Raw genomic sequence first — 72,089 nt, 5'->3', positions numbered from 1 at the left:
TAGCAGCACCTTGCTTAAAAGGTTGTAATGGAACAGGAATTATTTGTCACTATTTGATCAATCCATACAATGCAAGTCTATCTTGTGAGCAACGTGGTTCACTGAAAAGCAAATCAGAATTCTTTTCATTATAATACTTCAGAATCCAGCATTTTAAAAAAATCAACAGCCTGGTGACGATAGTGTTCTACCAATTATTTTGATTCTGATTCAGGTCAGAAGATGTAAAAAGGAACCAGCTACATTCATTTCCCCAGAAATGCATTGAGTAACAAAAATATATGTTGTAATCTCCTACTAAGCTGCTGAATGAGAGGTAGTAAAATGGTGGTTTAATTTTATTGAATCATAGAGGTAAATGGTGGGTCATCCATTCACTGATTTTCCCCATAGATCAGGGGTATCAAATTGGCAGCTCTCAGGCTGGATGCATAGTCACTGTTGCTGAAATGGAGACTCACCTGCCACAAATCTGTGCCATCAGATTCTTTTTCTAGGGAGCAGGTGCAATCATTCTGAACTATCTCCATAATTAGGAATATATTGTACAAAATGGGTACAATAAATGGGTACCCAAAATGGGTAGAAAATAATGCATCACTTCTAGATTCTCAGGAAGTGGAGTTTGAGAATTGGGCTAATGCAATGAGTGCAGCCATCTCTTCAAGACCACTAGCATTTGCTTTCGTTCAATTTAAGTTTACCACAAAGCTCTTCAACAGTCACTGCACTGAGAAGGATATCTATATTTTAAACAAGACCAGAACCCTTAGAGAAGAGAGTTGGTTGTTTTCTCTTGATCGAGGATATTTCTGATTCTGTTATACAACTCTCATCCTTCTGCAGCCTCCCTGGATGCTTCTCCTTTCTGATCTGAAAACAGGCCCAGGAAAGACTTCCCTCATTTCAGCAGCTCTTATAAGAAGAAGTGATGTTCTATCAAATTCATAAAGGTTTGAGTTCTCAGGAAAGTCAGACCAACTCTACTAGCTGAGAAAGTATCAGAAGTGTTGAGATGCATAAGTTTGCTATCATTCAGAGGCAGCCGATATAAGCTATTCCATACAACTTGCCTTTAGCTTTTGAAGGAACATGCAACAAACTAAGTTAGGGACCCTTGGACAAAGTTCATTTTATCACAACAGCAAATACTTAGGGACTCATTCTAAGAATACCCGTGAGAAAAGTGAAATAAAATAAAATAAAGTGTGTTCACTAGCTTTATGCAGGCAAACATGTGGTAACTGAGGGAGAATATTTCAAAAAGGTCATTTATTCATGTTGCCATTGCATTCCTTCTCTCTAATGATACCCCCACTAACTGTATGCCTCAAAGGTCTTTATTATTCTTGTTTTGGCACTCATGAAACAATCACTTTCACAGACAATAAAATAACCATTCAGAAGAAGGGGGAAAAACAGAGAGAACAGAGAGATGAAAACTGTAGAGTATTGACACATACATTGAGAAAAGAAAAGGGAGAATTTGGCACTGTCCCTGTATAATTGAAGCAAGCACCCTTTCTGTAGAAGTTGATTTAAACATTATGTTGGTCTGAAATCAGATTCAGCCCCCTATTTGAGCCACATGCTTTGCTTTGGAGTAATCTTGTTTATTTTAGAAGAAAATGTTTACTATCATGCCAGCCGTATTCTTGGTGAAGACATAACATTGCTTCCTAAGAATTGCACCTGAACTGTACTCTTTTAAAGACAGATATCTTGGGAGCACATGAGAATACTAGCAAAGGTACTGGAGGATTCAGGACAGCCCACTCCTTTGGCCAAGGGAACAAATATTTTGAGTTGAAATTGATTAAATAGGTTTTGATAAGGAATGTGGAGCATCTTCCAAATAGCTTATTAGGGGAAAGCAGAATTACAGGAGTACCAGCAATTGGCTAACAGAGAATCAAAGATGAATGTTAATTTAATGACATACAATTTTGCATACATATCACTCTGAGCTAGTGTTGATTCCTGGCAACTGCCAGGACCTTTCTTGAAGTTTTCTTGTGATGCTCTTCAGAAGTGGTTTGCCATTGCCTCCTTCCTAGGGCTGAGAGAAAGTGACTGATTGAAAGTCACCCAGCTGGCTTTGTGCTTAAGGTGGGATTAGAAATCATGGTCTCCTGGTTTCTATTGTGGCATCCTAGGCACTACATTAAACGTGCTCAAAACATACTTTCGGGTGACATCTCTCTCTCTCTCTCTCTCTCTCTCTCTCTCTCTCTCTTTCGAGATTCAAAAATTATTCTATGCCTAGAACCACTAGAACCATGAATTGTTTATAACATGCTTACATAGTGGAGTTTTTGATCTTGTCTGAATCCTGTCAATATATATACCATATAATGTGGCTGTTATGTGCCTAAAACTGCAGTGCATGCTTTCTTTTAAAACAAACCAGAGTAGAAAGATAGCCAGCATCAGCAAGAGATATGCGCTTAAATTACATGTCACAGCTATGTTGTACATAATGGAAGGAATGGGTGCATAGAATCCATGACTCCTATTGAGAGAGGATTGTGATCTACAAGTATTTGCTTTCCCAAAGTATTGGAACCAAAACTTGTCAAATATCCAATTATCACCATACTGGGGAGTTAGGGAAATGCGAGTCTCAGCACAGTTGGAGAGTCTCGATGGAAATGACAAGAGATACAAACATCAGATCATCAGATCCTCCAAGCAGTCCTTGTTTGGAAAGTTCTAAAATATTCCATGTGAACGATAATATAGCCTGAAGTAACAGCCAGTCTTTTATTTACTTTATTTATTTGAATTTATTAGCCTTCCAACTCCAATAAACTCTTCTTCTCTTATCTGGTGGCCTCCGGCTTTACTAAAGCTACAACTTTCATCATTCCCAGGATAGAAATAGCTTGATATTTGGACAATTGTAGTCTCAATAAATTGGGAAAGCACTAGGTCAGAGACAGTTATTTTAAGCCAACAATTCATTTTTAAAAAAGTATAGAAGAATATTAAACACACACACACCTTTTTGCTACTTATGAAGTGATTGTTATCTCAGTTTGTGAAAAAGACTTCAGGTAATAATATCTCTGCAGGTTTTCTTAATAATATACTTCCATGAATAAATATTACTGAATCGAATATGCAATGTGTGATAGAAAAAAGTTGTTTTGCTACCTTGGAACTTTTTTTAAATGCATCTTTTTAACCATACCAGAATTATGATTTCTAATTTAGTCTATTCTTTTCATGTCATTACATATCCCAATTAATTAAGCTATCATAATGATAACTATTATAGCCTTTTTCTAGCTTGGCACTCTCCAGAAGTGTATTGTAACTCCCTGAAACTCTAGGCAACTATTGGAGTTGTGGTACAACTTATCTGGAGGGTATTGGATTAAGAGTGCCTAGGTTTGAGGCTCTGTTCCTGAGACTGAAAAAGGAGAGCTTAGCCCCAGTTGGTTCTCTTATAAACCTAACCATGAAATGACTATTTGACACCAGAAGATTTATTATCTCCCTAGAGAAATAAGAAATTCCTTATGGATCTCCTGCAACTGAAAAGCCCTGCAAAGCTTTTCTTTGATGGAGATCTCTGTGGTATTGATGTTAATGAGCAACAAGTAACAGAGAAGCTCTGGATCCCCAGGTAGGAACTACCAAAGCGATAATCTAATTACTCTCCAAAACAAATTACTTCCAACCAAAACAAATTACTTTCAATCACTCTGCAGCAGATAAGATCAGCCCAATGAGCTGAAAGCTAATGACAGCTGGAGACTTGGAAAGCTTCAAGAGTTCATGTGCTGATATTTTTTTCTCTTTAGTGCCACTGGGTGAATGACAAAGGAATGACAGATGAGTAGAAACATGAAGTGTGCTTCCCTTTCATTTCATTTTAGAAAATGCAAGCGATCTCTCCCACCCAGTGCTGTTGGCAACACATGGGATCATTGATAAAAGGCAATAGGGAAGCTATATCAAAGAACTTCATATAGGCCACACATTACAGAAGAAAAGGATAAGCTAAGTTATTTAAATTATTTAAGATGCATTTCCAGCATGAAGTGAGAAAGAGAGCAACTGTCTGTCTCCTTACTGAAAATTTGGCTTAAAAAGGAAGATATCCTTCTTCAAATATTTATGGTCACCATTTGTTCCACAACATCATTTGAATTTTATTAGGTTTTTTTTTACAAAAGCAAAGTGCAATTATTATTTGATGGTGCTCTCTGAAAATATTCAGCCTGTTTTCACAGACCTCTTTAAACAACATCAATTAAGTGTCTGGATGCATTCCTATGGTATGAATGACAAAGGAATACAAGCAGAAATGCATGGAGGTTTGTTTCAGTAGTACCAAACCTCCAAACCTCTTTCTTAATTCAATTTATTTATACACTTTTTAAAACTATGGTGAGACCCTGAAATATTTGATTGTAAATGTTTTAACAGCGGCTAGAATTGTATTTGCGAAGAACTGGAAAAATGACAAAATACCTAAGCAGGAGGAAGTTATTAAAAAAATATGGACTGTGCTGAAATAAGTAAACTGACATTTGAAATTAGAGAACAAGAAGACAAGCAATTTTATATGATATGGGATTTGTTTTATGAATGGTTAGATAAAAAGACATGGTAAGGTAACAGAATAGATAATTTTGTTATAGAAGTTTAATAGACTGATATAAAATATAATGTAGACATATATAACCATTGGATGACAGCATAATATAATCTTGATGGAATAAAAAGCAGGATAATTAATAATTGATAAATAGACAAGCATATGCTAGTTTTGACAATGTGAGATTGATATAAATTGTGAACAATGATTATGAAAGGATCACACAAAAGATTCTAAACCAACTGACACACTGTGTGTACAAAATGGAAGATGGTTTTATGTTTTTTTATGTATTGTCTGTGTATGTTTGTCTTAAAATAAAATAAAAATTATATAAAAAAAACTATGGCGAGACCCACAAGCCAGTCTTTAATGTAAGAATGGCAAGCGTCTAAAAATGGAAGCCCATTAAGAATAGAAGGACATGGGCATAATCATTAAGCTTGCACACCATGTAATGTGAAGACATATTAGCTCAGCTGAATGTTCAATCCTTGGTTCCAAATAAACCAGTGCCTGGTTCATTTTCTTTCAAGTGTGCAATCTGAGCAAACCTTTGAAGCAATTGATTCATGAGTTTCCACATCTTTTTGGTTATTACTTCTGCTCATCTTATTTTCAAATAGTTTTCTAATTAACCATTTTTGGTTAGAAAATTAAGGCTGATTAGGATCAATACAAATGCAATGCTCAGATGCAGGGTTCAGATGGGTATTTGAATACTATTCTTTCAGATCCCTGGTTAGTTCTGCTTTGTCAAATAAAGGTCAATTCTAGCTGCCATTGGCAGGATGCTTCAGATGACCTTTGCCCTTCAATTCTTGACCTCGACTGTCCCTAAGCCATGACTCATGGTGACAAATACTGCAACAAGATTAGTTAAGAAACTGTAAAGGGATGAATGGGGGCCAAACTCATCATACCCAATTCCTGATCAAATCTATGGGAAAAATGTTTCAATATTTATAGGTAAAGATGAAGGATTCCCTTTTGAATAACAATAATTTCAAAAGTTTTGTAATAATATTTTTTGGATCTTTGGTTTGTAGAACCATTGCACCTAAGCCAAGAAATCAAGTGTTATAAATGTTAATAATAAGAGCTAACATACACAGTTCAATACTTTTGTGAAATGAAAGGATTATTATTTGTTAACTTTGGTTTTTGGTTAGTACAGGTGTTTACAAAATGAAACAAAACATTATCACATTTGAAATGCCCCAGGAGATTTTCGAAGAAAGGAATTAGAAATGAGTAGTTACAATGTTACATAGCAATAGCACCAATGATGTCTGCTTCTACAGACAGATTATGTCCAAAAAATATTAATGAAGGAATGAAAGATGTAAAAGAAATTTTGCCTGGATGCAGAAATATTAAAACCAAAAATCCCCGACAGGAAAAAAACTGTGGATTAGAAGAGAAGGGAACTCAAATGGAAAACAAATGACAGGCCAAGAGAATCACTTGGATAAGGACTTTCTCCTGAAAATTGGTTGTTGATTAACATTTTGAAAATTAACGGGGAAGTACATATGATAAGGCAAGAGAATAACCTGAATAATACCTTTTTACTGGATTCACAGTAAGCAGTCTTGTAAAGCGGTCAAAGAACCCTTAGCAATGGGAAAAAGAAAAACATCTGAATGAAACATACCAGTATACAGGTAGCCCTTATGACCACAATTTTAGCCCAACATTTCTATTGCTAAGTGCGACTTTTGTTAAGTGAGTTTTACCCCATTTTATGACTTTTCTTGCCGCAGTTGTGAAGTGAATCACTGCAGTTGATAAGTTAGTGACCTGGTTGTTAAGTGAATCTGGCTTCCCATTGATTTAGCTTGTCAGAAGGTTACAAAAGGTAATCACAAGACCCTGAGGCACAGCCATAAATATGAACCAGTTGCCAAGCATCTGAATTTTGACCATGTGACCATGGGGATGCTGCAAATGTTGTGACTGTGAAAAATGGCCATAAGTCACATTTTTTTCAGTGCTGTTGTAACCAAATGAACTGTTGTAAATCGAGGATTATCTGTATAATGAACCTTAACTCTGTTGGCCTCTGCTTTTCTACCAGGCATTTGCCAAATGTTGAGCGGAGTCCTATTTTTGTTGTATTAAATTATACTACTCACTTCCTCATATTATATGTAGATTGAACTATTTTTGAAAGATGTATGTTTGATTTCTCCTAATGCTTATTTTTATGATACAAGGTTCAGATTCACATTTTGGGCGGTAACAAATGCTCCAAACGAATAAGTAAACATAGTAAGAGTGGATCTGTTACCACTGTTTCCAAATATTCCCACTGTACCTGAATTCATGCCTTTTGTTCCATTACACAGTGTGAATGCCTTTGACCTAGAAAGTAATAACCGAGATTAACCTTTCAGGAAAGCTAAAATAAGTCACTTGCTCTTTTTTTTTTCTTTCCCTGACCAGAATCAAGTTATGTAAACTCAATCTGGGGTCACTAATCTCTAGTTCAACCTAAAACAGCACATATAAGCCAAAGCTTACAGCCAAGTAAACTTAGAAACAGAAATCAATTTTCAGACTTTTAGAACAAACAATTGGGGGATGAATAGAACACAGAAGAGAACAGAACATCTATTTCTTTTAGTACTAGAGGTCAAGTTCCATAAGACACGGAGTCATTCTTAATGATCAAGATTTACCTACAAAATGCATAGGATAATTCCTAGAAAAAGGTGTAATATCTGATAAAGAAGACATTTAAGATATAGGGTACACTTGATATCTGAACGCTGGGATTTCAAACATAGCTAGAATAAGTTGAGAGCTTCAAAATCAACTAATAAGAATCAGAGCTATCATCAGCAACTAATCACTATTGCAGGTAATGGCTAGGAACAGTAGTAACATCTTGGCTCATTCAAGTTTTGTATTTGCAAGTCCTTGCCAAACAAATTAACAATGTAATCCCTCTAGAACAGATTGTATGTGTGTGTGCGCACAGACACAAACACACACATATATACACATATCAGACCAATGAATACCAATAACAAGAAGAAATATCAAGAAATTCAAGGAGTTGTCTAGGTTCATGCAAACGATTCTCTTAATCCATTGAGCAGCAGAATTTATGGGTTTTTTTTAAAGAAAAAAAAGTTTCATTTCAAAAAGAATAATGAAAAGGCAGAGCTATTTGTACAAGTGAAAGAAGTATAACTGCTCAATGAATTCTTTAGGCTCATGGAAATGTATGCATTGAAGTTTAAAAATGAGTATTTTTGTATTGTTGCAAACTAGCACTTATAGAATGAATTCATGGTCATTTTAAAAAGCACAAATAAAAAACCCGGAATATAACTATACCTGCTGTTGTATTTTTACTTCAACATAAGTGAATTTTCACAATAAAATGGTATGCTTAAAATATATGCATTGATTGAATTTATATCTTATTTAAGTGGAAGTGAAAAAAATAATTAGAAAAAATGTAAAAACTCTTTAAATTATTTTAAATTGTATTTCTTGCAAATTTTATTTTTTGTGCAGTATTTCAATGTTGAATTTGTCTTCTTCAATATTTATTATATTAATGGTAGTAACTACTTTAGAAATGAAATATCTTCACAGTAAAACCATGCAAAAGAACATTCCAAACAGAACAGAAATAAATGGTTATTAAAGCCAATGATTTGGGAAGAAAAGTTGATAGGAACTTCTATCTAATGATAAGTCCTTGAAAATCTGTGCACTGCTTGAAGTAATTAAGAATCCATTATTTATAAGATCTGTCAGTGTGGTTTAATCACATTGGTAGTTTAAATTTATTTTCTGTCTTATTTACAAATAAATTTGTAATTAGAACAGAAATTCAAATCCAGTCTATGGCTATACTGCTTTTAACATTACTAAGCTCTAAACAAACTTTCATTTAGAAAAAAGCTAAAATGTTGGAGTTGAAATGAAGGGACGTGTGTTTTAGCTCATCCTCAGCCATCACCACTTCCCAATCCAACCCAACCCAACCCACAATTATAGCTATAGGAAAAACAGAAGAGAGGAAATGCTACATGCAGTGCCTTGAGTTCTTGAAGAAAAGGTGGGAGAGAAACTCTATTAGCTCACTAAGTAAATAAATAGGCAAAGAAATAAATGTGACAGATTCATGTTATACAGTAAGAAATCAGGATTGATCAATGGAACAAGATTTAGTTTAATGAGCAGTTTAATGAGTGATGAGACTAAAAAAGCCAACATTATTAAAAAACAAAAGTTCTTAAATATGAGCTTCCTATTCTGTTAAAAATGCTGCTGAAGAAGCTTTTGTTGTTCACATAGCTTCACATCATTCAGCTAAAGCTGCCTTATTAGAGCATATGCAGAACTTCTCTTTAATGTCCCTTTCTCTCAATGGGACTCTAACTGAAACTCTCATTAATCACTGAGAAACTATATGAGCAATCCTTTGTTCAGTGGCTGCATTTTCTATCAGGGGTCAATTCCCACTATTGGGTTTTTGTTTGTTCGGGGGGTGGTGGTTTCTTCTTTCCCATTCAGTTTTAAAATGTTTCTCTTTCTGATGTGCTGCTTCTTAAGATGAAAGAATTACTAGTTTCCAGATGGCATTGGGATAAAGCACATATACAACGATAAGACTCATAAATGAAAATAGTTTAATACTACATATTTAAGTTATGCACACTTAATATAAGGCAGGAAAAAAAATATAAATCTTGCACTAGCTTTGTCTCCAGATAAGGTGAGTTGATCTACCTGAAGAGACGAAGAATTGAATATAGGTAGGGTATTCTGCACCCAAACCATTAGCTTTCCTATCAATATTCTTTCCAGGCAAAAATAGGACAGGAAAATATTTTCATTGGCATTTTAATGACTCTTACAGCTCATCACTGAAACTGCCTTAGAAATGCCTGAAAAATGATATTTTTAATTAAAAGGAACTTCTGTATAAACTGCTGTTGGGCTATAGACTAGAGTAAGATGAAACTTGAAAGACATCCTAGTCATGCCTTGTCCATAGCAAATAACCTCCATAGTACTTACATGGATTTACATGGCTGCATCTCAGAAATCAGGAAGAGTAAAGCTTGTCTTAAGGATCTTGATTTAACCACCATAACAGCAGAATGATCCATCCCAAATCATTTGTTCCTCTAATTTTAAAGGATGCTATTTGGTCATATACTTAATTTCATACACATATAAAAGAATTTATGATGGCTGTCCTCAACCCTAGACTTTTCTTTGAATTTCATTGATCACAGACGTGCTTATTTCAATCTATTTGTGTGCCTTTGCCTGCCTGCCTGCTTACCTGTCTTTTTCTATCCATCCATCCACCCATCTATTCTTCATTCTATGAAGGAAAAGTGATTTTGGTCTCTCTTTCTGTTGTGGGTAGTTTGCAGTTGATGTCCTGTTCTCCCAGTCATTTATGTGTTTTTCCCCATTACTTTTTTTATGGATAAGCTATCCAGAGTTATTGTGGAGTTGGGTGACCTCAAATGTTATTAAACAAATAAATAAATAACATCTATTTATTCACACACACACACACACAACCAGCATGCTGGGTCTTCCTGCTGTAGTTTCTCTTAAGCAAATACAGTTCATGTGGTCTGAGAATTCACTAAGTTTGCTTCTCCTTTTTGCTCCTTTTTTAATGGAACATTTATTGATTACATTTTGGAGTGAAATAAATTTCTATGGCAAAACGTTTTGAATAAATTAGCTATATCATGATTAGCAAATAGAATTGATCTTGCTTCAATCATGCAGATTCAATTAGATATATCTGGAAGTTTGAAGGTACCAGAACAGGTTCATTAAAGGCAATTGAAATAACCTGGCAGCACTTTTGAATTGTCACTGTAGAATTAGAGATTGTGGGAGAGATGTAAGGTTTAAAGCTCTATCTAGTGGTCAAACAAAGAATTAGCAAGCTGAAGAATTTGAGTATTATTCTGGATAAATTCTTGAATATTATTGAATCTATGCACTGTTTTATTTGACTAATATGAGGAAATGTGCAGCATATCTATGTAAAAGCAGGGACACACTCAGTTTTAAAGTTCAACTTTTATCTTGCAACAAATTTGCTATTTGGCTATTTCAATATTTATAACTGAAAATAAACATTCTGTATATTGCATATGAAAATTCACAGACAAACTATTTTTTTTGCATATAAGAAAACTATTCAATCTATTAGTTGATTATCTTTAATTTTAATATATGATGATGATATGGATAGATAAAATTACTTGAAAGTAATTTTATCTATTTACTTGAAATATGGATAGGACTGCAGTTTTGAGAATATATTGCTAGTTTTCAGATTTTACTAACCATTTGCTGAAATTAGAATATTTTTAAATTTAACAAAAGATCAACAAAACTGAACCAAATGATGCATTCCATTCTGAAGTTGCAGTATTATTGTGTTGGTTTTGCTGGTAGAATTTTAGTCAATCAACTGATTTAACACTGGCTTTCTTCGCATATATTCAGTGCCAGGATTCTTTTTAAATCAAAGTTTCCTGACCAAGCCTTAATGATCATACTTTCATCTGTAAGTAACATTAAACCACACTGAGGATTTTCACATGGCACCGTGAGTCAGACAAAGCATTCACTTTGTTTTAATGTGATGCACGAGCCCAGTCACTGGGTAACAGGAAAGCATGACAAATGTTCTTTTTTTTTAATCACACAGTTCAGAAGAGTCTTCCTCTGTCTCCTAAGCCTGAGCCTGGCCATCTCCCACTCTAATAGAACTTCTTGCATTCTGAATCAACAGCAGGCATCCTTCCTTCAGAACCGTTTGGAATTTTGGGCTGGAATTTGCATCATCGTAATACTTTGCTTTGCTAATTAAACCAATCTTCACCTTCCCATAATGTTTTGCAAGCTAAATTTGGCTACTTTGAAAGGTTAAGAAGTATAGTCCTATTGCCCTGGAGTGCCACCCAGAGGTCCAGTGTGTAATTTCTGTCCTCAGATGTTTACAGTGATGGGCACGCTTGTACTAGGAGGGCTGTAGGTCCCTGTACATACATACACATGTTCATGTACATGTACATATACATATGTATGTATATATACATACATCCATATACATATAAAAGACATACATATAAAAGCTATGAGGGGCACTATGAGCCATGGAAAGGTACATGCTCAGCATTACACAACAAGATAGAAAGGCCTGCACATGGTTTAGAACAAATAAAAGTATATGATATCATCAAGAGAGTAAAAGAATTGAAATGGAAAAGGGCTGGTCACATAGCAAGAGGAACCGAAGGCAGATGGATCAAGGCAGTCATAGAATGGATTCCACTTGATGAAAAGCATCCACGAAAGAGACCTAAAACAGGATGGGTGGATGACATTAGCAAGTATTGCAGGGCCCAGTTGGCAAAAGGAAAGCTCGGGACCATATTGCTTAGAAACATGCGGAAGAGGCCTTCATCCTGCAGTGGATAGACAATGGCTAAAATAATGATGATGATATATACATCTTTATACATACTGGGCTTATCAGCTGCAAATTGGCATACATGTATACCGATTCTCATATATTCTATCTATCTATCTATCTATCTATCTATCTATCTATCTATCTATCTATCTATCTATCTATCTAATCTAATCTAATCTATCATCCATCCATCCCATCCACACACACATCAATCATCCACTATTGTCCATTTTAACCATTGTCCACCCACTGCAGGGTTGTCCATCTTCTTCAACATGTTTCTGGTTTATGGTCCTGAGCTTTCTTTTGCAAATATATATATAAGACTATATATATATAAGACTTGGATGGAGTTGCTCTTCAACAGCAATATAGCTAAGAAGAGAGATAGCTACTATATAGTTAAGTATGGATTTTTTAAAAAAAATGCCTTCATATCAACTGTTTTCTAAAACTCAAAAAAAAAAAAAAAGCAGCCCCTCTCCCCGGCTGCCTGCAGACGTTGCTTTTCGTTTTCCAGCTTTTCTCAATTCAAGGCGCTGTTGCATCAGCCGAGGCGCTTGGGCACCTTGGGGAACAAAGAGGGCCGGAGATGGGTGGAGGGGGAGGCGATTTTCCGGGTCATTTGGCAATTGCATTCAGATTTAAACTTCCTTTAATTGCCCCGCGGTTCTGCTCTCCCTCCTCCCCACACGTGTGGTCTCTAACGTGTAACCGCCCTTGCCTTACTCCTATACTTTCGACAGATGCCCAGGTGGAAAGGAAGGTCGAGTTTTGTGCGGGTTGAACGCCGCGGTGCATATAGGTGTGCAAACCCCCCCGAACACAATCCCTGCCCAGCCAGACATGCTTTGCTCTCATTTTTGTGGAGGGGAGGAGGAGGGAGATTTCTCTCTCGCGCGCGTGTGTGTGTGTCTCTCTGTGTGTACTAGTTCGTAAAAAGCCCCCTTTTCGTGCGCTCTCTCTCCCCAGAAGTTCTCGCACTTTTGCTTTGCACAGCCGACTTCGCGGCTGTGGCTAAATCTTTACCTCTCGGGACTTCAACGGATCGGGAGGGCAACTGGGTAGGGGAAGGAAGTGACCCCGAGCGGCTTCGGAAAGAGAATCCCACTGCCGAAGGTGGGTTTTTCTCTCTCCCGCGACCGATCCAAGGCAGCCGAGCGGGAAGGCGAGGCGAAGCGAAGCGAAGGAGGGAAGAGATCTTGGAAAGCCCACCCCGACTCCCTTGCAAATGCGAGCTCCACCTCGTCCCAGAGCAGGTCCGAAGCTGAAGCCCGAAGGGTGTCCCCTGGGCAGTGATGTCATCCAGATCAATACGACGGGGCGGGAATTGGCTGGAGCACTTGCTCAGGGTCTGTATTGGAATCGGTATTCGCCTTATCGATTGGGCTGATCAGCAAGAGCTATAAAAGGAAGGGGCTCGCCCGCTGCTTCTGACATTCGCTCCCGAAGCCCCTCCATCCTCCGGCTGGGATCTCTCCCCCACCTCCCTCCCCAGCGTAGGAACCTCGCGGCGCGCGGTGCTTACGGTCCTTCGGCTTGAGAGGAAGCTCCCACCCCCCGCCAACCCCAATCCCGCCACCCATCCCCGGCCGCTCGTTCTGCTAGGATGGGGATGGAGGTCTGCAAAACCCGCGCCGCGCCCCTGGCTCTGCTGGGCCTTTGCTTCGCTGCGGCCGTCAAATCGGTGCCTCTGGCCGATGCTGGACCGCACGTCTACTACGGCTGGGGGGACCCAATCCGGTTCAGGCACCTCTACACGGCCAGCCGGCATGGGCTGTTCAGCTATTTCCTCAGGATCCACGGCGACGGCCGAGTGGACGGCGCCGCTGCTCAGAGTCGACACAGTAAGTAGAGTCAAACGCTCCGACGTGGGTCCTTCCCGCGGGGGCCTCCCTCACTTTTGGAAGGGGACGCTTTGGCTCGGGGAGCTCCCCTCTCAACTCGCTGCACCTTAACCCAAGCCGTTTCCTCGCTTCCGGTTTTTTTTTTCCTTTTTCTTTTTGTGTGTGGCCCTTTGAATCTGCGCTCCCGGAGGCGCGAGGAAAACCCAGATCCTGAAATAACCCCGGGCCTTGGGCCTTTTTCTGCTCCCCCTCCAAAGCTCCCCCGTCCAAGGCCTTTGGATGGGGCATCCACCCAATTGCTCTCCCCTCTTTACAAAGACCCCTGCTTTTGTTCATGGGCTCATCCTATCCTTCCTAAGGATTTGAGGGTGGGGGGAAGAGAGAGACCCTTTCCTTTCCCCGAGGGCAATTTCCCCACCCACGGACTACATTAACCCTACAACGGTTTGTTTGTCCCGCCCGCGCAGGTTTGTTGGAGATCCGGGCAGTAGCGCTTCGCACGGTGGCCATCAAGGGCGTGCACAGCTCTCGCTACCTGTGTATGGAAGAGGAAGGCAGGCTGCACGGGCTGGTGAGTGACTAAGCTGCTTAAAAAAACAACAACTACGGGGACAGGCTATATATGTCTTTTCTTACGTATCCTTTCCTCCCGATCGGGAACGGCTTTGTCTTGCCTCTCCGTTCGCAACCAGGCGAGACGCGCCCCACGCGGGGGACCTGGGACAAGTTTGCGCCGAGGTCCTTAAAACGTGGCGGGAAGGGCGCGCTTTTCTGGCTCTTTAAAGTAAAGGTTGTAGCGTTGAAAGGAGGAGTTTTATTTGGCTTCGCCAGACTCAGAGAAGAGGAGGAGGAGGAGGAGGAGGAAGGGGCATTCACACAGGATCGCCAAGTTTTGCAGGACGCTTGATAATTTACACTGGGTTTTGGGAAGGAAAAATGGGATGAAAGAGCTCTCGGGCGCTACTCCTGCAGCACCCTGGCAGCTTAAGAGGCGGCCTCAGCCACATTCCAGAACGTCCAAGACTACAGAGTTACTATTTGTTTACGTTTCTTTGGGGACCTGTTTTCGGGGCTCCAGGCAGAAGTTAGATCCTTATCGCGCCCTGTCCTCACGGTAACCTTTTGAGGGAGGGGAGGCGGAGAAATAAGCGCGTAAATCTTTTTTAGAGGCCACCCACTAAGCTTTGCTGGCTCCCTAGCGATTTTTGGTCTGGGTTCCCCCGCATTCAAATACAGCTCTGCATCCCTGGCATTGCAGTCACGTTCAGAAAAATAAATAAATCGTGCGTTCTTTATTGAATGAAGTCAGCTCCCCCTGCTTGTAGCTTCCTTCTATTTCAGAAGGCATGGGCTCACAAAGCTTTCTGTTAGCTACCTTCTATTTAATACTCTGGAAGGGGGGAATTATTTCTTTGTAGAGGTGGCCAGGTGGAAAATAATAAAAGTTAGGTGCTATTTCTGCTCAATTAATGAGACCTTTTACAATATAGCGTGCCCGTTGCATTGTGTTGGTAGCAAACATAGTTTATAGGAGCTAGATAAGAGTTGGTATTACAGCAGAATCCAAAGGGCAGAAAGCTAACTATTGACTCCCATCTGCTGGTCATCTGGATTTTTGCAGCAAAGTGTGGCACCCTGATTTTTTATTTTTTTTAAAAAAGCAAGCCTGCAGAAAGGGAAGCATTGCAATCTAGCAAGCAGGATAAATAAGAACAAACGGAGAAGAAAGGGACAGAAGCTGGCAGGGTGTTTGTGAATTTTCCAGAATGCTTGTTGTCTCTGGCTACTTCAACCTTTTGGGCATCGGTAATGTGCTACATAGTAGCTGAGCAGCAGAACAGTAGACTAGCTGTAGATGTGGAACTCCTTTTAGATTTTAAAAAGTTGAAATGGCCAGTGTTATAGATTGAAAAAAAAAATCTTTTATAATTGCTAATGAATGGAGCACTTAAATGTTAAACTTTAAGTACTTTGGGTCTTTTTTAATGTTTTCTCTATGCCAAGAATATAGTAGGTATTAGGTAGCAGATAAGATTTAATAATAAATAAGTATAAATAAAGAAATAAATACCCTAGGAAATACTGATAGGTAGCAATGGTCATGCTCCCCACACCAAATCAGTGTTATATAGCTCCCGCAATTACCCAAATGTAACTGCTTACCAGAACCTCAGGGTCACCCAAACGTAATGTTATTCTGTCCTATTGAAAGCAATATTCCTAATGCAATTTCAGATTGGAAAATAAGTATACAGCAAGTTGCAGTACATTAAACTAGAGCCCTCATTCAACTAACCTGAACAGGAGAAGAAAACCCCCTATTTTTAATGATTTGTAATCCTGTTGTTTTCAATGACCTTCTAAGAGACTGAATGTGTAGTTGATGACACAGCAATATTTTTGGCTGGGAAGGGCGTTCTTCATTTTGCTTCATTTTAAAACAAAATGTTACCCATTTACACTTCTATATTATCCCAGAGATAGATAGATAGATAGATAGATAGATAGATAGATAGATAGATAGATAGATAGATAGATAGATAGATAGATAGATAGATAGATAGGCAGGCAGGCAGGCAGGCAGGCAGGCAGGCAGGCAGGCAGGCAGGCAGGCATTGCTTTTTACATGCTTTTAAAGGTATAACTTTAGAAAATTACTATCACTGATTCCATTCATAATGCTCAGCCTGTTACATTAAAATTCACTTCCTTTCAAAAATGAAAATACGTAGGGTGCAAAAAGTTAACTTTTCAATAGTAACTAAAGATTTAAACAGTAGGCTTCAAATCTGATGTAATTTCTGCTTGTAAACAACAATACTGTTTAAAGCTGTCTCATCATTAAAATAAGGATTAGCATGTATCCTCCTGAAGTATTGCTTATCTGTGTGATTTTGTGCAATTATATCTATTTAGAACTAAACCTTGCTAAGCATACCACTAAATATATTCAATTACACTGTTGATTGTGAACTTGTTTTTATTTTAATCAATAAAATAAAACAGGCTATAGCCTATAACACCACAGAGGTGCAATAATTGGGACAATTTACTTATTGCTTATATTTCTTTCTTAAAAACAGTATACACAGCACCCATTTGTCCAGTTTCTTTTTACAAGCCTGCAACGTAGTTCTGCCTGAAAGATAATGAAGGCCTCAAATATTCAGTGATCTTCCATAGCTGAAGCAGGATTTTAAATCAAGAGTTTCCCCAGTCTTTTGGAGCACAACTTACTTTTTTTTCCCTCCTGGGTTTATGGTGTGTTGGTGGGATAAATTTTGGATGTACTTCTTCTCTCTTTTAAACTTTGGGGCCTATTGTAGGGCATGCACTACTATTTTTGCATACTTCCTGCTCAATTCCTACCATATTCAAAATGGTGCTGATTTTCAAAGTTGTGCTATTAAGTGACGGCCATGACGGCAACTTCACATTTCATGCCGTTGCTAATCTTGACAAAGAGTAAAAACATGTTTTCCAAATGACTGACTGCCCAATCTATTGGTGAAGAAGCAAGGACCTGTATTTGAAGCCTATTTGTCTCTCTGAAGGAATTCTGCTATAAAATATTCAGCAATAAGTGATGGGTGATGGGATTTTCAGTCTGTTTTGTATGCCAGATAAACGAATGGTGCAGATGCTTGACTGAGAAAGAACTTGTGCAAGAACACAATTCCTCTTATCGTTGAAGCATTCTACGTAATCAGCAATACTTTTTTATTGACCAAGAGTTCAGTTACCTCTAATGACTGAACCAGAGTAACACCAGAGTTTTGGGAAAAACAACAGTGGCACAAAGAGACTAAAACTTTCTGAAATGATGGCCACATTCTTCACAGCATTAACATTTTTGAATTAAGAATGAACACCTTTCTTTCTGTTGCTCTTAATATACAAAATAGCGAATATTTATTCCATTACATCACCAAACAAGTTTCATTCCAGCTTTCCCCAGTTTGGTGTTCTCCAGATATCCTGGGTTTCAGTTTCCAGCAGGATATCCAGTAATTTGGAGAACTAATTCTCCAAATTACTGGATATCCTGCTGGAAACTGAAAGTTCAATTAGGGCTATCAGATATGGATTGGAAAAGCATGGATGAGCATGCAATGGCAGGAAAGAGAGTTTTATAAAGACCTTTCCAACTTTCTAATGATTGCTCAGATTTTTGAAGCCTGTTATTTGACAGAGTCTGTGGGAATTTCCTCGTGGGAAGGCACTGTGGTTCCTACCAAATGAAAATACATACATAAAACATACATTTCTTACAAGGCAAACCCTTTCCCTCAACAACTTAAACAGGTAGCCCTTGACTTCCCATCAAATTGAACCTAAAATTTCTGTTGTGAGGCATTGTAATTTAAGCTTCTTAATGCCACAGGCATTAAGTGAATCTCTGCAGGTGTTAAGAACGTGATTGTTAAGGGAATCTGGCTTCCCCTTTAACTTTGCTTGTCAGAAGGCCACAAAACATGATCACATGATCCTAGGACACTGCAACCATCATAAATGAGTCAGTTCCCTAGCATTTGAATTTTGATCACATGACCAGGGGCGTGCAGCAATAGTCATAAGTGTGTTGTGGTTAGCCGGCAGCAGTTGTGGATGGCTGAGGAGAGTGAGGACTCAGATGAAGGGCCAGGACCATTAGGGAGTGGACTGCTGCCTTCAGAGATTGTGGGGTCTGGCAGCAGGGATGAGGAGCATACGAACATACTTTGCAGAAGGCAAAGACGTTTTGAACTCAGCCTCGTGGACATTACAGTTGGTATTTGAAAACTCTGGTAAACTATTATCTGTTGTTTTTTGGCAGACTTGAAAAAACTTGGTAAGGCTCTTTCTTGTCAGAGTTAATTAGTCGGAGGCAGCCTTTTATTTGTGAAGAAACAGGATTCTTAGCTTAAACATAAACAGGTTATACTGCTGCCTTTGTCTTGTGTTTTCTCTCTTGGAACCAGGTTTGGATCAGAACAAAGTGTGAAAAATGGGCATGTCACTTTTTCTGTGCCATTGTAACTTCGAACCATCACTAAACAAACTGTTGTAAATGGAGGACTACTTTTATTTTTGTTAGGTTGGGGTATGTATTGAGAAATAGACCTTTTACCAACTGTAAAAATGGCTGGATGGCACTATTGTGCAAAGGTTGCTTTGGCATCATCGAAAACAGTTGGCAATTTTAGTGGGGCAAGGTTTGCTGCTAATCTGAGTACGCCAGGGCAATTTTGCCAAAATCATTTGTATTATTTCATTTATAGCTAATACAAATGAAATGTAATTGATACAACTAATTCCAATCATTGTATTTAATAGTTTTCTCTTTCTGTTACATTACAAATTAATTTTGCTAATGATTTTTGTCAACTTTGAAGGCTGCAGCTAAGATTTCCAGGTTTAATTCCGCACTAGAGTGTTACGTTAATATCCCTGGAATAGCCTTTATAACAGTCTTCATTCCATTATTCGCATAATTCAAATTTTTGCATCTGTGTTTTTATAGAATTTAGAAATCCACCTTACAATCTAGGGCAAGGGTAGACAAACTGGTACGCACCACATTGTTTTGGCTACAATTCTAACAATTGTTTACCATTAGCCATGTTGCTAAAACTATTGAGAACTGAAGCTCAAAATATCTTCAGGTTACCTGATCTAAGCAGATGCCAAACTGAGATACTGAAAGGACATAAATAAGTCAGATTGACACTGCTTATTTGCCCCATTAGATGGTTAAAAAAAGAAACTCATTCAGTGCTTTAACCCATAATTAAGTCTTGCATGACAACATTTTTATCATGCCCCAGTCTTTTACTATGAAACTTTCTTCACTGTTTTCCACAGCATATATTATTACCTACAAAAGCATTCAGTTCAAACTATGATAATTCCTTTATTTTTTATGCATAGTGAAAACAACTCATGAGCAATAAATTGCTTGATGAGCAAACAGGAATTAAAACTATTTATTTCCTTCCAATCAAATAAAATTGTAAAAATAAAAATGAACCTTGTAAAATTGATCGCCATTCCTTAGTAACTTGTTACAGAGTTATAAATACTTACATACTTAGTTATAAATACTTCTTATAATCTAATTTATAAATACTTCCTGTTTCTTCTTGAGATTCCCTTAAGATTATTTTACCTCTGTGAAATAAGAAATCCAATTTAATCTCTCTAAGGAATATCATATTTAATTATCTTGTAGCCAAATAGACAATTCCGCTGATTATTTGGACAAACAATGTTGCTTCATCTGCCATTTAAGAGACTTATAAACTCATGCAGTATGTAGTAATGTTTACTTTTTTTTTCTTTTCAGCTTATATATACCACAGAGAATTGCTCATTTGAAGAGGAGATACGTCCAGATGGCTATAACATCTACAAGTCAAAGAAATATGGAATCTTGGTGTCTTTAAGTAATGCCAGGCAAAGACAACAATACAAAGGAAAAGACTTTCTTCCATTGTCTCATTTCCTACCTATGATGAACACTGTGCCAGTGGAAACTACAGATTTTGGAGAATATAGTGATACCAGGCAAAATTTGGAATCTGGTATTTTTCATCAACCAGTTGAAACTGACAGCATGGATCCCTTTGGTATCACTTCTGAAGTATCCTTAGTACAAAGTCCTAGTTTTGGTTAATAACATCTGTTTCGTTAATTAGATTTTATAGAGATGTTATCAAGAGGTTAGGACTGTATTTGTTGAAGTGATAACTTAAAACATAATGTGTACATATGATACCACCTTCGTAAAGCAATACTAATTCCAGGAAAGCTATACTCATTCACCCTCTTTTTCTCTCATCTGTAAAATAGCTAGAAAAGTTCCTTCTAAATGTTTTATTTAGGAATGAGAAAGATTCAAAGCCTGCAGAATTTCTTTTGCTTTGGAAGATTTTTGGAAAGACAAACCCATAAAAACTACCGCTTCATTACTTCTGATTACCTCTGAGTCTCAATAACTGCTTTTCCCTTAAAGAATGGATAATTCCTGTTCTTTCAATGTATTTAAACAGAATAGTTTTAGAAATAAATTAGCTACAACTAAGTAAACAAAAGGGAGTTATACATTTTTGATACATGCTAGATCTCACTATGTTTTGCAGACTTCCGCTTTATTTTTAAGGAGATTGGCTATTGGAGGGTAATTAAAAGGTAATATAATTAATAAGGTAATATAAACTTCAACTAATAGGAGAAATTAAATAATAACACTGTCATGTTTTATTAGCAAGACAATATTTGCTGCTAAATGGTATACAGCAGGGGTGTCAAACTCACGATGACCCGTCACATGACATATTGCAACTTTTTCCCCCTTCACTATAATGGGGGTGGGCATGGCCAGCGCGACCCATCTGACCCATGGGCTGCGAGTTTGACACCCCTGGTATAAAGACTTTCCAGTGATGTGAGTTTGCTCAGGAAGAATTGCAACTGTGTGAAGAGCTAATTTTTTGAAAAAACAAAATGGGTTAGGCTGCTATCTGGGAAAGCAAGGAAAAAGTGATGCAGCTAAATCCTTCTGATTTCTCTGTAGACTGACAACAAATGTCTATTTTGCTTACTCAACAATGTTTTAAAACTAAAATATGTGCTTGTTTAGGCATGCCAAAAATCTATATTCAGTTTTAATCATTCACTTACAGATCGGATAATTTTGTCCAGACTTTCTACCACATAATTATTTTTTTCAATGAAAGTAACGTTAATTCTCAATAAATATAGATGACTACTTTTTCTCCCATCAGTTACTTTCCTGTTGTGCTATGACTGAAATTACCAGAGTTCTCAGACACGGCATGATTCATCTCAGTAGCTCCATATGAAAGAAGGCAGGCCAATTAGATAAAAGCTGCCATTTCATATAGCTGATGCTTTAAAACAGCTCCAGGCTGTTTTAAATTCCTACTGAAAGTGATGCAATGTAATCTACATTAAAGTTAGCAACAGTTCCCAGAGGTGGTGTTCAAATGGCAATGTTTTGCCTCTCATCCAAGAACCTTCTTCAGAACTGAAGAAGCTTCAATGAGAAGCAAAATGTTTTCAAGGAAAAAAAAAACCAAGAAAAGACCAGTTGCCTTTCAAACAGTGTCTTTCAAACGAGACTTTTGGAACAACTGTGGTCCTGGATGATTGGGAACCTTCTGTATGGCATTTTACAAGTTAAGATTTTAATAATTACATTTTGGAAAAAGTTTGGGACATTATTCTTTTTAAAAAGTTCTTGTATATAATATGGTTGTACAGAAATCAGAAGAAAACATTTTCTTCAACAAGCACTTCATTGTCAATGCTCTATTTATGATTAATTTATTAAACACATACATCTGTTTATTTTCTTACTGTATTTATACTTAAATGTATATTTATGTATTCCAATTTTGCCTTTTTAAACACTGGATAAATATGTAGTGGATTTTTGTAATCATAAAATGGTAAAAAAACAAACAAACCTTTAAGAATTATGTGTAAAAACTTTAGCTGTAGTGTGTAACATTTTAATAGAAATAAAATATAAAACGTGTCACCTGACTTCCTTGAATCGATAACACATTATTTAACCTTTTAAAAACATTTTGCCAGTAAAAGTTGGATTTTATGATTGGAACATATTTTGCAAATCAATCAAACATGCTTATAATTTTGTATTTATTTTGATTTATGCATTTGTTGCTCAGGTTCTAAAGAACTATCCAGCATATTGATACCGTGTCTGCAAATGATGTCCCTGTAATGTAATGATTGTACCTTATCTCTCCTCTCTCTGGGGTCTCAGATGTTTTATCTTTGCTGGATAATTTCAAGTACAATTGTTGCAATGCTCATATATTTGCCTCTTTACAATAACTATTTGTTTAGACTTTGAAAGGCAATGATTCCATAAGATTTCTTTCTAGAGCAGGTTTGTATGGAAGATTGTTGCCACAGACTAACATTTATTTATCCAATTTACCAAACCAATGACTCTTCTAGCCTGTAAACCTACCTTTCTAGTGCAGGGGTTAAAGTGCAGGATTGCAGGCAAACTCTGCCCATAGCCTGGATTTCGATCCTGACAGTGCTCAAGATTGACTCAGCCTTCCATCCTTCTGAGGTCTGTAAAATGAGGACCCAGATTGTTGGGGGCAGAGAATACTGTGTAAAGCACTATGAGATGGTATCTAAGTCTAAATGCTATTGCTATTGTATGACCTCACAATTCAAAGGAAGTCTGGAATATCCACAATGGATTAGTCAGTAAATGATGCAGTTGAGTAACATGTGGCAATTGTCTTAAAAATTCTGTTCTAGAAGGTTTTCCTGTCCTCCAGCCATGCCGATGAGGTAACACTCAATTTCCTTTGATGTATTCAGTAAAGACTACAAGATAAGATAAAACTGAAGGGAATTTTCTGCATTGCAAGATCCATTCCTACCTTCATAAACACACATGTGTTCCAAGTCCTAGGTTATTTCTTTCCCTTGGGCAAGGAACTACTTGAACTATAGGTTCATTATTTTAAATGCCAGTTTTTAAATGTCATATTAAGAGGAAACTGAATGAAATTCAATTGCCAATTTGCCTTGTCCCCCCAAAATGCATTTCCCCTCCATTACACATATGATTATTGGACACAGAAGAGCCTAACTTTATTTTTGTAAGCCACCCAGAGTCTCCGAGAGCGTGTGGGGCAGCCATATAAATTTTCTTAAATAAATAGCAAAATTAATATTACACTTCCTTGGCTATATGGAAATGAATCAGGTTTAAAATTTTAGTAAATAGTTTAAAAATGAAAGCTGCACTATACAGATAGTTCTCGACTTCCAATAATTTGGTCAGTGACCAAAGTTACGTCACTGAGAAAAATGACTTATGACCATTTGTCACACGACCACTGTAGCATCCCCATGGTTTTATGATCAAAATTCAGATGCTTGGCAACTGATTCATATTTATAACTATTGCACTGTGAACCCCTTTTGCAACCTTCTGGCAAGCTAAGTCAGTGAGAAAACCACGCTCACTTAACAACCTTGTTAACTAACTTAACAACTGCAGTGATTCACCTAGCAACTGTGGCAAAAAGGTCTTTAAACAGGGCAAAACTCACTTAACAAATGTCTTGCTTAGCCACAGAAATTTTGGGCTCTATTGTGGTTATAAGTGAAGGACTACCTGTAATGCTGAATATATTCTACCAAGTTAAGCTAAGGATGCATTTCATGCTCTCGTCTAGCATTTTATTTTTAATCGCTTTTTCCTAACTTTCTGTGAGGTTCCTAAGCAATGAAAGATGGTGGTCATTCCCTTGGTGGTCTCTTGAGCTTATTGTTGGCTTGTAGACATTTCATTGCCCAACTAAGTAACATCATCAATGCATTGTCTGCAAGCAAAAGCACTGATAATGTTTCCTAATTGGGTAACGAAATGTCTGCTGGCAAACAGCCAAGCTTAAAGAACACCAAGGACTCCATGGTTCAACTACATACAGACTCTTTCTGCTTAGTCTTAATTTTTTCACCGTTATCAAAGGAGTTAAAACTTCCCTCTTCAGCTTGGCCTTTTAAATCTATTAATGTTTATTTTAATTATTGCTGCCTATTAAGCCTATTTTAATTATTGCCTATAAGTAGCTTAGTGATTCATATTACTTTTTCTGTCTGGTGGTTGTTTGAGTGGAAGGAAGATTACAAATTGAAACTATTAAACATGAGACAACAACTAAGTATTTCTTCTCTCCCTCCCTCTCCTCTCTCCTTCCTTCCCTCCCTCTCATGTTTCTCGTTTATTTATCAGATTTCTGAAGCCCCCAATCTCTAACTACTCAAATAGGTTTTCAAGAACACAGCAACATAACTGATGCAAAATAAAATACAAAACTGTCAAAATACATAATGCCCTTATAATAATCTTGTGTGTGGATCTAGTATGCGGAACAAACAGGTTTCTGAGCCAAGTTTTTACAACTTTTCAGGGAGGCTGCAAAAATGGGGAGCACTCTTGCTTCAGAGCACAAGCCATTTCAGAATAGCTCCCACAAAATATGCCTCCCCCTTCTCCCATCATACGTCTCAATAGGTGGGGATCCTCCACAGGCACTCTTGTTTACTCAGAATGAGTGGGTTAAGCAGTGTTATAGATCCCAAATCCCTGAGCCATAAAGGGCTTTATAGGTGATAACCCGCACCCTGAATTACAGTCAGAAAGCCAATGCTAGCCAATGTGATCCCCACAGGAGTGGTGTTACATGGCAATAATGAAGTTGTCCAGTAAGCACCAGGGCCATGCTATTTTACCCCAGCTGGAGTTTCTGGGTGGTCATCGAGAGCAGCTTTATGTAAAAGCAAATTACAGTAAATCCAGGCATATGGGTGATCATCGGCAGTGCAGTACGTCTTCTATGGAAAGAAGGCCATCAACTGTGCATTGGATGGAGCTGGGCAAATACCTTCCAGGCCATGGACTCCAGATCCAGATCCTTTTTGAGAGCAGCTGTGAGAGCTCTGGACTCCAAAAATTATGGGCCTACTATCCATAGGAATGTGGAACCCGCTGAAAAACCAACGTTGGTACAACCCCAGAACCAATAAGCTTTTATAAAATAAATAGCTACTTTGTCTTGCTTGGGTTGAGTCTTGCTTGGGTATCCAGACTCTAAAAGATCTGGATCAAGACCTCGGATCCTGCCTACCATTGCAGATAGTCTATGACTTACGACCACAATTGAGCCCAAAATTTTTCTTGCTAAGTGAAGCATTCATTAAGTGATTTTTTTCTCCCATTTTACGACCTTTCGTGCCACAGTTGTAAAACAAATCACTGCAGTTGTTAAGTTAGTAACACAGTTGTGAAGTGAATCTGACTTCCCCATTGATTTTGCTTGCAAGGAGGTCACCAAAGGGGATCAAATGATCCTGAGACACTGCAACTGTCATAAACATGAGTCCCTTGCAGGGGTGAGATTCAGTTTTTTAAACAACCAGTTATGTGGGAGTGGCTTAGTTGGTGGGCATGGGTTGGTGGTCATGTGACTGGGTGGACGTGGCTTGGTGGTCATGTTATTGGCTGGGCATGGCCAACTCAATATCGCTCACATCGAGGCACCATCTCCTCACCTGGCTTCTCATGACTGTGGGGATGCTGCAACAGTAGTAAGTGTGAGAAAAGGTCATAAGTCACTTTTTTCAGTGCCATTGTAACTTTAAATGGTCATTCCACACAAGCAAAATACCAGCAAAGGAGGGGGAAAAAACTCCAGAGAAGTTCCAGAAACAGGAAGTCTAGTCCTGCCAAGAATGTAATAAGGGTTAACGAAGAAGCAATTTCTGTAAGAAATACCAGAATGTTTCCTTCCTGCCTTCCTTATAGGATTAGGCCAATAATTTCTTCTAACAACTGGTTCTCCAAACTGCTTACAATGTTAACAACTGGTTCTAGTGAATAGGTGCAAAGTGACCACCCCTGGTCACTTGCCAAGCATCCCAATTTTGATCATGTGATTACGGGAATTCTGGGAGTTGAAGTCCACAAGTCTTAAAGTTGCCAAGTAAGCCACAGGCTCATCTCTGTACCAACCTGGGTCCAGAGGTGGGATTCAATTTTTTTTTTTACTACCGGTTCTGTGGGCGTGGCTTGGTGGGTGTGGCAGGGAAAGGATACTGTAAAATCTCAGAGGTGGGATTTGCTGGTTCTCTGAACAACTCAAAATTTCCACTACTGGTTCTCCAGAACTGGTCAAAACTTGCTGAATACCACCACTGTTGGGGTCCCCAGGCCTCCTGAACCATGTCTTTGGGGCCTTCCAGAAAAGCAGCAAAGATGGAGGGGGGGGGGGGCTAACCTTATTTCCAAGAGAATGATATTCTAAACGAGGAAGGCACTGCAGAGAATTTGGGTTCAATTCTGTTGACAGTCACCATTCTGACTTTACTACTAGAATGAATGTTAATTGCTTAAGGCACAATTCTTAAGCGTGATTGTTCAACAGACTGTGTAGTGATTAACTTCAGGCAAGTAAACATAAAGTGCAGGCTGAACATACAAACTGTAAAAGAAGAGGCAGGCCAGGCTTCTTCAGCTAAAATTCAGCTTCCAAGAGCATGATGATAAGCTTATGAAACCCACAATGCAAGTAAGAATAAATCATCAGTTCATTATCTCAAATTTTGCAGGTAGCATTAAGGAATTGCTAGGGCTTTTAAAATGAGAATTGTGCCACCAAGTCTTTTTCTTTTGTGTTGAGTTTTTTTGGGGGTCCCACTGATGGCCCTCCCCAAAGTTCCTGAACACTGCATATAAACTATAGACTAGAGTTGCTCAACTTTACTTTAAACTTAAATGGCACAGGGCACTCTTTCAATTATTTCAAATTGCTCTTTATTTTTGAAAATAAATTCCCTAAACAGATCCTATAATGGTAAAACAACAACAATCCCAAAGCTATTACAACATACATTGCTGTTTAAAAGTTTTGAACCTTTTGGATGTTCAATATTTCTGCATAATTTGATCTAACATATGATCTGTTCTCCACACAAATGTTAAAACATCAGAACTGTACACCAGGAATGACCATAGATCACAAAAGATCAAGTATGCATGCTGCTTCTGATGATAAGCATGGTTCCCCTCCCCATAAAAAAAAAACCTTTCTGAGGCAAATGTTTGTGTTTTGTCCATTCTTTAACTTTAATGCAGTTTGTAAATTCTGATATGGAAATATTAACTAACATTTCCCCTAATTTGAATGCCAAACAGTGCATCCTGCGCATTTATATAGTAAGCTTTCAAGAGCTGCAGTGAGCTTCCCACATTGGATGAAGTTAACTACAGCTCACAAGCATTTATGCTTTTTAATAATATTTGTTAGTCTGAAAATGTGCTGTCAGATAGTTTTGGTTTTTTTATACTATAGATTGCTACATTGAATATTAGTGTTTGTATTTAAGGAGCAAAAGCAATACAGTGGCACACACCTTATTTAGCTTTCCAGGTGAAAGTTATACATTCTTTCAGTTTTCCTATAAACAATTACAAGTAGCTAAAATGCATCCCCACAGTCATGAGAAGGAAGGCCTGACTGATAATGTTAGAAAGATTACTCTTTCTTGTTTCAAGAGATGAGATTATCTGTGTATCTAACCAAAGCACTTTAATCAGGGGTGGGATTCTACAGGTTTGCACCTATTCACTAGAATCAGTTGTTAACATTCTAAGCAGTTCAGAGAACCAGTTGTTAGAGGAAATTACTGGCCTAATCCTGTAAGCAAGGCAGGAAGGAAAGATTCTGGTGTTGCTTACAGAAACTGCCTCTCTGTTAACCCTTATTACATTCTTGGCAGGACTAAACTTTCTATCTCAGAAACTTCTCTGGATTTTTTTCCCCTCCTTTGCTGGTACTTTGCTTGTGTGGAGTGACCATTCAAAGTTACAATGGCACTGAAAAAAATGACTTATGACCATTTTTCACACTTACGACTGTTGCAGCATCCCCACAGTCATGAGAAGCCAGGCGAGGAGAAGCGCCCCTTGATATGAGTGATGTCGAGTTGGCCACGCCCACCCAGTCACATGACCACCAAGCCACACCCACCAACTAAGCCATGCCCACAGAACCATTTGTTAAAAAAATTTAATCCCATCCCTGACTTTAATGGTTATGTCTTGGGTGTTAGAGAATCTTTGAGAAGAAAGAAAGGAGGAAGGAAGGAAGGAAGGAAGGAAGGAAGGAAGGAAGGAAGGAAGGAAGGAAGGAAGGAAGGAAGGAAGGAAGGAAGGAAAGCTGAAGCCAGGATGATATAATAATGAGGGGTTGGGTTTAGATGCAGAGACTCAGATTCTAGATCCAGTTTGGTTATGGAGCTCATGAGGTAATCCAAAAATAATCATATTTCTTCCCTTAACCTAACTTATAGGTTTTATGTGTCATTTGACCATGGATATATTGTTATTTGTAAACCAATGTAAATCCTTGGGGAACAAATAAGAATCTCAGAATCTTTGTGAGATTTTAGGCTTTTGAAAGTTGGGGGGATTGTAAAAATGGCTATGGCAGATTCCCACTGTCCCTGTTTATTAGGCTTATACATATAGTCCTTGAATTACAACAGTTCATTTAGTGACCATTCAAAGTTACAACAGCACTGAAAAAAGTGACTTGACCATTTTTCACACTTACAACCTTTGCAGCATCCCCACAATCGCATGATAAAAATTCAGGTGCTTGGCAAGTGGTTCATACTTATGACCATTGCTGTATCCCAGAGTCATGTGATTCCCATTTGCGACCTTCTGACAAGCAAAGTCAATGGGGAAATCCAGATTCACTTAACTGGTTAAGTTATTAGCTTATTAACTGCAGTGATTCACTTAACAGTGACAAGAAAAATCGTAAAATGGGCCAAAACTCACTTAAGAAATGTCTCTCTTAACAACAGAAAAGTTGGTGTCAATTGTAGTTATAATTGCTGGTCCGGTGGAAGCTTCTGAGGCAGGTTCTTGCCCTGTTATCTGGGAACTGTTTGACCCTGTTGCTCCTGAGGAAGTGGACAGGATCCTAGGGAGGATGCGCGCGAGCACCTGTATTTTAGACCCATGTCCCTCCTGGCTTGTGAAAGCTTCTCAGGAGGTGACAGGCGGGTGGACTCTGGCGGTGATTAATGCTTCTCTACAGGAGGGGATGGTGCCCCAGCACTTTAAGGAGTGGTCTGCCCTCTTCTTAAGAAACCATCGCTGGACTCTACCCGGTTGGGTAATTTCTGACCTGTCTCCAATCTTCCCTTTTTGGGGAAGGTTGCTGAGAAGGTGGTCGCGCAGCAGCTTCAGAGGTTTCTGGATGAAACAGATTATTTCAATCCCTACCAGTCAGGATTCAAGCCTGGATTTGGGACAGAAACTGCATTGGTTGCACTTTTGGATGATCTCTGGTGGGAGCGGTATGGGTGTAATGCATCCATCCTTGCTCTACTTGATTTCTCAGCGGCTTTTGATACCATTGATCATGGTACCATTCTCCTGGGGTGACTTCGGGGGATGTACTGTCTTGATTCAGTTCCTTCGTCTGTGTTGATAGGAGGGGAGAGATCCAGCCCTTGCCCACTGTTTTACGAGGTTCCGCAGGGCTCGGTACTCTTTCTGCTCCTGTTCATCATTTACATGAAGCCACTGGGTGAGATCATCCATCACCATGGACTGTGGTATCACCAATATGCCGATGATACTCAGCTGTATGTCTCGGCCTGTGGTGAGTTAAGTGTTGCTGTGTCCTCTCTCACAGTGTCTGGATGGGGAGCAACGGGTTGAAACTAAACCCTTGCAAGACCAAATGGCTCTGGGTTTGGGATTTGTTGGCTCAGGGAGAATTACCACCTTTAGTCTTGGATGGGGTGGCACTACCCCAAACAGATCCTGTGTGTGATCTAGGGGTTTTCCTGGTCATGGCCAGGAGAGCCTTTGAGCAACTGCGGGTTGTACACCAGTTATGCCCTTTTCTAGACCAGCGGTCCCTAGTCACAGTCACTCATGCTCTGGTCACTTCCTGTCTTGATTACTGCAACAAGCTCTACATGGGGCTTGAAGAGCATCTGGAAGCTCCAGTTGGTACAAAATGCAGCGGCCTGCATGGTTTTGTTCAGACCCCGGTATACACATGTGTCACCTCTCCTGCAGGAGCTGCATTGGTTGCCGATTTGCTTCCGGGTGCAATTCAAGGTGCTGGTTGCCACCTTTAAAGGCTTTCATGGTTTGGGTCGTTATCTGAGGGAATGTCTCTTGCCAGTCACATCTACCTAAGCCATTAGAGCAAGGAGGCAGGGAATGTTGTGGGTCCCATCCCTGAGGAAGATATACCTGCTGGGACCCAGAAGGAGGGCCTTCTCCACGGTGGCTCCCTCTCTCTGGAATATCATTCTTCCAGAGATTAGAATGGCCCCCACTCTAGCACTCTTCCGAAAGGCATTGAATACCTGGTTTTTCCAGCGAGCCTGGGGAACCCAGAGAGGGATGGAGCCCATCAAATGGCTAGTGTGATCTGCTGTCGTCGGGGCGGGGGTGGGGGGTGGGAGTTGGGGGGTGATTTTTTTATTTTATTTTTTCCAGATTTTGTTCTATTGTACTTATACTAATTTATTTGACTCTTTTTGTTAGTTTTTTATTTTTTTTATTTTTATTTTTTGTTTTAAATATGGTTTTACATTGCATAAGCCACCTCGAGTCGCCATGGGCGAATAGGCGACAATATAAATTAAATAAATACATAAATAAAGTTAAGGACTGTCTATATACCGCCTTTGTTCAAGGGCTCTTGAGGATGTACCTAGCTTTCTGTTCTACTATTTCCCAAACAAATATAAGGTAGATTGCAAAGGGGGAAAATGACATGAGGTACTAGATAATGAATTTAAGACCTGGGACCCAGTTGTGTTTAGAAATAGTTAATCTTTTCTGATCATGGCCTATAAAAGCCATTTGTTTCCCTCTGAAGCAAACCTGAGAGCACTAAAAACAATATTGACGGGGAATAGGAAAACACCCCCCCCCCCAACAAAACTAAGATAATTTGAGGTGCTGATCCTAGCTCCATTTTAATTCAGACAGAGAAAAGCTTTGAGCAGCTTCAAGGAATCAAAGTGATGCTTTGTGGTGGCGATGACAGCAGTAAAAACATTCCAGCCAAGCTACAAAGATAACATTTTCTGGAGAGGATTGGGAAAGGGGGAAGGAAAAAGAGGATGACCAGTTCTAAGTTCTCAGTAAGGGCTAAATGGAAAGCTACGTGATTTGATGGCACATAACTGGGCAATCACTTTCAAGTGTATTGTATTATTTCAATTTTTGTAAATTGTACTGTAATCCTGTTGAAAGAAATTTTTTTTTTAAAAATCCCCAAACTGGCCTATTCAATTTTCAGAACTGCTCTACAACAATACATTTGCTCAAACAGGAAAGAAGGAAAAGAAAGCCACGGAAGACATTCCCTCCCCCTTATTAAACCAATGTAGTTACCGATTGGTCCCACTAAGAAAAATTTAAGGACCAAAGTATTCAAAACGGAATCACATCTGGTCATGGTCATACCGATCATCTCTTGTCAAGCAGGATTGGGGGGAATGCATCCAGCAACAAAATCCGTGCCGCAATAAAAGCGCCACCTGGGAAAGAGCCCGAGGAAGTCCGCCTTGCACTTTCCAAAACAAACTCTCCCATCTGTTTTCCGAAGGAGACTTGCTCCCTCTAGCGGCTAACGTGGGAAGGGCAAAGGCGCGCCGAGAGACCTGTCCAACCTCCCCGAAAGCGCCTTCGGCTTGTGACGTGAGCCGGCGCCTTTTTGGAGCATGCGCGAAGAGGCCGCGTTGGTTTGGTCCTTATGGCTTGCCGTCGGTGGAAGGGACGCGCGGTGCGGCGGTTTTGGAATCGGCGGAAGCCATGGCGGCCGCTGAGGGGGAGAGCGACGCCTTCGATGCTATCGTCATGGCAGAAACGAGGTAGGGCGCCGCCACTTCCCCGCTTTCGTTTTGGCACTGAACGGGATGGGAAAGGCGTGTCTCTAACCGCGGGGAAGGCCAAACGGAACCGAGTAACGGCATCCTCCCTTCAGCTCCTTCCTCTGTTTTAATGTCTCCCGCAAAAAGCGGGAGAAATTCGTTGCTGAGGGTACGTTGAGGTTTTCCTGCCAAGTGGCTCCTCCGGTACGATTCGGTTTGGTGAAGGGTCGCTCTGGGTAGAAAGAGTGCAGAGAAGAGCAGCAAAGAGGATTATGGGACTGAAGGCTAAAACACATAAAGCAGGGGCCCCCAACCTTGGCAACTTTAAGACTTGTGGACTTCAACTCCCAGAATTCTTCGCCAGTCCTTTACCTCTGCATGATAGAATTTCTGATTTCTTTCTCTTCACCTGGTCTTGGCAGAGATATGAGACAAGGGAAACGTTTTATATGCCAAATTTCTACATACTGAAGTTTAAAAAAAAAATCTTGGGTGGGAATTTGGCTCAAGCAATTCAAGCCCTTATTCAGAAAAGAAAGGCTTTAGGTTAAGGTTGCCAAACTCGTGGCCCACGGGTTGGATGCATCACACGCTGACCATGCCCAAACCTGGTTTAGCAAAGGGAAAAATATGTCACATGATATTCCTGCTTTAGGTCATCTAGGACAGGGGTCGCCAACCTTTTGGACCTCAGGAACCACCAAACTCATAATTTTAAATCCCAGGGACCACTAATATGAATTTTGACTAATGATAGCTTGCTGAGGTTGGAGAGAGAGACAGAGAGAGAGAGAGATCTAATCTAACACGCCCCCTCCTCACAGACACACACACACACACACACACACAGGCAGGGGTGGGATTCAAATTTCTTAACCGGTTCTTAGGTGTGGCCTTGTGGGTGTGGCTTGGTAGTCATGTGACTGGCTGGGTATGGCTTGTATGTAAATATTATAAATATTGATGTAAATATTGATTTTTTTTATAAAAAGCCATTTTTACCCCAAAGGCAGGCAGGCAGATTGAGTTGCTCACAGAATTACAGATTCACTTAGAGATCTGTGTTTCTGCCATCTGCTATCTGAGTCTGTACCTGAATAATAGAAGTTTCAGTCCTAAGGGAGGTTCAGCTCTGCTTAGAGCCCAAGATCTAAAGATTAGCTAGAAAGCAAGAAATGCAACAATTTCCTGCTTTCTAGCTAATCTAAATCTCCCGGAACAGCAGAACAGCTGATGGGAGGTGGGGAGGAAAAATAGTAATTTAGCAGGCAAGTTTACCAGGTAAGGAGTGGGCGGGTGGGGAGGGTTTCCGCAGGCCATGTGGGCGGCACAGCCTTGTGTTCCCGCACAGTGTGGATTAATTGCTTTGGGGGGTGCTCTGGAGGTGACATTTCTCTGCGGACCACCAAAATTTTCTTGCGGAACACCAGTGGGCCACGGACCACCGGTTAGCGACTACCGATCTGGGAAATTGGTTACTCTTTTTGTTTTCCTTAACTGCAAAATGAGTTGGCTCACAAGGATAGTACAGTGTAATGAAACTGATAATTGTCATAGGTTCTCTCAGGGTAGTGGCCTTCAACTGTATTGAATTGCCATCTCCATCACTCTTTTTAGCCATGCTGATCAGAAGGTGAAAGTTTGACATCAATAGGCTTGCTGTTATATTACCTATACAGTACTCTCTTTATTCCCCAGGGCTCATAACAGCTTGTTTTGGTGCATCCTTATAGTCATGTGTTTTAATTTAAAGGAGATAGAAATGTGTTTTGTGCTGTATTTGTTTTGCAGTTTTAACGTATTTTTTTTTTTAAGGCAAATAGTTTTAAAAGGTTGCCTAGGGTTTTTTGGAAGTTAGGCATAAAGTAGTCTGCAGTGAAAGAATTATTGGAAGATATAATAGGATACATTACAGGTTCAGTAACATTGTGAATGCGATGCGAATCAGTTCAGTTATGTTGAATGGCAAAAGCCATAATTAAGTTACATGTTTAGAAAAAGGAAAATAAATATGACAATGCTGGCCCACATCAATTTTACAATTTGTTACCATTATAATTTAACAAATTTAGATTAAATTTGACTACATCTCATTCTATTTCAAAAATCAATCATACAGTTGATGTTTTCATACAACTGGTTTAGAAGTATAGTGCCATAAAACTTCAATGTTGCTTTAAATTTTTTTAAGTATTGAAAATTATTAAAGTGATCCTGTTTTACTGTAGATTACAAATGGAATGAGATAAATATTTTACATTAATGGAATTCTTTCTTGTACAATTCATTGAAAGAAGAATTTGAAGATAACACTATTTGCTACTTACTATTTGCTATTTATGAAAGGACCAATTTTAAATTCTTAATAAATGTACAATATGTAATTATATTTTAATAGAACACAACAAAATTGATTCTAAATATGGTTAAAGGCACCAAACTAGAAACTAGGAGGTCATGTGTTCTAATCCCAATTAGAGCTATGAAAGCAAGTTGGGTGACCTTGAGCCAGTCACCACTCAGAACTGACTCAATTCCGAAAATTATTGTGAGGAAAGTAGGAGGAAGGTATGTTGGATATGTTTGCTGCCTTGTCTTTTTTGTAAAAGTAATAATAAAGACAAAATACAGATGAAAAAAATATTAATCAGAGAAGAGCCTTATAGAATTCAATACTTACATCTAAGCAAGTATATATGTCATACTTTATATGGGATTATAAGCTAAATATATATAATTATAAGCTATAATATGTTCAGTGTGTTATATAACATTGCTTAAATCCTTTGGAAATCAGTTGGAATTTACAGGATTATGTGGAATAAACATGCATGACAGTTAAATGAAAGGATACATTTATATGGCTTGCTCTTTCAAAACAGATTTCATGGTGAAGGCTATCAAGATGGTTATGCTGAAGGAGTCCAGGCTGGTATTGTGGAAGGAAGGCAACATGGAATACAGCAGGGTGCCAGAATTGGCTCAGAAGTATGTTTTAAAAAACAAAAAAATAGTTTTTTTTATTAAAGAAGCAGTATTCTTGTCAATGTGTATAGGCTGAAATGTTACATTAATTTATAAATGAACTTTGTAGTTTTTATAGCTCTGTAACTATAAACATATGAAAATTAATGTTAGTGGGTTTAAAATAAAACGATCACTTCTCAAATTTACAGATAGGCTCATACCTTGGTTTTGCACTGACGTGGCAACAGTTGCTTCAGAAAACTTCAGATGAAAAATGCAGGTAAATTTGTGGGGACGGGAACATCAAAATTCTGTTACCTAAGTATGGGACACCTTATTGTCAAGAAAGTTATCTGATCTAGTGGGGAATTCTCAAAGGAAGAATGCTGATTTTGGAAAAAGATTTTTATCATTTTTCCTGCTCTATTGGAAATTTGTTCTGGAGGATTGAGCAGTTGCTGTAATTGTAAAATATGTAGAATTGTAGCAGCAGAGAAAAGAAAATCAGTACTTTGATTATATCTATTATCCCCTATTATCCTCCACTTTTTTCCCTTTCTATCAGTGGCATCATTCTCAACAAATCTTTGTTCAGTAGTTCATAGAAGGATAGTCCATATTCAAATGCTTTTCTATGGATTTAGTTGGTTCCCAGAAAATAGTGCTGAAAGAGTATATCCACAATTGTACCAGGATGATAATTGGATGTGACTTCAGTGTGTACCAACAAACACGCAGAAATGTTTTCAGATGCTTTTAGTTTTCAGATGTTTTCAAGTACAGCAACCTGTGGTGTTTGTTGAAACTGACATTTTTATCAGTCTTATTGAATTTAGCTGTTTAAAGTTACTACACTTTTCATTTTGATTTTGATTTAATAAAATAAATTTATTAAATGTATATGCTGCCTAACTAGTGTTTCTGGATGTTTACAGTTGTTAAAACTTTTAAAAAATGGAACAGTGCAAAAAAATATGAACATAGCAAAGAAAAAAATCCCGATGAGTGGCACTGTTTAATTGATTGACACTGGAGTATGCCAACCCTGCTGGATTGAAACAGTTGGTTAAATACTATAGGAAACAGGAGACCTGATCCTCTCTACTATGTAGTTTGTTATAGGTAGCACCCTGTACTTATCACACCTGGAAGCAAACTGGCAGTGCAGCTTGTGAAGATGTGTTACATGGACATACTGAGAGGTGCCTATCTCTATCTGTGCTGCTGCATTGTGAACCAGGGTTGCAGTAATCAAACTGAGGTGACTGTATGAGCGTCTATCTGAAGGACTCCATGGGCTAAGAAAGAGTACAGTAGATGAACCTGGGTAAAAGCCTTTGTGGCCACAGCTGCCACATCTCACTGAGTAGAAATGTGACTCTAGGAGACCCTCCCAAATTGTGCACAGTCCTTGAATTGCGAAGAGCAACCCCATCCAAAATCAAAGTGAATATCCCCAGATCTGGGAAGTAAAAACCTGCCTCCAGATACTGGAACAGAATCTCAACACTTTCACTTGGCTGCCTCAGAATCAAAATATATAATAGATATAATCAAAGTACTGATGATACTGAACCCCAAATTGGTGGTGTCTCATTGGTCAGAGGTCTCATGTAAATGTTGAAAAAGAGGGGAGAGAAAACAGAACTTGAGGTATTTCACAAATGAGAGGCCTAGGGAACAATCTCTCACCACCAAGTAACACCAACGAGTCCCGGAGAAAGGAATGTTTCACTGTAAAATGGTGCTCCCATCCCCAACCCATGGAGCTGGCTCAGAAAAATACTGTGGTTGATATCAAAAGCCACCAAGAGATCAAGGTCCATAAAGGTGACCAAAGTTGTCTCAGTACTAAATCCCAGCTTGAAACTTGACTGGAATGTGTCCATATAATCCATTCCTTAGCTGCAGACTGACTACCTTTTGAGCAACCTTACCCAAAGAGGGAAGGTTGGAAACTGGTCAATAGTTATTGAAAACCATTGGTCCATGGATGGCCTCTTGAGAAGGGGATATATCTCTGCCTCTTTCAAGGTTGGGGACAAACACCACCCCCTTCATCAAGGAAATTGACGCTACTGCATGCAATGCGAATCATTTTCCTTGCTGTTTTCATAACCTAGGAGGAACCTGGATGCAGGAAGTAAGTGGCTGAGTGGATAGTAGAGAGAGCCCTGTTTGTTTTCTAGGATTCACCACCTCAAACTCATCTTAGATCATATCACTAGGTTGCACTCCAGTCACTGCAGCCTACGCTGTATTATTGTAGCACACTGGAAGTGCCTTGGAATTGGTAAACTATTTAGATTGTGCAAATGCAGTTTCCATTTCCCTTTTCTGTTAAAAAGATGGTTTTTAATTGTCAATAATTACTAAAGATCTGAGAGAGGAGATCAAATGTAAAAGAATATCTATGCTTTATTATTTGGAATTTGTCATTTTCAGTTTTGTGAATGGGGGATGGGTGGTTTAAGTTTTACCTCATTTTTCTTAAAGTGTTACTGCTTTATAAAGTTATCATAAAATAAGAGAATGAAACTCCATTCATAGGCAGATTGTTCCAAAATCATTCATTCATTCATATATGATGAAATGCTACAAAACAAATATAGGAACATTTTCTACAGTGACTTCCATTATCTGGTGACAATACTGCCTAGAAGATGTGGATTTGGAGAAGGATTGAAATACATTTGGCAGGGAGCAAATGTTCTGAACTACAAACACATACCACCTGCTTTGTTAATGGATGTAAAGAAGGAAACGGTTGGAATTGATCCATAATTCTAAATAGTCTTGAGTGTTTTTATGCCAAGCTGTATAATTTGTCTTCATAAACACCATTGATTCTAAATGCTGTAATGTTAGTGCATTATTTGAATCTGTATTATAATTAATATTATTAATGATAGTGAACAATAGTCTTGGTTTCATGACCCATCTTGTGAGTGTTAGAACAAACGGAAGTAGTAAACTATATTAAAGCAGATGGTATGTAGATGGACTTTGAAAATAACTGTGTGTGACATTATTAAATCAATTTTGTTTCAGTAAAAAGATAAAAGTCCTGGAGCAGTTAATAGAGATGATTCAAAACTTTCCTTTGGAAGATCCAGTTTATGACAAACTTCAAGATGACTTGGAGAAAATTAGGGGACGGTTTAAACAAGTATGTGCCCAATTTCATTGTTGGAATACAAACTGTACTCATCATGTGTTCAAAACAAATAACATTATTGTAATGGAACATTACAGGAACAGAGGAAGGTGATATCTAATATTTAATTAAAATATTAACATTTCTAAATTTCTTTTCTTTTTAGATTTGCTCATTATTGCACATTCCATCTGATTTAAGACTTGGTTCTGAGAGAATTTCATTTTCATTTTGAAAGTAACATAAAAAGAAAATTGCTGTTGGATATAAAGAATGGTTACTTCTCACACAGAGTGATCATCTTTTCTTTTCTACCCAGTGAGCAGAAAACGACAAAGATAAAGCTAATAACTTTATATTATTATACTCAAATTGTATCATTGTTTTAACTTGTACATTCAAGCTCAATGGTGGCTTCAGCCTGATGGTTAACATACTCTTCCAGAAATTAATGTTACACATTAATATTACAGAAGAAAATTGGTCTATGGAACATCAGCTAAATAGTGTTTTTTTTTCTTCAATTGTGTCTGATTCCTAGAGACAGCCTGGAAAAGTCCCTGCAGGTTTTTTGGCAAGAATTTTTCAGAAGTGATTTGCCCTTGCCTACTTCCTAAGGCTGAGAAAAGTGGCTGGCTCAAGATCATCCAGCTGGCTTTGTGCCAAAGATGGGACTAGATCTCATGGTCTTCTAGTTTTTAACCTGAAGCCTTAAATATTATACCAATCTGACTCATTAATAACCTATTGCCACCATTTATATTTAAAAGGTGATTGTAAGTAGTCCTCGACCTATGATCACAATTGGGATTGGGGCTTCTGTCATTAGATGTGTTTTTTAAATGATAAACACCTAATTTTATGATCTTTTTTGCTGTAGTCAATAGGTGAATCAGTAGTTAAATCAATCTGTCTTTCCCATTAACCTATGGGAAGTTGACTGGAAAGATTGCAAATGGCAAGCATGTGACCTGCTGTTGTAAGTACATGCTGGTTGCATGGATCACATGACTAGGAGTGCTGCAGTGGTCATATAACACTTTTTTCAGTGCTGTTGTAACTACAGATAGTCACCAAATGAATGGCAAGATGAGGATTATCCATAAAGCAGCTTAAGAATTTTAAAGTAGATTTTGTAAACACTCTGAAAAGTGCCTTCCTAAAATAGGCATTCTGTAGGAAGTGAGTAAAATGTACATATTTCACTATATTAGTGCGAAGACCACAAATTTGAAACATGTTATCAGTGTATCTAGTTTTACAAGTGTATCTCAGATGGGGTGTGTACTTTATTTGTAAATTAATTTTGGAGGCTCCCAGATAAACTGATTTTTCTGTTAGTTGCTTTCTTTTTAGAAACAATAGTGATCACCATCATCATTATGAAAGTGCTAAGGTATATTTTGAAAATAAACTTTATTTGGAAGAAACACATGAAGACCTGTAGAGATTTTTGTATCTTGCAGAAAGTGCCTTCAGAGGCCAATCTGGCACTCTTGCTGCACAGTTTTATGAATAATTTTAATAGACAAGGTGAGATTCATTTGGCTTGTGGGCATGTTCTATTATGTCCTGTTTCCCTCTTATTATTTTCCTTCCCTTTGGCAGTTTAGAGGAAATAAGTTGCAAACTTAAGTCTACCAGCCCAAATACAGGCCGTTGTATGAGTTTTTATGCCATCATTTGAAATTGCATATTTATATATTTATTCATTTTTAAAGTATGCATGCTGCATCTCAGGCTCAGGCCTTCCTTGGATGGTTTACAGTGCTGAGAGACAACATACAAGAATAATAATTAAAATACAATAATGCAATCAGTGCAATAGTCAATTAGTAAGAATTACGATTTAGCATATATTTACCAAGTCCTGAAGTTGAAAGCTCTTTTGCCTGGCACTGAAAACAAAGGCAGCTGAAGGGGAGCAGAGTTAAAATTTTGTTTTGAAATGACAACATTTTTCTTCTTGCTTTAAAGTCCCAAGAGCTAAGCCCCTATCTTCAGTATGCTTTTTTAAATAAAAAGTTGAGTATATTTATTTTGAACAACACTATAGTAACTAAATCATGGGGGATGCATTTCCCATTCCTTGTACTGCATTGCTGTGTTGGTTGTATTTGTTGCTTTGGGCTGACAAAGATCAGGAGAAACCTGAATTGTGTTAAAATCCTACTAAATTCCTTCATGCTGTATCTGTATGAATCAGATTAACTTTAAATTATTGAGATATTAGAAACCTCTGATTAGGGCCACCTAGTGGGAAAAATAATTATATCAGCTTTCAAACTTAAAATTCCTATGTTTTTGTTAGAAATGGTAAATCGTTTTAACTACATTGGCTTTAAGAAGAAAGTTTTTGTTTTAAAAAATGGAAGTGCAATAACTGAATATTTGCTAAGCAGCTGAAAGTTCATTTATATAGTCAATGGTAAATCTGATGCTTTACCCATAACTGAAATTATATTCACAATTGAATTGTTAGTATTGGTTGTATTGATCATAATATGGTTGGCCAAATTCACTGCCTGTTATGTGTTATATTCTGATATTTGTACTAAAATACTATTTTCTTCAAAGTGATTCTTGTTGTAATTCAGTCTGTTACTTAAAGTGGCCTTCTGTGAAAATTCTCTGTTTTAACCCATTTATTGATAATGTTTTTACTTCAGGGAAAAAATAATAATTAAAACACTAATATGGAAGCATATGGTTGATTTGCAATCAAAATACGTGCTTTTCAAGAGTCCTTTTTAATTTTCCAGAAACACTTTTGGATAATACAAGGAAGAAGCAAAAGATAGAGTATTTTGTGCAAAGAATTCTTTGTTCAAATACTATGATGTGCAAATAGTAATTTGTTCAAATACTATGGTAAGAAAAGTTTGTGACACTAGAACAAATGTTACTTTGAAGATGTCAGTTTTCAGAATATGACTTTTTGTACACCAACACTGTTACTGGTAAAATTATAACACATAATCGAAGTGGGTTTCCACAAGTTAGAGATTTAGGTTTTTACATACTATTAAATACCAAAACCTAATTATTATTTTTTAAAAGCTAAAACTTTTTTAAAAAAAGTTTTTAAAAACTGTTACGTTCAGTGTACCTCATTTTGGTGGAAAAGAGAAAAATTAATAACAAATCCACCTGCAAAAATTGCTTAGAAAAGGCATTGTTGGTTGCCTTATATGAACTTGATTTACACAACAGAGATTAATCTCAGTTTGAAAGGTTTCTGAAACCTAAGATCAAAAAATGCTTTTATATCTACCCCATTGTTCTTCATGCTACCAAATTAAATATACACTATGGCAAGTGCATAATGTCTTTTTCCAGGCGGCACTTTTAAGGTAAAGATTTAATTATATCAAAGACTGTACAGGGAGTAACACAACCCAGATCATTAACATGTATAAGAAATTACTCCCTTGTTTAAGAATTTGCAGTGATGTTTGACACAGACAAAAATGACCTTTCTGCTTTGATCCTAAGTAGTGCATTGCCTTTTGTTTTCCTAAGTATTATGTGGTACATTCAGCTAGATAACTGTTTGAATGTATTTGGGGAAAATGTTTGAGTATTTATTGAGATTTAGAATAAAAACTTTTTTAAAAACCTAAATGTGATGCTTTGCTTGACTTGGTGTAGCACATCTTGTTTTTGCATTGAATTTACTGTGTTCCTTCTCTGCACACCACCTGAACCCCTTGAAACATTATCAGAATATTTAAGAAAGATCGTGAAAATAATCAAATGCAATTAATATATAGATAGTATGTGAAAAATAGAAAATATTTCATTGAACAGTAGGCATTCAGACTTTTTTCAAACAGTAGAAAAGCCACTCAAAAAGTAATGTTTTTGTTTAGCCTATATTGTCCTGAAGAAAGCATTCCATATACATCTCTCATCAGGACAGGGGTAAGGAGATAAGGGAGAAGGATTTGCTTAAGATTTTCTAGCTTGCTACCAAAGGCTTTAATGTCAGCACCAAAGGATCAAAGAGGACCTGTAAGTTGATTGACTGCTGGCAAAGGACTGACAGAGTGGTCATATCACTTATTTCTAGTGAATAAACATGCAGTTTTATTTGAGTTAATTAAGTTTCCAAACTATCTTCTCATGCATATCCCAAGACTACAAAGGAGAGGTTACTGATAGAAATGAGGGCAGGATGTTAGGGCTCAAAAGAGGGACTATTGGTAAATCAGCCTGTTGATACAGTTAGCTTTTTTCCAATCTATGTCCTGATCTGTTGGACTGCAGTTCCCATATATTGGAGTCCCATTATCAGTATGTCTATCAACATGAAAGGAATATAAGATACCCGGGGAACATTGTGGTGGGATTCGTGCAAGTTAATACGGTACAATGTTCTTTCTAATATTTTCAGTCTTTTCTTTCTGTACAGTGTCACATCTTTTCTGATCCAACCCACCTAACAAGATGGAAGGGGGAAGAACTAATTTTATTTATGCAATTTTTTATTGCATCCAGCATTGAAATCATTTTCGCTACTGTTGTATATGATTCATGTTGTCCTTTTCCGCATCTTCTTTAAATTGTTTAAACTGGGGGGGTCCTTAATTATACATGACATTCCAGCAGGAATCAGGAATGGTCAGATTCAGATTGCATCCGTGTAAGCATGACGCTTCTGGAAATGTTCTTTATTATTACAATTTTCCTCCTGAATTTGCCTTTTTCTCAGCAATTACAATCTAAATCGTTTTCATGGCATGAGCAATTATAATCCCAAACTCTCTTGATCAATCCCTTTTTGGGTCACAACTGAATTCAAATGGCTCTCATTCTGATGGCATTCTAGAAGGTCTTAAAGAATGTCCTCCCAGGCTTTGCAATAGGTTGGGTGGAATTCCTTGTTTAGATGCATTTGTCGTACATTTTGATATTAGTGTTTCAGAATTGCCCTTTCATTTCTGTTTGTTTCTTTTGCATTTATCCTGATGTATTTGTTTTTTTTTATATTGTGAACTGCTCAGAATCGGTCCATATTTGGCCAGCACCAAAATTGAATTCATTCATTAAATAGCGATCTTCAGCAAACCCAGACACCTCATTGTTTATGTCAATTGCAGATAATTTATGAGTACTGTAAATTTAAAAAATCATTAATCCCAGCAATGCCCTGATCCTTCAGTTTACAAAAATCAATACTCCTCCCCCCCCGTCTTTCTAATTAAATTAGCTTAATAACTAATGTTCTTCTCAAACTTCTAGGTCCACTCAGTCTTGTGAGTACTTTTGTGAAAAGCCCTTTGTAAATCCAATACAATTGATCTTGTAGATAATCATCTGAATCCGTGTTTGGTGACATTCTCATGAAGAGTTTATGAGATTGAACATTATCTATGGAAAATACAATTTCCTATTGAATTTTTTTTATTTGGGGTATGTAACTTTTTTTTTCATTAAGGCAACAGTCTAGAATCCGCGAAATTGTTCTAATTCTAAGTTAGGCATGAGGGTGGCTGGGTAACTTTGGGCCAATCTCTCTTTCTCAGCCCAATCAAAGTTATTGTTATGGGGAAAATGGGAGGAAAGAGTATTAGAATATGTTTGCTGCCTTGAATTATTTATAAAAATAACACAGGCAGGATTTTAAAAAATGTTTCATCATTTTCCATGTGCCTTAAATATAAGTCTGTTTTTAATGTCTCTGGGAAACAATAGCTAGAATTATCCTGACAAGACTAAATATTCTCTTCCCTCTAGTGAAACAAGTTTATTTCATAAATGATTCTTAATCAAATACCAAATGAAACGATAGTTGCATTGTGTCTTCCTGTTTTTAAGAATATAAATGAATGCAATATATGTTGCTTAGGAATTTACTCTTTTAATAGTTCTACAAAATGGTAAAATTAACTATGGCTTTTCCTTGCATTTGAAACACGGTTGCTTTTTAGTAATATGTGGAAGATAAATGAAGTTTATAATTCAGAAGCTCGGGACTAATATTGCATGGAATCTTTTTTGAATGTGAATCAGCAGGTCTTTTAATTTTTTTAGTTGGTGCTATTGTTCCAATAGCAAGCTTTACTTCTATTGTCCAGTGTTTGTCCAGCTCACGTTTACTGGACTGTGGGAACGGATTAGGGTTTCATGGTTTCTTCCCCCTTCTTGCATAAATGCTTGATCAAAGACATTCCTTGGATGACAAAACACTGTATACTGTGTCACACAGTCCTGACCAGACTGCATGAACAGTAGCTTAAAAACACATGCCCACATTGTTCTCTAACAAGCTATTCCTTTTTTCTTTATTAAAAAAGGACGACAAATTTAGATTTAGGCACTTAAAAAAAATAAAGACTTAATGTGCTACTTTATATGCATACATCTATATCTTATCTGTCTTCCTATCAATCTGATTGTTTCTACAAATGCAACTGCACACAGTAAAATCAAAATAGAAATTGTGAATGATTATTAATCTATAGTCATGTATTAAATTTGATACCATTTTCTTACCCTGATTTCATTGTAATGATTCTGAAGCAGCTTGCAATAGAATGTAGCATTTAAATGCTAAATATTTACATGTGTCTGGTTGGAAAAGGAGCAAAGAAAAATGCTGAAATGGGAATTGGGAGTGATGTTAAAATCCCTCTCTGATGTTTTGGTGTTACTACTATCCTCACAGCCTATAGCAGGGGTCTTCAAACTTGACAGCTTTAAGACTTGTGGACTCCAACTCCAAGAATTTCCCCTTTAGTCATGTTAGCTGAGGACTACTGGGAATTGAAGTCCACAAGCCTTAAACTTGCCAAGTTCGAAGACCCTTGGCCTATAGAAAATGTGGAAAAAAGTTTGCCTGTCTGATGTCTAGGAAGATTTCTGCTGACTGTCATTGGATGTAATTGTTACTAAAGCACTTTCTCCTGGTTTCCTGCCCTGTGATTGTTATACTTGTTTAGTCATTCAGTGTTTCCAAAACCTTGAAGAGTGCCATGTCACCAGGACTCTCAGTAACTCTTTGAATTATAAGAACATGTTTGTGTCATTGAGTATAGCACCTAATCCATCTTGTTTTCTGTTGGGCTCTTTAATTTTCCCTCAGAAATCAGTTTCTTCTTTAATGACTATAGTCTTTGCATTAGGTGTCCAACTTGAACTATAACTCATAATTCTTAGACTGACCATTGTTGTGCTGGCTGGAAACTTTGAAATTGTAATCCAACCCATTAGGATGGACTTAAAAAAATAAAGGCTTGATCTAGGAAAAGGGTCTTCAAACTTGGCAAGTTTAAGACTTGTGGACTTCAACTCCCAGAATTCCTGAACTAACATGACCGGAGGAGGAATTCTGGGAGTTGAATCCACAAGTCTTAAAACTGTCAAGTTTGAAGACCCCTGATCTAGGATGACATGGAATAAATAAATCTTGTGTGCAGTTTCAAAAGATTTTCCTAGTTATAAAAACTGCTAAGGAAATATAAAAAATGGCCCACCTTTAATGATAAATATGTTAATGGTGCTGTTTTGCTGATAGTAAGTGGAGATGTGTAATTTGAAACAGCAGTTTCAGGTCTGAATGTGTTCTGACTTTACTAAAAATGTTTTGAAGCTGTTCCAATCATTCTCCATGTTTCAATTCAAGTTCCAAATGGGTGTTTTGAAGTTGAAGCTGAGCTGCCCAAGCTTGGGATGGATTGTACTCTGCCATTCATGTGTCAGTTTTGCAGTGAGCGTTAGGCTTAAGCATGTAAGTTGCAAGATGATTACACACGTAGAGTCTTCATATCTTCCTTCTGAATATGTGGGAGTGTTTTAAATTGAATGCAGGAAAGGCTGAACAGATTTATACAAATATTTGTGTTAATTCTTTACATTTTATTTAAATGCAAATGATTTGGTTTCAGATTGGTCAAACAAAATATTGGTAGTGAAATATACAGATCAAATACTGATGGCAAATATGGAGTATCATTTGGTTTCCATTATTTTAATTAATTTAATTTCAAACAGTATTTTCAGGACAATATAGATAGCTGGATTTTTAAAAGTTATCTAGACTGTAAACTACTATCCCAGACTAGAGGCAGTGCCTGAGTCTAGAAAACATCTCCTGATCATCCCCATTTTTAGTTAGTCACCATGCTGCTTCTATTCCTGCATCTGCCTACTTCTGTGGTAACTTCTTCCTTTTTCCTTTCTCTATAAATATTAGCCTGGTTGAGTGAGAAGGTAAAATAAAGTCTGTTACTGCTACCAGGCTGCAGCTGGTAGACGCAGGGAAAGTGTGGTATAAACACTTCCATACAGCAACCCCATATTGTAGTTTCAAAACTGAGCAGTGTTATCCTTGAACAGAGAAAGTGCTGCATCTGAGTGCTACTGGCATTCTACCTGATCCAGGTTTATTGTTAAGTTGTTCTTTCACAAAAGATGCTCCGGATGAGTTTATTAAATTTAAAACAGCAGGAACAAGAATTTAATGCTGTTTATACACCAGACTGAATTAAGGTTTGTTTTAAACCAGTTTGTTTATTGTTTATTGATTGCCTTCATATGCTTAAGCTATAATCTGTGGTTCAAAGCAAAATGGCTTGATTTGCAGAGCCAAAACCTTATACTTTTGTCTAAGAGAAGTTGAAGTTGTTTAATAATACATGACCATTTATTTCAATGTTCCTGCTTTCATTTGAAACTTTGATTTAAAGATCAAGTCAACTTCTATAACCAATGACCTCCATTGGTTTAGAACTCCCGTCAATTTTTAAACATGAAGACTACATAATTATGAACAAAGTGCAGTCTGAACTTTAAAGGCCTCTGTAGAGATAACAAAATGTACTATTCCTCAAACGTGATTTCTAATGACTCTTCATAAACATAGTTTATCAATATGCATCTTAATCTGCTGCCTATTCATAACAATCCAAATTTATAGCCAAAAGATAATTCATTTGAATTTGTTATGTGCTTTGGTCCTTTTGGAATTGTAAATTTTAAAGGAATTATCTGGCTTTTTCATTAGGATGGGAAAAGGACACATTCTGCTGTATTCTTATTGGATGGCTTCAAAACTATGTTGGTTGTTGAAATAGAATTTGTCTGCAACTCCTATATAAGAAAATGTTAAGTACTGGATCAGGAAGTAAACCAATTATAATCTGTATGGACAGGTAGATCTAGGCTTGGATCTCTAGCCTTTGTCAGAGCATTCTCCCACCCGATCTCCTGGGTGCTGTTAGATCACCTGTCCTTTTTGAGCATGGGGCAAAAGTACATTTATAGAGATACAAAATCTCATGTGTGGTTTGTCACTTCCATTGAGAAGCTGTATAGATTGAATCCAAAAGCACAAACAAAAAGAAAATGTGGGTCTGTTCAGAAAGGAAGCTCTGTTGGAGCACAAGAGAAGAAATAGTATTTTAAGTTCAGTTCCATTACATAGAACTCCATTTTAGTATATTTTTTGCTGTTATGCATTTTAAATGACATAGGGAATAGTAACATTTATCCAGTAGCAACACTGGCTACTATATGAAATTAAAGTTAATGTGGACGCTTTGTACTGGTTGGGAAGCATTGTATTCCTATATTCTCAATAGATCTGTATTTAAGTCAATCTTTTCTGCAACTTTTATTCAATATCCCAAATGTCATCCCAAAGGAACACCAGATTGTATACATTGTATGCTGAACACTAAATATAAATAATAATCTAAGGAACACAGCAAATCATTGACGATTGTTCATACTGAACAACAAAACAGAAAACCAGCAGTGGGTTTTACAAATTTATTTCTAGTCTTTTAGGGGAGGTTTTTCTCTTTTGCTGGAAACTTACGTTACAGGTCTGTTGGTGACTGTGCATTTCAGACCAATGGTGACAATAAGTACAATATACATATATATAGATATATATATATAAAAAGTACAATTCTGAATTGCTTGGATTTCTATAGATCGTTATATCAATGTGACAAATAAAGCATCTCTGCTGGCACGTGAACCTGCTTGTCAGCATTTGGCCTTTTAGTACATACAATACTTTAAAAATCTGCAGTACACGCTGCCACTTCTCAGTGAAACACATCATAAAACAAACAACCATTAACTCATCAATTTTCTTGGTTGGTTCAGAGACACAGAGATGCCACAAACAGAAGTATCTATGAGGTAAGCAGTAAGAAATGTTCCTGAAATGTGGACAGAATCTATCCAGTCCTCCTGGGTCCTGCGACTGCTAGTAGCATTACACGGCTGTTGTCTTTAGGTAGGATCTTAACTGCAATTGCCCTCAAAATGAAGTTCTAATTCTGTTTTGGTTTAGCAGCATACAGGCAACTAGATTATTCTTCACCGTACAACTTGGTTAGCTGGCTTATTTGAGATTTGCTTACTTGAGTGTTGCTTTCTGTTTTTGTTTTAAATTAGCATTATGCTATAATTAACATCATCAACAAAAAACCCTAATATATCATAACAGATTAAACACACAAAATACTTAATTCCAGAAGATAACCTATCATACCGCATGATGAATCCTTTCTGGTGGAAAACATCAAAAGGCATATAAGAGTTATATTATAATGCACCTTTCATATAGCAAATGTGGCTAATAACACAGCTTAAAACTACTATGATAATAAACCCCAGATCAGAAAAAGAATCCACTTTATAAAAACGCATTAACAAAAGAACCTGACATTACTCAATCTTCTGAAATGTTTGCTGTTTTAAAATAAGCACAAATTAGTTGCAAATCGCCGAGACCCATTCAGAATAATGTCCAATGCATTTCTGTTTGCAGTAAAACTAGGAGGCATTGTGAACGAACATTAAAACCTGATCTAAACACGGTTAACTGAAGTATGAGGTATTGTGAAACAGGAACCTTTTTTGGAATAGAGCAGTAATCACATTAAGTAAAATTGATCACATAAAAAAAATCTACCAAAAAAAATGATGTCAATAGTATAATTTTCTATGAGAAAATTTAAAACCTATAACATGGCAGTATAATGACATTGTATAAACAAAAAATGACCACAAAATAGCAGCAAAACACAATGACAAAGATACAGAAAAGCAATGTTATTTTTTTTTTCAATTCATGCTGGGAATTTATCCATAGCAGCTCAACAGAAAATGTGGGAGCATCTGCTCCTTTTTTTTCTCCTTTTTAAAACTTTTCTTTTTTTTTTCCTTTTTTCTTTTTTTTACAATCAACACCTTAGCGGCAGTTTCTCACATACATTTTGCCATCACATTCTCCTCAAGCATCAACTTCAACAGCTATGTCCACGTCCCTTCAGCTACCTTCTACAATAATAGATACATAGCCAAGATGTGCAAATTTTCTATTTGTAGCTAAATTTTAAAAAAGGAAGGGGAAATACACTGGATTAAGATCTTTTTTTTTCAAGTACACCAATTGTACAGTTTTAACTATGGTCCTTTTTCGTGGTTAACGCTATTTTGAAAATATCTAGGCCAAATGTGTAACTATCTTAAAATGTCTTAAATCCTCAGGAATATGAACTTAAACTGTAATATTGAGGGTAAAAAGAATTTTTTTATTTTGTTAGAATCAAGGGGGCGATTTATTTTACAAATTATACTGGCCTTTCTGAACATCCTCTGCAATAAATATTCTTTTTAGCCTCAACTATAAATTATACATTTTAGTGTTTAAAAGCCTTCAGTTGTACAACATCTAGAGACCACTCTCAAAATATGCGTTCTATAGGTAAACCTTTTAGGCCCCTAAATTTATATTAACAAAATGAATTGGCACAAAAAAATCATCTAAATATCTTTTCTATCAAAAAGTTTAGGAAGATATCCTGGCAATTTTGTGAATGCAATTTCTCTGACTGGAATACAACCTTCAGGTGAAAAAAAAAAAAAGACCAAAAACACACCTTTCCTCAACACCATAGTTAAATGCACTTGCTTTGCAATTCCAAGTTTGCACACAAGCACTTTATATATATATATATATTTATATATATATTTATATATATAATTTCCAAACCATTCCATTTGAAGAAAAAATTCCCACACACACAAAAAAGGAAGTATTTCCTATACCTAATGAACTGAAAGTGCTTTGAAATGGAATGGTTTTACAACTTTTTTTTAAGAGATAAGCTGTGGATTCAACCTGGACATAAGTAGGCTGTGTATCTTTTGGGTTAAAACTAGTATGTTTTATGTATACACAGGTAACTATAAAAAACAGGAAGGTTACAAAAATATATTATGTCACTATTGCAATTTCTCTTTATTGTTGGAACATATGTTAACGCCTTTCTCTGGCCATGCTAAGGTGGAACTCTATAAGGCTTATGCACAGGCAATCCACAGGCAGAGAAGATTAACATATAATAATGATGTATACTAACATATACTAATGTAAAGATTACATTAACCATTTATAAGGTGAAGAGGCTAAACCTAAGAGAATAAAATAAACATTTGCAGATGACTTATAAAGTGACTAAATGCATAAGCAAGCAAGATAGAGAAAAGCCTAGAACTGCATTAAAGCTATGCTTTTTAAAAGGGAAAACGCGCACACACAAACCCAAAACATACAATCTATCTAAAAACACCCTCTTCTACTTTAAAAATGGTTGGCTTTTTAATATGCAAAAAACAAATTAATACTCCCCTGGCGACGTGTGTTGCTTGTAATGCCTAGTCTGTAACGTACATGTATGCATGCATACACATATGTATGCAGCACAAGTTCCTAGAGAGATCATGCAGATACTACTTTATTTTTCTTTTTTTTAAGACAGTTGGGAATTAGGGAGGGTAGGTTGCCTGCTAAACTGATAAGGGAAGGAAGGAATAGCAAGGAAAAAAGAATGAATAACATTTTCCCTTCTGGTATAAAAAGTTCTGGAGAAAAGGTTTTCTGGGGAGATCTTGATACCAATTCCTTCTCAGATGCCCTTTTGTCATTTGCTGGAACAGCCAAGTAAATCCAATCACTGAAGTCCTCCTTAAATATTCACATCTCTAACATCAGTGGGTGTGCAGGAAAGATCAGCTTCCTCTTCAACAGTCTTTGTTTCTGAAGATACGTTGTGTTGTTGTGCCTGGCGAAGACTAGATTCAAGGAGAGATTCAATCTGTTCTTGGCAGGCTCGTAAACAATCCTGTAGATGTTTAAGAGAAAGGGGCAGGGGAAGGACAATAACATTTTCTTTAGAAATACGGGGAGCTATCATATTCTTCCAAACAAAGGGTTAAATGCCATGGCTTCCATCTACACAGTGGGATTTTTCCTTGCTCTCTTCTGTTAATGAGGAAAGAAGAATTCATTCCATTGGCAAATCTCATTCTGGCATCAAACAATCCCAACCTGCATTCTCCTAACTCAAAGGCCAATTTCACTGGAGACCATTTTCAATAGTTATTGATACTATCTTTCTTCAAAAACTTTGGACCTATTGGTTGAAGATGGTTTGCATAGTATCTGTCTGTCTCTCGATCTATCCATGATATTTAACCACAGAAAGTGTTTGGCCATATATATGATTTGGAGACATTGACTCAAGGCCGAAGACAGAAAGTTAAGAAATCTATTTCATCAGCAAATCTTGCAAGCAACTCTAGCAGTTGCTTGCCACTATTCTAAATAAAGGAACAGCAAATGCTTGCCTTCATTGCAAAATGGTTACTTCCTATCTTTGAAAAAAAATCTGTAGTGTTTTTTTCTCGTGTATATAAAAAATATTAGAGAGCAGCACGGACAAGTTTTATGCTTCCACAAAATTTATTTTAAAAAACAAAAAAAGGAAGGTTGGGATGGAGCACAAGAGGAACGAATGTAAAATACCAAGATAATTATCTTTATGCATCTAAGCCATTCTATCTTAAAGTCAAAATATACAAAGTATTTTAAATCAGACATATTAATAACATAATTTCAAAAGAAGAAAAAGATTTTTTCCTACAATTGATAAGTCAGCTTTCAGAAATTTATTTCTAATCATACTCTAGCTTCCTGCAGATCCAAATTCATTCTGCTGCCTGTTTTAATACAGCAAACCTATAAGCAATAAGAAAATTATTCCAAGTGTTTGTGAATAAAAAATTGGATTCAAAATTAATAGGACAATAGCCATTGTGAAGATACCAGCAGGTAGAGGAAGTCCTTGAGTTACAATTTATTACTTGGCGACCATTCAAAGTTACAATCAACCCCCCCAAAACTCCCTACAACCTGTTTTTGAAGATACGACAAGTACACCTTATGGTCACATGAATGGATTTTGTTGGTTGGCAACCAGCTTATCTTTACAGCCATTTGCAGTATCCTGCAGTCATGTGACTGCAATTTGTGATTTTTTTTTCTTTTGCTATTGGTCAAGTGATTGGTTGTTAAGTTAAGGACTTACAGCTTTGAGATTCAGCAGCACCAATGGGCCTATAGAATATCTCCATTGAGGTCCTTCAATCTATATTAAGATATATTAAGGTTTCTGAAAATCCTGACAGGACAAAACAAGACAACCAAGTGTCTTCCTCAAAGAATCATCTATGTATTTCAGTGTATACATTTGATGGCATAAGTTGCTTCCTTATTCCTACAGCAGATCTGGAGCGTCTCTGATAGAAATATACATTATCAATTAGAAATTAAACATAGCAAACAGCCACTCTAACAGGTATACTTGTGTGCTGATGTAACACCTTTCTCAGTTATAACCACTGCGATAATTGTTACCTTAAATGCACAAAATAAAAACAATCCCACAGTAGTTTGCTCAACTTCTTTAGCACCTTGTTTACTCCTGTCTCTAACAAACATTGTCTCAACATGTTCAACACTGTGCATTAAGAACTTTGAAGTTTTCTTTTAGGATTGCCTTTTCTGATTTAACCTATGACATGCACTAGCCCTTGTGGCGAACCCAGTCTTCCATGATAAATTGCCGTCAAAAGTGTTAGGATGTGCATGACTGAAAATGAATGTTGCTTTCCTGAGATGGTGACCTGCCTGCTGTTTTCTTTCTTTTCTGTTTCAGTTCTGCCTTCAGAGGCTTCTTGGGTGATCTACCAGCTTTTCACTGATTCTACTGCCACAAGAACTTTCTCTACCACATAGCATTGGGATAAAATAAGATTAAAAATCCAAGCTTACAATTCCCTGCAAGGCTCTTCTGAGAGAGGGAGGTTAATCCTACCTCTAAGCAGATCAGACCATCAGTTACAGCTCACTGAAAACAAATAACCCTTGACCTTTACTGATTTAAACTCTAGTGTAATATTTCCTCTTGATGGAGACTCAGTATTTTAACTAGCAAAAAGAAACACCCCATATCTTTAAGTCATTATGCCATATATGGTTTCTCTGCTCTTGGCTTTTCCCAATAAAGGCATGAAGAAGGGATGTTGATTATACGAAATAACACTTTTGATCATATATATCTTTCTTTAAATACCCATAAATTTCATCTCCAAAGAAAGTGTAAAGGGAAGACTTCCACCATATTTTTCTTCTCTCTTCCCTTCCCCCTTTCCACACTTCGCTTTCACAAAGTCTGGGAAAGTTCCGAGGTTGCCTCAACCATAACTATATGCCATATTCAGCAATTCCATTTGGGGAAAACAGGATACATATATCTCTCATGGTTCCATTCCTGACTAATCAAGTGTGAAGTGTTATCTTCCCAAGTTCTCTGTTGGAATTCAGTAGATTGTTTAAGATGAATATATATCCACATGATTGACAATGAAGAAAAAAATCCCAAACCTAAGGACCAGCTGCCACTATAAATAATAGGGTATCCAAGGCATATATCTTTCATCGTGTCTTTTACAGTTTCAATACACTATCAAGAACTGTCCCTTTTTGGTTCTGCTCTTAGCAGTCAAACTGAAATTCATTTCTATCCCACTGCACTTCAGGAAGCACTCCTACCTATGCTTGAGCTAAGAAAGAAGAAAGTAACAGACTATAGAGGTGACCCTCATTTAATAACCCTTGTCAGGATCATCTGAACTTGCAATGGGATGGGGGAGGTGAACAAGTAATTTCTGGCTGTTACAATGCCATGATTATAACCTAGGTGCTAGGCACCCGTCTCATGATTATGATGTCACAGCATCCTCCAGTGATATGATTGCCATTTGTGAGATTCCATGCCAACGTCTCACAAGCAGTCTATGGGAAGCTGGGAGGAGGTTGAAAGTTGCAATTACGTGAGGTTCTCGCTTATCTAGTGTGGGCCTCACTTAAAACAGTAACTGGGGACAGCTGTTGCTAAGTGGTTCAGTCATCACAGTTTATTACCATTTTGCTTAGTTACAGAAATTCTGGTCCCAATTACCATTTTTAAGCAAGGACTACCTGTGATGTAGATAAATTCCAATCTTCTTTTGGAGTTTGAGTTAGGGATGAGAGAAAGATCTATTTTTTTCAAACTATGTTCCTTTTACTTATGGCTTAAATCTGGATTTAACCCAATAAAGAATCTTGGAAGCAGCAAGCTAATACTGAAAACTTATTTTCTCCCATGCCATCATAAAGTAAAAGACAAAATACCCTCTGAATTTTTCTACATATAAGAATACATGGAGGATAAGGGTGATAGAGGGCCATATCTAATGCATACATCTGGAAAAGGTATTGGGTATCTGGGGAAATAAAAGCAGATGACAGAATACAAATTATTGGCTGGCAGAGGCAACTTCAGAGGCCATGTCTATGGAATCCTCTTTTATATATATTAGGTTCAGCCAGAGCTATATTAAGGCAATAATATAATAACCAATATAATAACCACTGTGCCACTACAAGAGCCGTGGTGACGCAGTGATTAGAATGCAGTACTACAGGCTAATTGTGCTGACTGCTGGCTACCAGAAATTCAGCAGTTCGATTTTAACCGGCTCAAAGTTGACTTCCATCCTTCTGAGTTGGTAAAACGAGGACTCAGATTGTTGTGGGGCAATATGCTGACTGTAAACTGCTTAGAGGGGGCTGTAAAGTGCTATGAAACAGTGTATGTGCTATTGCTATAATTAAAATAGTTAATCCCTGCCTCTGCTAATGAAGAAAGCAATATATGAGAGTATACTATTCTAACCAGAAACTGTTTTTTTAAAAAAAGTCATATTTTAATGGATTTCTGTTAAATATTTTACCTGTTAAATTGTATAAATGCTATAGTGCAACAATAATACTCTTTCACTAGGCTTTGGAATCATAATTTATTAGAGGGCTCTTCTATCGCTGTATTGTGTTATCAATTCTGTGTACTGATTATTTTTACATGATTTTATGTGTTTGTGTTATCAATTAGTTTTGTTTTTAATTTGTCTAAGCTGCCCAAAGTCTCAAGAAATAAAGTAAAATAGCTATAAAATAGACTTCACCTTCACCTTTACCACCATGATATCTGATTAAGAACCTGAGGATGGGGCACAGAAAGAGTGGCTGTACTTTCATGCTTCTTCCTCCGTACTGTGGCAGGAAAGGAGAGATTTCAAGCAGCAACATTATACATTAACTTAAGCATTTGTAAGCTTACAGCTTTTTTAAGCCAGCCCTGAGTTGCCATCAAATTAGTTTGCTACTTTCACTAGTTTAAAAGATGAACATGCTTAGATAAGACATCAAAAACATCAAAGAGAGAGGCAGCTTTAACATTTATTGTCCATTTGGAATACAGACAAAATGTTCTATGGTTTGAGGAGGGCTGACAAACTCCCATTTATTAATAAACAACACAGAAACCTGATCAAACTGACTTTTGCCTGACATTTATCTGAAGGTGTGAAAATGGTCTAATGATGAGATGAGAAGCCAAATTGATGGGAGACAGTTCAAGAGACCTTACCATGGTAATCAGACTTCTAAGTACCTCAGATAAAAGCAAAATGGGGAAACTGGAGTCCTAACAACATAAGTATGAACCATAAAGGAATTCCAATCAGATGCTATTACATAGTGTATTTTTTTGTAATTAAAAGGAAATGTTTAATTACAAAACCCTCAAATCCTTAGCCATCTATGCTGAATAATAGCTGGAAATATATTTCAAATTCTTAAAATGGAATTACTTGATGAATGCAGCATATTTTACATTCTGAAGTTCTTACTCAGACTTTTTATGGCACAGTTATATGATAATTGTATTATACTGGTTAAAGACCAAAATAAAGACTGCCCAAATGTTATGCCAGAAATAAATATACACACACACGTTTTAGAGACTCTATTAACTCACATTCTACCATTTCTAATTCATCCTATGCTAATCTAAATAAGGAATTACAACAAAATCATCAAGAAACAAATGAGATCATCCTATCATTGTTTTGGTAAAAAGAAAAAAAAATTAGAGTATTATTATGAATACAAGAAGTGCTGTGGGTCACAGCTCCTTTAAAGTCCTGTCATATGACTTCTAATTTATCATGAGCTGGGTCCAAAAATGTCTGAACGTTGAGAAAACTGCTGTTGCTCTGGGTCTGGATTAGCAGATTTGCACAGCATTGTGATAACTGAAGGGATTGTGGTGCTTGAAATCTAACACATCTGGGTTCACCAGGTTGGAGAAGGCTGTTCAAAGGCAGTTCTCATGTGCCTAGGCTAGACCCTAGTTAAGAAATAAAACATCACTGGGTTTAATTTTTCCCTTTTTGTAAGAATAAAGATGGCATTCTAGCCTAAAATTAAAATAGCTCTTCTGTGAGCAACACAGCTTTCCAGGTGAAGTGGAAAACACCTTCCTCGGGACGAATGAAATCCATAGACTGAGGCCCTTTGTTCTCAGCGATAAAGCTCCTCTTTGAAAAGGTAGCTTTGCCCTTAATCACATCATATGGAAAGGCACTGTTACACCTGGTCAGAAACATGTCATGTGACAGGATCTAACACAAACGTAGGAAGGAAGCATGCTTAAATATGATTTTCTTTTGAATTCAAGATATCAGGCTGAAAGCCCAGATGGAATTTTGAGAACATGCGTCAGGGCAAAATGGCTTCTACTTATGACATGGTTGTTCACAAAATGGCTGCCATATGGTAGGCATGGCCAATTCCAAAACAGTCACTGCTCGGAAACTGAATTAGACCCCTGCAAGATGCTCTCTACCATCCTACTGAAACTTGGTAACACCATTATGACTCCACAACACTTCTCAATAGGCTAGCTTCTCATTATATTTTACTAGAAAAACATTTTAAGTCATCTTGGAAAGGATTTTAGCAGGCATTATTTCAGACTCCAGGAGTAACAGTGGTCCCTACAGGCATCATGTTGCTTACTGTGCTATTATCAATATTGTAAACCATTTCTGCTAATTTTCCAGGAAAGGAAAGAACCAAACTAAACTGCTTGTGAGTTGCTAGAACAATTCTGCTCTCTTATCTGAACATTCCAGGTAGCCCAAGATTTCCACAAAAAAATTCCAGTTAAAAAATGTCTAAGATATGTATTTTTTTTTTTAAAAAAAACCCCATTTCATTAAAATATATGAAATTTGAGAAGAGTTGATAGCGTTTCAGGTGAAGACCTCTATATACTAAGCACTATCTCTGCACATCATCAAAAATAACTGCTTAATTCACAAATCCCGCAAAGACTTTGATAAAAGGAACTGAATAAATATTCATCAATTTTGGCTAAATTGCACCCTAACATTTTGAACCCATATAGGCTTTCAGACAGAACATTCTTAGCAGGGCTGCCATGATCCAATGCGGAAACTGTGCAATGCATATAAGAGTACCATGTGGGGTGGGATGCCTATTGCAAAAGGGGGGGAGGGGGGGAGGGAAAGAGAAGCATTATCAATAACACAGGCTCACTAATCCTGAACATATACATTTGACCACCGAGACAGAACCTATGCCATTGCATAACTATATTTAATATTTTTTAATATTAAAAAATACATTAGGATGGCACTAAGTGCAATTCTGCATAAGGTACCTTGTATGTTAGCAGTTTCCCTGATTCTTAGTACTATTATCTATACTCTAAAACATAGCACTAAAACATATTTTTTTTTCATGCTTGAATATTTTTCATTCTTGTAACCGAGACTATGGAGGACAGAGGACAGTCTTCAAATAGAGAAAATTATGAGTATGTCTGAAGGACCTTAACATATGACCCCAAAATATATTGCCTTGCTCTCAGTGGAATGTAATTTCTATTAAACTAAACACATCTATATGAAACCTATTTGGTCCCAATTGGGAAGCATGTTGAAGGCCTACAAAGCAGCAGAACCTTGTCCCAAAAATGGCATTTTGAATTGTACACACTCCTTGCTCTAAGCAAACTCTATCTAGCCACTCTTTTGCTGCATACTTAGGTGATGAATTCAGGAGAGTTGTGGTTCCTGTTTTTTTAAACACTAAATGTATGTAATCCTTATAAAAGTTTGCCCTCAATCCATGTCAAAAAAATTAAGGGTGTATGTGTGTGAAAGAGAAATTGTTTGAGAAATATTATAATAAACAAAGCTGGCCATCAAAATGCCTCAATATATCATTCCTTATGAGCCCTTAATATGTTTAGGAGGGTCTGTGATTGTTCTCTATCCACAATTCTCAATGAAAGACCTTGAGTGGAGGTTGGGGAAAACACACAATGGGCACCTCAGAACCTGTTCAGAGTAGAAAGATCCTGGAAAAGAGAGAGGTCTCCTCTTGGTTGGTCTCCTCTATACACAATGCCATTACTAGCTGTCCTGTGAGAAGGATCTTAAAAACTTGGTCTTCAATAATATATACTGTATTTTTATTTAAAAATGCTGTTACTGCTGCTAAGAAAGACACTTTGGGACAACTGCTATACAAACTAGCTGGATAGAAGCAATATTTTAGGATGGTTCTAGCTATGTCAAGATTTGGATGCAAAACCATAATGCTGATTTTATTTGGTACACTGTTGTCATTTAGAGACCTCACAAGAACTTATTTCTAGCATCTATTTACTGTGTTTTCATATTGTTCCAAAACAAAGCTAAACTCTGTCTTAACACACCATTATAGCATGGATCATTGACTTTAGGTCTCCCTTGTAGGCGCCTTTCCTGCCCATTCATTCATGAAAGGTTTATTGCTCACCAGTTACTGATGAGCATCTCCAGGAAGTTTTGGGATAGGGGAAGCAAGAAAAGGCCCATCCAGGTTTTCACAAAATTATGAGACATATATTTTGGGGCATTTTAATGGAGGGAGGCTAAGGAAGAAGTAATTCAGAATTATATTCTGTAGAGACCCTCAAGTAGTAAACCAATTATATAATTAGAATACCCTTAGGAGGGGGTCTTCTCCCTTTTAACCATTTAGCAGTAGAGAGAAATCTTCACCGTAACTGCACAGAATTAAAAATACTATTAAGTTTACTCATTGCAATAGCTACGTTCCTCCTATTTTAAATGCTACTTCTTTTGCAATGCAATTACCTTTAAACCAAACCAATGTAGACTTTGAGTTAAGAGTTCCCTTTTGTCTTTCTTGGTGCTTAAATTTAGACCAGTGGTGTTTTAGCCCATACAATATGGTAATATATCTTATTAATGTATTTGAAAAACACTGCAGAAGACAAGGTGATTTGTTGTGAAGCATTCTCCTTGACTGCCTTTTTTATTTTTGTATTTATAATGGAAATTTGTTTTCAATTTATTTTAAAATAGTTTGCCTCCCGGAGTTAATTGCTGAGATGAGCAGCCATACAAACTGAATGAATGAATAAATGAGTGAATTATTAAATAAATAAAGCAACCTTTCAGCCTTTTCAGAACTGGAAATCAAAAATAGAACAAACACCTTGTGGAGGTACATAGTAATCAATTTAAATACAGTTCAGAATTCAGTGACAGAAAAATAGATTCACTTGAGGATCAAGAATCACTTACCGGATCACATTTGATAACTTTTGATAGGAAAGGTGTGAGACATTGATAAGAGAGAAAAGAATTAGTGTTTCCAAGGTGAAGACCTTGCACTGCTGCTACCACACTACCAGCGGCAATCATGGAAGGTGGGTTTGAAATAAATTTAACATCTGTTGGAAAACAAAAAGAAAGACATTATCGTATAAACCATTGTGTATAAGGTAACATTGAAATGGTAGACAATTTAAAGGTGCAGCCTGTGACAAAACACAGAAGACCCTATTCCAATATTCACAGGCATTTATGCATATTGTTATTCCTAGAATATTTCTCTGGATTATTTCTGGTGCCCTATAAGTAATCCCAAGTAAATCAACCAAGAGTTAAGTGAAACTTAAGTTAATTGTGTCTATCAATGCCAAAGCATTTGATGTTAGGACTAACAGATATGAATAACAAAAATAAATAAATCTAGAACACTAGATGGCAGTAAATAAACTGCTGCTGCCACCCAGTGGTTATGTGGAATTCTGCAGCCTATATTTGACAGTCTCCAACAAGATACAGTAGGGATTGTGGTTAGGCTTTATTGCACCAAACCTGAGTGGTGGGTTGAAACTTAAATGAAACATTTTCTATTGAAAACCCTCCTCCGACAGTTGAGTATCATTTATCTTTTGACGATGGGTTTGCTGGTAAAACATTGTCCACATTATTTCTAAATGTTTTCCCGTTTTCTAACCAAACATACTTTTCTTTGTGAGAGCTATGCAACAGATCTTCTTATTCTTGCATCCAACATATCCTGTTGGTAGGTGATGAGGTATCCTCATCACATATTCTTAGTCACCTCTTAGAAAAAGTCAGACACACCCCATCAAATTACAATATCCTCCAATCTGTAAGTAAATATATATGATTAAACATTTCCTTTTGCAAAGGCTTTGTTTCACGGTTTTCTTTATCAGCAACTGCTTGCTAGCATTGGTAATAGGGATGATGTTGCTTTGTGAAGGGGGTCCCACAAATTGGCAGATAATCAGTTACATTCTGATGTGACACCCTGCTGACAAGAACCTGGGCTAATTTCCAAGCTGCATTGCTGTAGGTCTTGGTATAAAACCACTCCTCTGATTTGATTGGCCTGTAACTGCCATCAAAAATGTTATTCCTTCTTACAACAACAAAAGTAATCATTTGCACTTTTAGGCTAAAATTCCTTCTAAGGAGGATCTGATTCACACATCTGACCAGGGCTAAGAGGTAAGCTTTAATATATAATTAATATATGCTATCTATCATCATCAGCTTAATAAATATTCTTAGCAGCCTGTACCTGGACAGTTCCTTAATTATTTCAATGCAGCTCTATGCTGCTGAGAATCCTCCAAATAAATGATCTGAAGAGCTGTGTGTGGAATAGTTTTGATATGTAACATTTTATGACTTTTGAAATAGCATGTCACTTAAATTTTATCACATTGCATCATAGTAATTATTTTTCTTTTGTAAGTGGACAGATCCAAAATGGTAAATCTACAATGAGACTTCTTCCAACATTCTACCTCCAATTTACCTATTCATTAGGTAAATTGAGGATTTTCCATTTCATTCATTTACATATGTGTGGGGGGAGGGAGGGGGGGAGAGAGAGAGAAACCTGAGTGGTCCAGTCACCCAGCTGGCTTTCAGATCTATTCGATCAGTGGTGGGAATTAATTTTATGCCACTCAAGAAAAGCAACAATTCCAAATTAACATTTTGACTGAGGGTCAATCTGTAATTAATATTGGTCCTTTACCTGAAGAGCAAAGGCAATTCATAATGCAGTAATATTTACAAGCGTAACATTCAATTGTGAAGGTGTCAAATTACATACTAAATTTATTTATTTAATCAATTTGTTTGCCTGCCCAATTCACAACTGTTACTCTGGGCAATTAATATCAATTTAAATTCTAGCAAACAAAAAACGTGCAAATAGACATAATTTACATCAAAGGCCAACCATATTTTCTGTACTTTTGCAAAAAAAGTTCATTTAATATCCTGGTCCTAGGAAAAGAGCCATTTATTCTGCGAGGGTGGGGACATTCAAATTGTGTATGGGAAGGGGAAGTTGATGTGGTTTCACAGGATAGGCTGACCACCAGAGGTAGTCCATCCTGTGATCAAAAACACACCTATTCATCCTGATAGATCTTTATAGGACAAAGGTAATCAGATGGATGCCTCCCCAAAAAACATGTCCCTATGCCTTGATGGGTGATTTTTGTGGTAACCAGCATATTGAATTGAATCTGGAAGCCTCTTGGAGACTACTGCAGTTCACAAAGTAGTGATATTGACATGGCATTACTTCTGGGAACATTAAATGTGGCCTCCTGAACCAGTTACGGCTTCCAAGACAGCAGCCTACAAAGTATGCAAAGATTCCTTCGGGCAATTTTTCCACTCTGATGCTGTACACGTCCCATTATTCATATACAGGCAGTATACAGAGCCAATATATAATATTTGTTAAATACTGTTTGAGGTTCTTATTTTGGAGAGGTCTAAACTGCTACTGTATGTGCGTTGTGTAGACTTTGTTAAGAGACTGAGTTCCACTTTTATTTATTACAACCATTTGAATAATGACTGCTTATTGAAGAAATTACAAAAGACATTTGATTCATCAAACATCATTTCCCCATTTATGAAGGATTGTTAGTAGTATTTTTTCCCTTGAGTAAAAAAAAAATCTGTATTTAAAAGCCAGATCTATCATAGATCATATTAAGGGACCCACAGGGACTTTTGGGAATCCATTAAAAAAAAAAAAACACCTCCCTTTCAAGATGGCAATAAACAAGAACATGAATTCCTGGTCCCACTCTTTCTTTCCGAGATGGGAAAAGTGTTAATGAAGTTTAAATGACCAGTTTGTGTCTGTCCTCATAACCACCCCATGTTCCCATAACAAGCCGCATGGACAGACTTTTTTTTGTTGCGACCCAACAAGGAATTATTTGTGGCAGAGACCACTAATTTCAGCATATTAATCAGGGGGCCCCTCTTGGCTGTAATTGGATGCCCGCAAGTGAAGAGCGTGGCATCATTGTCAGCCTTCATCGCCTCATCTTGCACTATTGAACGCTCCAGAACAAGGGGGCTTCGGTGAGATGAATTAGACCTGACATAGCTACAATGGGGAAGAGGCCCCCTCAATTGAAGCACACATCCCCAGCAGCCTATCTGAGACTTCATCCAAAAAGAATAAACAACTTCAGTGTGGTTAAAAAAAAAAAAAAAGGAGGGGTGGCGGAGGGAGAAGAATGCCAGCCACCCTGAAGGGAAGACAAAGCAGGCATCTAGGCACTGTGGCGCTTTAAAAAAAAAAATTCCTAACAAGGCAAGTCACCCCCTTTTCCTTTTTCAATGGAGCAGCAATTCCATCTGTCTGGAGAGCCGGGGGCTATGAATGAAAATCTTTTCATTGAGCCAAATCAAAACTCTGAACATAAATCACCGGCTGCAAGATTCAACAAGTTCCAACTGGTCACATACCTTGAGACTTTAAATTTTTAAAAGCTTTGAGAATGGAACAACTAGGGCAAGCCAGGTTTCAAAAGAAAATGACTTTTATTGGGGAGGGGGGGATATTAATAATAGCAATAGTAATAATTAATAGTAATTATCTTGATTATGCCTAGGCAACCAGATGAGCGCAGTGAAAAATGGTCATGCCTGATATGTATTTCTATTAATCATTTGGCTTTTATGTGCAAGAGCTTCTCCTTAGCAATGGCCTCAGCATTGCTTTTACTCTTTTATTATATTCCTGTTCTGATCTGCAAGTCTTTATTCGTTTTAAGTGAAGCAAACTCAGGACTCCCTCCCTCCTCTTTTTTGCAACCCAATTCTCATATGAGCAGAAAATATTATCTTTCGTAAAAACATATACAAAACAAGAACACTGCAAAATAATACATTTGGGCCAGGGATATAATGGAAAGAGGAGACAAAATTCTTTTCATCGTTTTTACTTTTAGAAAAATCTTTTCTGTATCTAACAGAAAGCCACACTCACCCTAATCTTCAATCGCTTTCTCTCTTCCCCTACCTCCACTTTGTGTAAGCTATTTTCTTCCAGTATTAAAACTTGAGAGATGTTGTGTTAGATCTTTCTCCAGGGGACCTCTCTACCTTACATATCTGTCCTTTAAAGAATCACTGGTCAGGCAAATAGGTAATTCCTACAATGAACTTTCAATGAAACTTCCATTAGTTGCAATTGAAAAAGAGCTTGTAATTCATCCAGATGAAAACTTGGCAAAAGGGCAGGCAACACAACACGGACATAGAAAGTCCTCAGTGTGCAACAGAAAGACAAACATCCACATCTTAATCTAGGCATCCGCAATTAATCTAATGACTACTAAGGATAAATTTGCTAAGATAAAACCCTATTAACTAATGTTGACTTTGGCAAAATTCACACTGACTTCCTTGGGGTTGGGGGCTCCCTTGTTGACCTCCACACTTCCTTTAAGCTTGTGTAAAACGTTTCTAGACAAGGTTTGCATTCATCAATTCATTTTCCGGTTCTACATATGGCCATTTAGAACAATGTTTAAGATAGGCCTCAAGACCTGCCTTCTAAAGAGAAACATAACAACGCTGACAGCAGATCAAAGTACTCGGCCCTTTGCAAGCCTCCAACCTTTGAACTATTCTTGTTTTCATCATTGTGGGACTCTTTCTGCCAGCGCCACAATCCAGGTTAAACATCCCCATACCCTAAAGAAAAGGCTTGAAAGAAAGAGTCTATTAAACTAACACCGTGGCGGCAAAGGAGGCTCATTAAAAAAAAGCCATTTTACTTAAAAAAATTAAATGATTGTTATTTGTTAGAACTATTCTAAAATGTTCTAAAGGTTTTAGGAGCTTGGCAAAGAACCCATTTTCCAGAAAATGCTAAACTGCTGTCTCTCTTCGGTAGCTAGGCTTAGAAGAAAGGTAAGCTTGAAAAATACCTAATGTTTACATATTTTCTGTGGCCAGCTTTCCACACCAGACTGCAATGGAGAAGCCATTTAAAACTGCGTATTTTTAAAGGTTTGCTATTTTTCTTGGATCTTTCCACCAATTCCATTTCAGGTGCAATATCACAAACACTGCTGAGTGTTACCTCTGGCACCAACTTGACCCTTGGAATGTATATGCCTTTCAGGTTTTCAATCTTAGATAAATCCTTGTTTTTTTGTGCCCATCTGGAATCAGATGAGTCAGATACACACAAATCAATCTATGCAATCCTGGTATGGGTGACTTAAAAACATTCAATTGGACCCCTTAGATATGTTGTAACTGCAACCTCCCAGCCAGCATACCTAGAAGACTCCAATTCAGTATGGAGTAGATTGTACAATATCCTTCTTAATCAACCTTATCAACCTTACAAGCATTTGAATGTGTCCATATTGTCTTGTTCTTCTTAATTACTCTGCTTTGGCATTTTCTTCTCTCTGGCCTATCCACTTTTTTTTTTTAAAAAAAGCAGCAGCTAGTCTACCTGGACAACGGGAATGCAGGGCTGCATTTCTGACCCCATGCTCCTGCTTGTTTGAATGGGTGTGGCAGCAGCAATCAAGGAAATGAAACAACAGCAGGCAAAGTTTGGAAGAGTTTGAGAATGCAAGCATGCGCAGACACACAGATTGCCCTTGAAACCCAACACCAGGCCTCTCTGTGAAATCCTGGAGCTTAGTCCGTGTCTCTAGCTCCTCCTGAGGCTTTAAGTGCACATGGCTGCAGCCAAGCACGTGGTCAAACTCAACCCTTAGCCAGGAACCTTTTACAGTACCCTCTTCTTGTTTCTCCTGGAAAGGAGAAACAGAGTTGGGAAAGATATAGACTGGGAAAGAACAAGAATGAAATCTGAGGTTCCAGGGGAAAACCTGACATGTGTTTGGAACTCTCAATTCTTTTTAAACATTAATGCAACAGCTTTCAAGTCCTAAGAGCCTAATGACCTTGCAGCCATCTACCCATTCCTGCTAGCTGAGCTGGCAAAGTCCTACTCTTGATACTACAGATCTCAAACTGCCAATTTCAACCTCGAAGCCATCCAGAAACACCACTTGCAGAGGCCAACTCACCTTTAGCAAAGTAATCCAGGTTCTGGGAGCAAGCTCATGTTCTTTGCAAGCATTAGCTTTGCTGAGCTACTGCCACCCATTTTATAGTGTGCCCCTGTAAGAATTCTGGACAGTGGAAAAGGGAAGCGGGTGCATTTGCTGGGGCACATAGAAACATAACACGCCTTCGGAGAGTGCAAGGCTCATACCTGTTGCACAGAGAGCCACAAAAGTCTGGGCGTGTTTACGGATGATCTGCTTGCTGTCCTCAGCCACAGGCATTTTATTTAGAAAATGTTCAATAAAATCATGAGGAGTCGTGGCAGCCAGATTCCATTTCAGCTTATTCACCAGAAGCAGTTCCATTTGCTGGGTTGAGAAGAGAAGGAACAAGAAAAAAATACACGGTTATGAAGTTATGTGTTTATAAATAGTTAGGCACACAAGTTGCTTTGTGCTCTTCTCACCCTGTTCCACATCACTTCCGTTTTTAAGCCTTCTGCTTCATCTAACAGAAATTGAACCCTGGCCAAATTCAGCAACAATTGTGCTACTGGAGAAGAACATAAATAGGCAAGATGGGTGCCCTTCTAGATGAAAATTACATAATTCTGTTCCCTTCCCCCACCATTTCCAAGCATTATTATCACCCAGCTGTTTTGAACTATTGTGCATTAACCACGCAAATTGTTCAAATTAACACAAGAGGGCGCTAGCCACTCATTTTATCCCCCTATCTTGTTACTGTATTTTTCCTAGAGTGAATAATAAGGATTTAACATATTAGGACATTTTCATTCAATTAATCTACTGCACCATGTGGGCTGCAGCTGCCCAGGGGTTGACAAATATCCCAAGACTAAATGCATCTACTGGCTTCTCCCTTCCCCCAAGAAAATGCCTGGTTCAGTGGTTTGATTCTGATGCATTTACTTGAGAATAAATGTGGTTGAGTTCAGTGGGACTTGTCTTTCTATAGCATGGTTAAAACATTGCAATTCAGCTTCCATTCAAAGATAGGGAAAACACTGTATATATTCTATTTTATCAGGAAGTCCAATAGTTTGCACATTTAAAGTATGAAATAATTGTATGGGAAAACCACATTATCTTAAACAAAAAGTATTATCTGGGAGAATGAAATTCGTTTTTTTTTTTAAATAGTTCCTTCGTATAATTTATTGCTCCCCCAATGCAATAAAAAACAGGAAATTACCAGTAATTCATCAGGTCTAATGGAGTTATCAGTGTAAATACACAGTTTTTCTGCTGTTAGAGGAATAGTTTCCTTCATTTTTGAAGCCACAAACATACAAGTAGCTCCGAGTAGTTGCAAGCGGCTTTTCTTGACGGGTTCAAAAGAGAGGTATCGGTCCAAATAATTCATTGCCAAGGGGAAAACTTCTTCTTCACATTTCTGTTCCTCACAAACCTGTAAGGAAGGGGGCAAATGGGGAAAAAAAGAGAGACATGCTAGAAAGCTTTTACTCCCTGAATTAAGCTGGTTTCTTTTCTTTCTGATAACAAATATATTTTGGGGGGCAGAAAGCAAAATAAAAGAAAATAATCCACAAATAATTCAGCATCCTTTATTTAGTTATTTTTTTAAAAAAAAGAAACTATGAAATCTGTAATGTGTAGAAGAAGTGAAAGAGAAAGTCGCAAGAGAAGAAAATGTGCTTTTCCGAAACGCGGTGGGACATTTGGATGAAAAGACCAAAATAGGTATCAGAGACCCCAAGATTTACCAACAGGTAACCTCAAATAAGCAATCTGGGCTTCAAAATGTTGGGGGGCATATGCCTTGGTGCCCCCTATTGGTTCCATTTGGCTTGAGTGTGGCTGATCCCCCCCCCCTTTCCTCGAGACACAAAGGTGGCGTCGAGAGGCAGCTGCAAGCATTTTCTCCAGACGTCATCTTTTCAAAAAATATTTAAAAATATTTAAAAAATCAGCAGAGCCCCGCAAATTGGCTGAAAACACCCCCGAGGGGATCCTTTACTGATCCCCGTTGTGACAGAAAAGGGGGGTCGTCCAAAAAGACCTCCCCGAAGTCAAACTCCAAGAGCCCCCATTCCTCTTCTCTTCCTTTCTAGAGAAGCAACGTGCGACATTTGCTTGCACCCAGGGTTTCAAAAATTAATTAAAAATAGATCGCAAGCACCCAGAACTTCGGGAAAAGGCTGAAAATGTAGCCCAGTCTGTCCTGATCCTGGTAGGACCCCTTTGAAATATGTCTCGAGGGGAAAACACGAAACCCACACTATTTTTTACCGGGCGACCTTGCCGACAAGTTTCTGGAGCAAAAGCATGTCTTCCAAGTGGGGGGAGGGAAAGGAAGACACTAAAACCACCCCTCAGCTCTGAACAAAGGAAAGTTTCAACCAGCAGCTCCCCGAGATTTGCAAGCCAAGATCTTGATCCCTCGGCCCGCTGGCACCCCACTTTTCTCCGCCGAGCTTTTCCCCCTTTCTAATTATTAATAAACACTTGGCCTTTGCAATAAAAGAACAAAGATGGCGCATAATACTGGCACCAGGAGCACTTGCATACGTGTCCACGGATATTAATTTAAAATAAAATCCCCATCAAATGCATGGCCAGCTTGAGGGGCCACCCAAGAACCCGGGGGCGATATTCTGGGTTCGCGGGCTCTAACGATACCGCCTTGGGAATCCATAGACCTAACAAGAGGGGTGTGTGCGTTGGGGGAGGGCGACTTCGGAAACTTCCAAAACTTACTCGGGCACCCCGGCTTTTGCCCGGATTCCTGTTACAGGGGTTCCCAAATCTCTCAATCGGGCTGACAGGGCGCGCGATCGGCATTCCGCGATCTCTCGCCCGAATCCGTGCAGTCCAAGGAGGACAAGCCCGACCCGCTGGGAGGGGGCGACGGAGACCTCTCGGGCAAGATGTTTTAGGGTGCAGGAAGCGGGGCTCGGGATTCAAATAGACAAGGAAGGAAGGACGCCTAAGACACAAGGCTCGCTTTTATTTCTAGAAAGCCCGAAACTTTTTTTTTTTTTTTTTGCGAAGCGCGTTTACCTCCAACATCCAAGTGGCCACTATTTTCCTCATATATGGTAAGATCTCCTTTTGCACGCACTTGAAGTAGGAGACGGAGGGCGAACAAGTCTCCTCCGCTTTCAGCATAGTCTGCAAGACCCTGTCATTGAGGAGGTTGGCATCTTGATAGGCTCTCCGGATGGTCTCGACTTCACAGCAGAGCAGCTGATGTTCCATGTCTTCTTCTGCCGCCGCTGCCGCCTCCACCAACGCCGCCGCCGCCTCCAACGCCGCCTCCAATGCCGCCGCCGCCGCCGCTCTTCTTCTTCCTCTTCTTCTTCTGCGGACTCCAAGGGCTGAGTCAGTAGGTTCTGGCGCTCCCCCTGAGAGTCCCTCAGATGCTGCTCGCGGCTGTGGTGGCTGCTGCTGCTGCTGCCGTTGCCGCCGCCGCCGCTGCTGCTACTGCTACAGCCCTCTGGAGGCTGCAAAACTTTCTAACTTCCAACAAAACTCTCCTGTATGAGTCCCCGTGTGACGTTACTGTTGTTAAGCAGATCAAAGGGCCGAGAGAATGCGAAAAAGAGGGGGGAAAGGAGCGAAGCCAAAAGCAGGGGGCCGAGCCGTAAAGCCATCCCATAGGCTTCAAGTCCTTCCCCTTTGCTTAGCTGAACAGACGCAGGGCTAAATTTTAATGCAAATGCAAATGAGGACAAGGGCTCGCTTTCTTTTCTTTTCTTTTCGCTCTCTCTCTCTTTTTAGGGGGAAGGAGCGAAGTGGTGGGGAAGCCCAAATGGTCTTTCCTCTCCCCCCGATCAGGCAGAATTTCTTTAAAAATGGAGAGGGTCCGCGAGGCGAATGATGAATGAGGCTAGGCCACACACAGGCATGTTGGGGGCAGAATATGGGTTGGAAGACGGGCTCCGGGTGCTTCTCTTCTCCCCCCGCAACGAAAAGCATATTGCCGCCCCGGTTTCGCCAGAGCACCAGGATCTAGATAGCTGAGTGTTGAATTTTTCATTTCCCCCTTTTTTTTGAGAACCCCGCCATTTTCAGGAAAGAGTTCGGAATGAAAGGGCGGTAGTTGTCAAACGCACCCCCCCCCTCCTCGTGGATTAAGGACTTCCTAGTGATCCAAAATATACGCCTAAAAATTCTGTGCTTATCTACTTGCTCTCTTTTCATGTTGAAGGAGACCACCCTGTAAGGGCGACCTTCCGTGGTGTTGGGGACCCAGGTTGCACGAGGCTGGGCTCGAGCTACAGGATGTCACTGCTGTGTGCCACTTGCGGGAGAGCAACATTATGGACCCAGGCTTGATGAGAGAGTAGGAGAGGGGGCATTCAATCTCTCCCCCCCCACCCCCAAATGAAAACCCAAGCATACTTAAGCAAGATGGTGGCTACTGTTTCTTCCAGGGCATTGAGTGAGACACGAGAAAAGACGAGGAAGTGCAGTCATTTTGCCCCTGGGTTTAAGCCCTGCGCAAAAACCCGGGGAGAAGTTCTCATTCATTTTTTATTTCAATAGGACGGTTTGGTTTTACTTCCACCATGAATTATACAGGCGGATGCATTCCGCAAACATTTTTTAGAAAGCACGGGGCAAGTGGGTTCGCAAGCCGGTGGTGGAGCAAGCTTCAGGGCTCTTTGCATTTAAAAATGTTCCTGTCCCCCGGTTTCAAACATGCAAATTAATAAAAATTGTATCCCCCCCCCACCTATTACGTTCAGGGAATAAAAAGGTGTGCAATAACCCCTGGGAGTGGGAATTCTAAGTAATCAATTAAAAGTCCCAAGTATGCTTAATATTTTTGTTAGCAAAACCACCTTAAAGACCCTGGATGCCCAGTATTCATTTGAAATCGCAAATCTTCAACCTCCAAATGTAATTCATACTTCGAGGGCTGGGTTCGTGCTGCTCCTTTCTTTGTGTATATTATAACCTTTGCCCATGTGGTGCTGCCTTACCCTCCTCGTGTCTCCTTCTACGCCAAGTCTCAGGTTTAATCCAAAATAAAAGGGCACAAATTTAGGGGGCGTGCAAATGCGCACCAACGTGCCTACCGTCCCTGTCCTATTGTTCTTATATGTACCCATTTCATGTATTCATAACTATGTATATACTTATACCTATTATCTTGTAAGCGATTGACAAATCAAATAAAGAAATAAAACAAATGCAATTCTCGGGCACGGCTGTTATATGACTTTGTTAAGAGGTAAGTTCTAGGGTGGATTCGGATCCTGTTACTCAGAAATAAGTTCCACTTTGTGGTGGAGCTTTCTCCCTCCCAAAAACACAACTCAGCCTGACCTTCCTTCAAGCTGATTGTGCGCATGTATGCCTTTAGGTCTATGTCTATATGCCTTATTTTTTTGGGGGGGTGCACTTTTGTTTCAGCATTCTAAGGAAACCGCAGCCTCGCCTTTAGAAATGTTAAATAAACGCCCCGCAAATGCTAGACGCCTTGACATTATAAACATAAAGGATAGATCTGCATAATTCCTGACCTCAGTCCCTCCCTATTGAAGCATTCACGTTGGGAAAGGAAACT

General features: G+C 38.1%; 3 protein-coding genes across 5 annotated transcripts; 2 read left to right on the top strand and 1 right to left on the bottom strand.

Annotated features, from left to right (window-relative positions):
* Nucleotides 1-13,020: 13,020 nt before the first annotated feature.
* FGF19 (fibroblast growth factor 19) lies at nucleotides 13,021-22,491 on the top strand. The gene is made up of 3 exons (XM_026704559.2): nucleotides 13,021-13,942; nucleotides 14,410-14,513; nucleotides 20,268-22,491. The coding sequence occupies exons 1-3, from the start codon at nucleotides 13,705-13,707 to the stop codon at nucleotides 20,595-20,597; spliced, it is 672 nt and encodes a 223-aa protein (XP_026560344.1). The 5' UTR covers nucleotides 13,021-13,704; the 3' UTR covers nucleotides 20,598-22,491.
* Nucleotides 22,492-32,275: 9,784 nt separating this feature from the next.
* On the top strand, nucleotides 32,276-56,290 carry LTO1 (LTO1 maturation factor of ABCE1). 3 transcript variants are annotated; one of them, XM_026706658.2, is made up of 5 exons: nucleotides 32,276-32,425; nucleotides 35,308-35,413; nucleotides 35,602-35,672; nucleotides 38,444-38,561; nucleotides 38,716-42,173. In XM_026706658.2, the coding sequence occupies exons 1-5, from the start codon at nucleotides 32,367-32,369 to the stop codon at nucleotides 38,782-38,784; spliced, it is 423 nt and encodes a 140-aa protein (XP_026562443.1). In that variant the 5' UTR covers nucleotides 32,276-32,366; the 3' UTR covers nucleotides 38,785-42,173. The 3 variants fall into 3 exon arrangements, with proteins under 3 accessions (XP_026562443.1, XP_087777402.1, XP_087777401.1); XM_087921276.1 differs by lacking the exon at nucleotides 38,716-42,173 and adding an exon at nucleotides 53,573-56,290 and having other exon boundaries at nucleotides 32,277-32,425; XM_087921275.1 differs by lacking the exon at nucleotides 38,716-42,173 and having other exon boundaries at nucleotides 32,279-32,425; nucleotides 38,444-38,683.
* On the bottom strand, nucleotides 48,310-70,236 carry CCND1 (cyclin D1). The gene is made up of 5 exons (XM_087921274.1): nucleotides 69,575-70,236; nucleotides 67,746-67,961; nucleotides 66,739-66,898; nucleotides 60,429-60,577; nucleotides 48,310-51,697 (listed from the first exon to the last, which is right to left on the bottom strand). Exons 1-5 carry the CDS (start codon nucleotides 69,770-69,772, stop codon nucleotides 51,542-51,544), a joined length of 879 nt encoding a protein of 292 aa, XP_087777400.1. The 5' UTR covers nucleotides 69,773-70,236; the 3' UTR covers nucleotides 48,310-51,541.
* Nucleotides 70,237-72,089: the final 1,853 nt, after the last annotated feature.

This window comes from Pseudonaja textilis, chromosome 1 (assembly GCF_049901715.1).
Source record: "Pseudonaja textilis isolate UNSWEBS1 chromosome 1, rPseTex1.2, whole genome shotgun sequence".
NCBI classification, from domain to species: domain Eukaryota; kingdom Metazoa; phylum Chordata; class Lepidosauria; order Squamata; family Elapidae; genus Pseudonaja; species Pseudonaja textilis.
This window is presented reverse-complemented; position numbering and strand designations above follow the sequence as displayed.

Coding starts and splice junctions, on each gene's coding strand:
- FGF19 (XM_026704559.2), top strand. CDS start 13,705: ATGGGGATGGAGGTCTGCAAAACCCGCGCCGCGCCCCTGGCTCTGCTG. Junction 13,943..14,409: donor CGCTGCTCAGAGTCGACACA/GTAAGTAGAGTC, acceptor CCGCCCGCGCAG/GTTTGTTGGAGATCCGGGCA. Junction 14,514..20,267: donor AAGGCAGGCTGCACGGGCTG/GTGAGTGACTAA, acceptor TTTTCTTTTCAG/CTTATATATACCACAGAGAA.
- LTO1 (XM_087921275.1), top strand. CDS start 32,367: ATGGCGGCCGCTGAGGGGGAGAGCGACGCCTTCGATGCTATCGTCATG. Junction 32,426..35,307: donor ATCGTCATGGCAGAAACGAG/GTAGGGCGCCGC, acceptor CTTTCAAAACAG/ATTTCATGGTGAAGGCTATC. Junction 35,414..35,601: donor GTGCCAGAATTGGCTCAGAA/GTATGTTTTAAA, acceptor TCAAATTTACAG/ATAGGCTCATACCTTGGTTT.
- CCND1 (XM_087921274.1), bottom strand. CDS start 69,772: ATGGAACATCAGCTGCTCTGCTGTGAAGTCGAGACCATCCGGAGAGCC. Junction 67,962..69,574: donor TGGCCACTTGGATGTTGGAG/GTAAACGCGCTT, acceptor CCTTCCTTACAG/GTTTGTGAGGAACAGAAATG. Junction 60,578..66,738: donor TGTGGCTCTCTGTGCAACAG/GTATGAGCCTTG, acceptor GTTTTCCAACAG/ATGTTAAATTTATTTCAAAC.